This window comes from Phaseolus vulgaris, chromosome 2 (assembly GCF_000499845.2).
Source record: "Phaseolus vulgaris cultivar G19833 chromosome 2, P. vulgaris v2.0, whole genome shotgun sequence".
Taxonomy (NCBI): Eukaryota; Viridiplantae; Streptophyta; class Magnoliopsida; order Fabales; family Fabaceae; genus Phaseolus; species Phaseolus vulgaris.
This window is the reverse complement of record NC_023758.2, coordinates 8,467,336-8,539,424: the sequence shown is the minus strand read 5'-3', so window position 1 is coordinate 8,539,424 and position 72,089 is coordinate 8,467,336. Positions and strand designations below refer to the sequence as shown.

At 38.4% G+C, this 72,089-nt stretch overlaps 2 protein-coding genes across 2 annotated transcripts; both read left to right on the top strand.

Moving 5' to 3' along the window:
• The first annotated feature begins 6,835 nt into the window (after positions 1–6,835).
• Positions 6,836–10,147, top strand: LOC137809001 (uncharacterized). The gene is made up of 5 exons (XM_068610144.1): positions 6,836–7,022; positions 7,118–9,040; positions 9,408–9,649; positions 9,912–9,988; positions 10,144–10,147. The coding sequence occupies exons 1-5, from the start codon at positions 6,836–6,838 to the stop codon at positions 10,145–10,147; spliced, it is 2,433 nt and encodes an 810-aa protein (XP_068466245.1).
• A 27,951-nt stretch (positions 10,148–38,098) lies between these two features.
• LOC137810582 (protein NRT1/ PTR FAMILY 2.13-like) lies at positions 38,099–43,371 on the top strand. The gene is made up of 4 exons (XM_068611933.1): positions 38,099–38,581; positions 38,713–38,930; positions 41,494–42,068; positions 42,355–43,371. The coding sequence occupies exons 1-4, from the start codon at positions 38,389–38,391 to the stop codon at positions 43,259–43,261; spliced, it is 1,893 nt and encodes a 630-aa protein (XP_068468034.1). The 5' UTR covers positions 38,099–38,388; the 3' UTR covers positions 43,262–43,371.
• Positions 43,372–72,089: the final 28,718 nt, after the last annotated feature.

Genomic DNA, 72,089 nt, shown 5'->3' with positions numbered 1-72,089 from the left:
CTTCAACAAACTCGAACTGTGGTTGGGAATCACCTTTTACACGGCCTCACGGTGGGCACCTGATGATCCGGCCAGTTGATTAAACGCAAGAATGCTGCCTCGTCACGATCTTTACTCACCAGCTGCAGCGCCACGTGCACCTCAAATCCTTGCTCTAGAATTCCTCTGCTAGAACCTGAAATGACAGAATGGCGCCACTGCGGCCGGTGGCACTCTGACGCTCAAGTCAACAACAAGAACACCAACAACTCAGAGAAACTAGACTCTGTGGAACCGTGCTCAAGTGCTCTCTGTGAGAAAATGAATCGTAATGAAAAATGCGTACCTTGTAATTCTGTTAAGTTCAGTTTTTATACCTGGAATTTTCTCTCTCCAGACAGTTACACTTTGGACACGTGGCTCGCATCCAACTCTACACGTGTCATCATCTAGGCGGAGGTAACTTAAGCGTCATTTCTATGTATCTTGTTACACGACTAAGTTGCCCATACAAGGAAATAACCTAGCGCGTAACACACCCTGGAGTGCACACTGACAGGGCAAGTACTGGGATGCAACAAAGCACACCATCTCTGTAGTATTGTCTGTCGCAAGTGCCACCTTCTTTACTGACACGCCATGCATGTTCTAGCTAAGGAAACCTCGTCATCAATGAATGTCCATTCTGGGCAACCCCATCACCGATGAACAAGCTGCTTCCTCCAACTCACCTCTCATGCTAGGACATGAGCATCTTGTATCTCAACTTTCTATGTTTTGTGCTGATGCTAATAAACATATCCACCGAACTTATACACCCGAACTTCCCAACAACTTTAACTAAGCTTTACCGAAACACCCGGCGATGTGCTTCTTACGGCGATCTCTGACCACCTGATCTTCCATTACCTAACACGGCGATGATATGAAAATCTGGTGACAACCGACTATGTACGCTGAAGAACGCCGCTTCCACAAACGGCGACTATGTTAACTTCTTAGCCACTCATCTTTCTCTTGACCACGTATCCCGCCAAGCACGCCCCACGTAGTCACTTGTTGTCCACGTCATCACACCCGATGACCTGATCGGTACAATTATCATTTCTTTTTTTTTTTAAGAAAAATTTAACCTTCATATCCTATTGAATCAATTTTAATCAAATTTAAACCCTAAATCCTATAAAATTAGTTTAGTAATTCAGTTTTAGTTGAATTAAAATTAACATTTTGTAGATCAATTTTGTACACGCACAACAGTTTTCTTCTTCACCACCTTCACACATAGAAGCTTTCCAGGGGTTCCATTATTACAGTTTTTGAATTTTTTATTATCAGAATAAAATTATGTTTGGAGTAAAATCATTGACATAAACTCAACCACAATCACATACATTCACACAGTAATAATCACAAAAGAAATTAATCAAAATTTTTAAAATTAATCAAACACTTAATTAATTTAATTTAACTAACTTATATCAAAATATTTAAAATTAAAATATTTATTGCAATATTAAAAAATTAAATTTAAAATAAACCAAACTATAATAAAATTAAACATACAATAAAAAATTCAAAATAAAAATAAAAATATTCTAAATTAAATAAATTTAAAATAAACAATATCTAAAAAAATAAAATATTTAAATATACAATGTGTCGACCGTAATGGACACAACATATTTCGTTTCTTAAACTTATCGTTAACTAGACCAACGCATTAAGTTGTGAGTTCTGACGGACTCAGAATTAATTTTAATTTTTTTTTCTTATTTTGTTTGTGCATCCGACATGTCCACAAAAATCAATTTCTTTATTGTTGTCAACAGTGTAAGAAACTGCTACTGTAGTATCTTTTTAAGAAAAACTATATTTATGGTGGAATAAGATTTGATTTATATGCTCTAGGGTGAGTTTACTGCATGATTTTCATTATTAAATTCTATTTTCTTATTTGACTGAATGCATGTGTGGCCTGCTTTTGCAGGTTTATTCGGAGATTAACACATAGAAATTTGAGTATGAAAATGTTTATAGGATGCCTTTGTTATTGGGTACAATTTATGAATCTGCACGCCTTCTGCCTACTGGCTCCATGCTGCATGCAGAGGTACTTTTGAAACATGGTGAGATGTTGCTTCTCAAGCAAACATAGTTTACTTTACCAGCATTATATGCAATAATTTGTTTAAAGCATAGTTTTTCGTGCACAAAAGCTAACTAATTTGTAATCTTTTCAAGTTATCTTGCGGAGTTGTGGCCACTGCATGCATGTGATAATTTCTGCATTTGCTTGCTTTAGCATTAACACTATCATATCAACCTGGTTATTTGTGCATTTGCTTGATCTAGCATTAAGAATATGATATCAACTTGTTAATATTAGTAACTAATTAAATATTAATTTAAAAATTATTAATTAATAATAAAATTTAATTTAACTATTAATTAAAAAATTTAACTTTAAAATAATATTTAATTTAATAAGTATAATAATTATTTTTTTTTAAAATATTTTTTATTTAATATTTTTTCTTAATAGTACTTATAATTTTGAAAACGTATTTTCCATCAAAACAAGTAGTATGACAAAATATTAATAGTTAGATTTTAGTTTATTACAAAAAAAAAATTATAACCTTAACATATTTATGAAGCCAAAACACTGTAGAGTACTAAATATAATTAAGATTTAACTTATTCTAATATTATTTTATATATTTTAATAAGCTTATACATTTATTTATATATATATATATATATATATATATATATATATATATATATATTTTGTTAATCTTATTGTTTTGTTGAGCTTCTTCTTAGTCCTATTTTGTTTTGTGTAACTCTTTTACTTTGGGTCATGTTCTTTTAGCCAATACCTCTTGTTTTTTTTACTTTTTCTTTTATATAACTTTTTTTTACCACAATAATAATAATACAATATCTTTTTCTTCTTTACTCTTCCGTTTTATCTCACTGCATCCTTTTTCTAGATTTCTTCACATTCCTTTTTCCCTTTTCACTTGCTCACTGTCGATTGATTGTATACTCTAAGTGTTGCTGCAATTTTCTTCATCGTGTTTCAAAAATCATAATCATATTATGGTATCAGAGCTCTTCACTTTGAAGAGCTCTACTGTGCACTCTGAAATTTCTTTCCCTTAATTGATTTCTTGTTTTCTTGCCCTAATTTCTTTCTTTATTTTTCTTTAGGTATGATGAAAGAAGATTCAAAGCAACAAACACAGTCCGATCAACAGAGAAATCGGCGAATAGTTTTCTTTACCTACATCCCAATGAAAATCTTGTTGCCCCCTTGATGTCATCGGTGCTCGACTCTACAAACTATCATTCTTAGAACATATAAGTGTGACGACACTGAGCAAAATATTTGGATTTTGAATGCAAGATAATGTTAACTTTTAATTCCAATATTATTTTAGAACAGTAACACATAACTCCAATGGCTGGACGTGCTGGCTGGAGTGAAGGTCTAGGGCGTGGTAGGAACGGAGGTCAGGGGTTTGGTAGGTATGGCGGGCCAAGGAATGGTAATGTTTTCTCTACCTTCTTTTTCTCGAACTTCCCCCATGGTTTTGGAGAAAGAGATATGGTCAAGGTTTTCCAGAAATGGGCAACGGTGAAGGAGGTTTTCATATCTCGTAGGCTTAATAAGTGGGGGAGGAGGTTCGGCTTTGTGAGATTTCTGGATGTGAAAAATGTGGCGAGGCTAGAAGGTGAACTGGATAAGATATATATTGGTAATCGGAAGCTTCATGTGAATATCCCGAAGTACCGGAGGTTCCAGGCCGTTACAAATAGGGAGGACCGGAGGCACATGGAGAGTCAAAAGGAAGTAAGAGCTCAACCTTTGTTGGGTGAAGTAGTGAGAGGTACACAGAGAAGGAAAGGGATTTGGGTGGAGAAGAATAGGAACATGACCTTTGCTGAAGTCGTTATAGGTACTTCTAAGGAAGGGTGGAAGGGTCTAGCCATTAATACACATCATGATGTGCCAAAGTGGCTGGCTAACAGCTTTGTAGGGACACTTTGTGCAGGTATGGATTTTAACAAGCTGGAGGAGGAAATCGTGAAAGGAGGTTTGTCTATGGTTAAGGCGCGTTTCATGGGTGACAACATGGTTCTGCTGTCACCGACTAAAGGGGGGGATCTGGCGAACCTTATGAAGCAAAACACAGGGTGGTTCGAAAGTGTTTTCTCAAGTGTCAGCCCTTGGTCGTTTACGAAGCTACCCTTTCCTGGGAGGTGGTGGAATTTGCCAGGGTGAAAATTAGGGTCCAGAACAGCGACAGTGTGAGATGGGCAAGAAGCATCCAGATTAATAGGCATAGGTGTAGTGTTTTAATGGAGGAGGGACCAATCGGTAGTCTTGGTTGGGGATGTAAGGAAAATCTCTCTTGGGAAGCTTCCTCCGATAGTGTTTCATCTTCAAAAACGTATGTTGAAGAGACTGCTTTCTCCGAAAGGAGTAATGAGAAGTGTTCCCGCCTGTGTTGTGACGACGGGCGAAGGGCAGCGAGGGAGGAGGGAGGAGGACATAAGAACGGAGAAGGGGAACACCCTTGGCTAAAGTAAACTTTGCCGCTTATGGAAACTGGAAAAGATGGATAGGGGAAAGGTAGGTTATTCGCTCAGTTTGGCGCTCGATAGGGACATAAGGGACAAGGTGGTAGCTTGTCTGACATTTTTCTTGATCAGCTCTACGGAGGTGTTGTTTCTGGTAACCTTTCCATGTTCGAGGCGGCTAGAACAGTAATTGAGGTGGAGTGTCCTATTATCCAAGTGGCGCCATCCAAGGCTTTGGGCCGAGTGAACTTTACTGAGGCTCATTCGAATACGGGTAATCCTTTGGTTCCAGCCCAAAAGGAAGAAGCGTGTGAGGGGTGTATAGACTTATCTGGGCAAGGGGTTGTTGGGCCGACGGGTGTAGTTAGCAATGAAGTTATCAAGAGCGGAATGGAGGTCTGTGCAGATTCTTTGAACAGTGAGAGGAATGAAGGCGAAGCAGCCCACCAAGGAAATTGCCATCGTAATCTGTCCAGTAGTGGTTTGAATTTTATGAAGATGGGGTGCGTGGACCAGTAACGCCGTTCTCCAGGCCAATCTATTGCTGATGACGGCAAGGAAGGGGGGGAGTTCATGCTGTTTTGCGATGCGAACGGGACCAGAGGGTTAAGCAGGTCGAATTCCCCACCGCGTAGACGTAAAAAGAAAAGGTTGATGGAGTTAGGGGACTCGTGCCCCCAGCTATGGAGATTTGCCAGATTAAGTCCAAACAACCTAAAGGCGGGTCGTTACCGCTTTTTCGAGCAGGTTCGTCTTCTCTTTCAATTTCAGACACGGCCATTAGAAATTTCAATTCTCGGTTGAGGGACCCTGTTGATGAGGAGGAACCTGATAGGCTGTGGGTAGCTGGTAAGAAAGCTGGTTTAATTTGTAGGGGGGACGAGAAAGAGGTCGCCGTGGAATTTAGGCATATGGAAGAACGTGACCTTGAGGTTCTGGTGCGTTCTAAGTTGGAAGGTAAGAATGTCTCTTTATGATAGTTGTCAACTTAAATATTAGGGGCATGGGGGGGGGGACCATCAAATCTAGGCACCTGAGTCACGTTATAGCAAGTGAAGGGGTAGATTTTGTGTGCCTACAGGAGACAAAGTCAAAGGTTATTTCGGAGGCTAAATGTTTCTCAGTATGGGGGAACAATAGAGTTGGTTGGTTGCATAATGGAGGGGAAAATGGTTGTGGAAGCCTGCTATCTATGTGGAACGAAGAAGTGTTTCTCTACAGCAGTCATGTGATGGGGAAAGGGTACTAGGGTAACCATCTTAAAGCCAATGCAAGTTGTGTTATGGTAAATGTTTATGCGGCTTGCTCCATGAATGATAAAAAGACCCTTTGGGAGGATCTATCTAATATTAAACGGGCATCACAAGAGAAGGTATGGTGTTTCTGTGGAGATTTCAACGCAGTTAGAAGTTGTACAGAAAGGAAGGGTACTAGGGTGGGAGTCGACCTCTCCAGTGAGATAGTTGGTTTTAATAGCTTCATTGATACCAACCTTCTATTGGATTTGCCTATTGTGGGTAAGAAGTATACGTGGTTTAAGTCTAATGGGTCGGCAAAAAGTAGAATTGACAGAGTGTTGGTCACGGAGGACTGATTGGCTAGATGGCCCATGAGTAAACAATATGTGAAGCGAAGGGAAGTCTCTGACCATTGTGCAATTGTGGTGAAGTCAGTGGAGAAGAACTGAGGGCCTAAACCGTTCCGTTCAGTTGATGCCCGATTCCTGGAGAGGGGTTTCCGCGAGATGGTGAAGGAAAAATGGTTATCCTATCCTGTTGAGGGGAATGCTTTTATGTCTTTCAAGGAGAAGCTGAAGAGGTTCAAAAGTGATCTCAAAATCTGGAACAGGGAAGTGTTTGGTAATATTCAAACTCAAAAAGGTTTGATTTTGCAGGAAATTGAAGATTTGGACTGCAAAGATTATCTGGACAGCCTGAGGGAAGTTGATTGATTGAAAAGGGGTGAATTGGTGAGTCGGCTGGTGGTAATTGATAAGAAGTTAGAGTCTTTCATCTGCCAGAAGGCTCGAGCTAGCTGGTTCAAAAACGAGGACTCTTGTACAAAATTCTACCACTCGTCTTTGAGATGGAGAAGGCTTAGAAATGAAGTAAAAGGGGTGGAGGTAGGGGGCTAGTGGATTGAGGAACCCAGTACGGTCCATATTGAAGCGAAGAAGCTTTTTGATAGTAGATTTAAAGCCACCAAAGACCTTGGCGTAAGACTTGATAATGTTGATTTTAAGTCTCTATCACTTGAGGACAACATGGGTCTGATTAAGGCTTTCTCTGTGGAAGAAGTAAGGGATGCAATGTGGCTTTGTGATGGGTCAAAGAGCCCTGGACCAGACGGGTTCAATCTGTTTTTCGTTAAGGAGGGATGGGATGTCTTTAAAGATGAGATAGTAGAGGCGTTGGCTCTATTCCATGAGACGGGATGCATACCTAAGGGTTGTAATGCTTCCTTTGTTGCTCTCGTTCCAAAAGTCAGGGACCCTGCTAAGCTTGAGCAATATAGACCTATTTCCCTGGTGGGGTTATGTACAAAGTTATATCCAAGGTGCTGGCAGAGAGGATTAAGAAAGTGCTACCAAGTGTTATAGATGAGTGTCAATCAACCTTCCTCAAGGAAAGAGGTATTCTTGATAGTGTCCTAACGGCTAATGAGGTGATTGAGGATCTTAGGAGGCGCCGGATGAGCGAGCTGTGTTTTAAGGTGGATTTTGAAAAAGCTTACGACTCAGTTAGCTGGGAATTCCTTTATGACATGTTACGAAGATTGGGATTCCATAGTAGATGGATTATGTGGATTAAAGGATGTCTGGCTAGTGCATCAGTGTCAGTCTTGGTTAATGGAAGCTCAACGGAGGAATTCTACCCATCAAAGGGTTTAAGGCAGGGAGACCCCTTAGCCCCTTTCCTTTTCTTGGTGGTAGCTGAAGGGCTTGCAGGATTAGTCAGGCAAGCTGCGAAGGCCAATCTGTACGACAACCTCAATATTGGCAGAACTGAGGTAGGTCTCTGTATGCTACAGTTTGCTAATGACACGTTGTTCCTATGCCAGGATGCTTTCTCCAATGTCTTTACACTAAAGGCGATACTTCAGGGGTTTGAGGTAGCATCTGGCTTGAAGATCAACTTCCATAAGTCAAAGTTAGCTGGCATAAACGTCGGTAAAAGCAATATGGACTGTTATACAAAGACCATGAATTGTTCACAGATGGAGGTTCCCTTTACCTATCTGGGCATTGAAGTGGGGGGTAATCCGAGGAAGAAGAAGTTTTGGGAGCCGGTTCTGAAAAAGCTAAAATCAAGGCTTAGTGTATGGAAAGGGAGATTCCTGTCTATGGCAGGAAGGCTATGTCTTATTAAATCAGTCTTGTCCGCTATTCCGCTATACTATATGTCCCTGTTTAAAGCTCCGGAGGTGGTCTGTAAGAGTATTATAAGTATTCAGAGGAGTTTCTTGTGGGGATGGGGTAAGGAGAAGAGGTATGTCGCTTGGGTAAAGTGGAAAGACTTATGCCAGCCGAAGGGGGAAGGAGGACTACGCATCAGAGACATTAGAAAGTTTAACCATGCGTTGTTGGCTAAATGGAAATGGAGGTGTATATTTGAAGGCAAAGGTAGATGGAAGGAAGTTATACATTCTAAGTATGGTACGGACCTAAGTGGTGCCGACGTCCTTGTGAAATATCAGTCCTGGTGGTGGAGAGACCTGAAGAAGGTGTGCAGTGAAGGTGGAGGAGGGGGGTGGTTTCAGGAACAAGTTGGGTGGAAAGTAGGAAGAGGGGATAAAGTAAGGTTCTGGGAGGATGTGTGGGCTGGTAATTCGAACTTGAAAACCTTGTATCCAAGATTGTTCTCTCTGTCGTTGAATCAGGGTCAGAAAGTGGAGGAGGTAGGAGTGTGGGACGACTTGGTATGGAGGTGGTCTTTAACGTGGAGGAGAAGCAGATTTGAGTGGGAATCACTTTTGGAATTTGAGCTTGTTAATCATATCTCCAGGGTTAGCTTTAGGAGGGACGAGGAGGATACCCAAATTTGGAAAAGTGTTGAATATGGTTGTTTTTCGGTAAAATCAGCATATGAGCTCCTAGTTAAGTCTGATGTGGGTCTCCAAAAAGAGGTGTTTAGTATCCTTTGGAAGGTGAAGACTTTCCCTAATGTGTTGCTTACGGCTTGGAGGGCGTTGCTGGGGAGACTCCTTACAAGGGAGGGTTTGAATAGGAGAGGGATTGTGATGAACACCACGGGGTGTGCACTTTGTTTGGTAGAGGAGGAATCCTGTCAACATCTCTTCGTGGAATGTATTTGTGCACGAAGAGTGAGGAATATGTGCTTTAAATGGATTGGGATTCTGTTTGTCCAACACAACGACATGGCGGCTCACTTTGAAGGGTTTACCTTGATAAACGATAGTAAAAAACAAAATATGGTTTGGAAAGGGGTGTGGACAACTATAGTGCGAAGTATGTGGGAACATAGAAATGTCGTGGTCTTCAATGAGGGTGTAGTGGATGAAGAAGAGGTGTTTCATAAGGCCCAACTTAAATCATGGTTGTGGTTAAAACATAAGGAACATAATTTCTGTTATTCGTTCTCTAACTGGGTGACGAACCCTTGGCCCTGTATTAGTAGCTATAAATAAATTGTTGCAAGATTCATAGGCAGTTGTTGGAAGAGGATCATAGTGGCTTATCCGAACTGGAGTGGGGATGAAGGCTGGTTTCAATGTCGGGCTTTTAATAATGGGCCCTGGTTTTGTGCAGCAATGAAGATAAGTCAGGGAGTCAAGTAGAATATTCATAGTTTGTTTTTGGGTACAACGCCCAGCAGGTGCAACTGGAGTATTGGGTGTAATCCCTTGGAGGTTGGTTTTGGTCGCTGGAGCCCATCTGTTGGCTGGTCTTTCTGTCCAACAACTATACGAAAAGGTTGTTGTTGAAGATGTTGGGGCTGGCTGGAATGTTGTGTATGAATGGAATCATAGGAGGAGGTTGTTGGTTTATATGTTGAGAACGAAGCCAAGCTTTTGGCGGGTCTGCTACAATCGGGTTTATGGAGATGTTTTGCGCCTGGTAAGTGTGGTACGGTCTAGTTTGTTGTTCTGTTATTTGGGGCCTGGCTCTCCCTCATATGTGTTATGGTTTTAGATAGGAACAGCAAGGAAGACAAGTCAGGGTGTCTAGCTGCCTGCTCACGGTTATGGGTAGCTGCCTGGTAGTTGCAGCTGGAGTCCTGGGTGTATTTCCTGGGACAGAAAGGTCTTGGTTTCTAGAGTCTTTATGCAGGCTTGTCAGTTGGTTTTTGGCCAACAAGTGCATGTCTTGATGGTGACAGGGGTTTGGATGCCAAGGGTGTGACGGGGCTGCTGGTAGTATTATGGAAGTGTCTATGGTGTCTGAAAAGCATTTTTGGTATGGTTGCTGTTTTGCTATGTGGGGCGACCTTTTCTGTTTTGTGTTATGTTTGCATGTTTTGAAGTACTCTCCTTAAAGCGTTGGTGTTGTGGGGATTAGGTGTTGATCAAGTGCTTTTGCTTGTTTAGTTGTTCTTGGTTATGCTCATGTAGGTAAGCCATATGCAGGTAGGTTTTTCTTAGCTTTATGAAGAAGTCATCTTTTGGTTTTTGTATACGGGTTGGGATACCCCTGAAGTATCCCAGTAAATTCAATTTATTTTTTGTTGATAAAAAAAAAACTAAGCGCGAAGAACAAAGTGGAGTTCATTCTGGGTTCACATCCCTGCCTAGCCAAGAACCATCCAACGTATTCGGCTTGACAAAGGTGTAACAACATGGTTGTTTCTTGGTTAGACAGAGTATAACATTGATGGATATGGCCATACATATCTGGATCGATTTAAAAACTAGATATTCCCAGGGATCTTTCAAGAGTTTCGGACTTGCAATCTGAAGTAATCTCTTTAAATCAAGGGGATTTGTCGGTTACAAAATATTTTACTAAACTTAGAATCACTTGGGATGAACTAGACAATTTCAGACCTAATCCTGTGTGTGTCTTTCAAACAAAATGTATTTGCTCTGTTGCTTCGGTTATTAATCAAAGAAAATGTGAGGATCAGGCTATGCAATTCTTGCATGGGTTAAGTGAACAATATCATAACATCAAGTCTCATGTCCTTTTAATGGAACCAATACCACCTATACCCAAGATTTTTTCTCTGGTGGCTCAGCAAGAACGTCAACTGGCTAACAACTTATTTGTGACTAATATTAATAGTGTTAATTCCAATCGAAATAGTGTTCCTGGTGTTTGTACCTTTTGTGGAAAAAATGGCCACACTGAGAATGTGTGCTTTCATAAAGTTGGTTTTCTTGGACAAGATAATAGAACTTATAAAAATAATAGAAAAATGTGTACTCACTGTGGTAGAAATGGTCATATGGTTGACACTTGTTACAAAAAGCATGGATACCCTTTTGGGTACATATTCTATAATGGTAAAACTGGTTAAGTTAATAATGTTGTTACTACTGATGAAGTTGTTTATGAGCATTCTAAAAAGACACAGGAAAATAGAGATTTTCACCTCACTAGACAACAATATCAAGTGTTGTCCGAACTGTTCAGGCAACATTCCTGCAACAATCCAGCAAATCCAGCTCATGTGAACCAGGTGGGATCTTTCACTGTTGATTTCACACACAAAGCAACAAACCAATCTCCCATTGGTAACATTTATGCTTTCAATAGTATAAAGAAAACTAAAAATTACTAGATTTAATATTCAAGGGCAACAGATCATGGTTGAACCTCTTTATCTGCTTTTAATACGTATAAAAGTATAACACCTGTTAAAATTAGTTTACCAAATGGTCAAAATGTTTTTTCTAAAATTTCTGACACTATTGTCTTTAATCACAAATTCTACCTTACTGATGTTCTGTATATCCCCCAATTTTCTTTTAATTTGATTTCTACCTCTAGATTGTGTTCCAATCTTAACTGTAGTTTAATTTTTTTCATCCATAAATTGTGTGATACAGGACAATCAAACCAAAGAGATGATTGGTTCAATTGATACTAGATCTAGATTGTATATTTTTCAACATTATGCTTTTAAAAATACTGTTGCACATCATATTGTTCCTGCTTTACATTGTACTGTTAAGGACATAAAATTGTGGCATCATAGAATGGGACATCTTTCAAATGAAAGATTAATGGTTTTGAACACTCAATACCCTTATATTTCTGCTAAGAAGTTTGATGTTTGTGATACTTGTCATCTTGCCAAACAGAAAAAGCTTCCTTTTACTTTAAGTAGTTCTTATTCTTCAAAATCTTTTGAGTTGATTCACATGGATATTTGGGGTCCGTGTTTTGTTATTTCTACAAGGTTTCCATTATTTTTTAACTATTATGGATGATTTCTCTCACTTTACATAGACCATTTTTTTTTGCACAATAAATCTGAAGTCCATAATCATATAGTCAGTTTTGTGCTTATATTGAAAACCACTTTAAAAACTACTATTCAAACTATTAGAACTGATAACGGTGCTTAATTTGCTATGAAAGATTTTTTTCTTTACTAAAAGTATAGTTCATCAAACCTCTTGTGTTGAAACCCTTAAACAAAATGCACTGTAAAACCCAAACATCAACATCTTTTAAATATGACTCGTGCTTACTTTTCCAAACTCATTTACCTTATTTGTTTTGGAACTTTGTTGTACAACATGCAACTTTCTTAATTAACTGTACTCCTACTCCTCTTTTACAAAATTCTTCTCCTTATGAAAAATTAAATGACAATATATGTGATCTTTTAAATTTACGTGTTTTAGGGTGTTTATGGTACTCTAATACTCTTACTTCACATAGAAAGAAATTAGTTGCGCGTTCTGTTCATGGTATTTTCCTTGGTTTCCAGCATCATACCAAAGGTTATATTTTTCTCAATCTTAAAAATCATAAAATTGAGGTTTCAAGACATGTTATTTTTCATGAAATTAATTTTCCATATCAATTGACTACTGATGTTCAAAAGAATCCAAATAATTTGTCTTTACCTCTTCCTCCCAATTATGATTCAAAATGTGATCTATCTTTTTCCTCTACACCTTATATTGTTAAAACTACTGCAACCACCACTGTCAAAAATGTTGTTAATCCCCCCCTTCATGTTCAACAAGATCAAGGAGATCTCCAACTTATTTAGAAGATTTTCAAATTGATTTGCCTATTGTGCACCATGTGAGTTCTCACTATCCCCTTAGCAATTATGTTTCATACCATACTTTATCACCTAGTTTTAAGCATATGATTCTTTCTATTTCATACCATACTATATCACCTAGTTTATTACATAAAATTTTAAAAACATAACATATTTATTAAGCCTTTTACTAAATATAATTAAGATTTAACTTATTCTAATATTATTTTATATATTTTAATAAGCTTATACATTCATTTATATATATATACAAATATATATATATATATATATATATATATATAAACTCATACTAGTCACTGAATAAATATATCTATGCATGACTTAAATTTTTTTTATTAATGATAAACAACTAAGAAGCTTAATGTTTATTATCTATATCTCTATACCTATATATAAAGGAGATTTCCCTCTTTATTTTTTATATATAAAAAGCTTTCATGTTAGGCATCACTATGCTACTTGAAATCTCAACTAGGCTGGCACCTCAAGTAACAACAATCATTTGCTATCACATGGAAAAAGTATTATTAAAAAAAAGAAAAAAAAAGAAAAAACAAAAATATGGGGGGACTAGACCAAAACCCATATGTTAACAAAAACAATACATAGGTAAACTATACCTATTAATAAAGAATTCTAAGAACAAACTAGATGGAAGCCTATTATACCAATGAAAGGATTCTCTATGAATAAATCCTAAATTAGCCAACTTATCAGCACACGCATTTCCTTCACGAAAAATATGAGTAACCTTAAACCTGATTTTGATAGACAATATCAAGTCATTGTAGTTTGGTTTCTTTCCTCCATTTCCCCCTCTATCCTCACCAACATTGTTGGTCTCTCTTCCTCTCACCAAATTTTGTCCAATCTTTAGACACATTATGCATCCAAGACTCATTCTCGTGTCCATAAATTGTGAATTCTATTACGAACTTCTAAAATAGATCGTTCAATCTCATCCTATCTCCAAGACATCAAGAAATTCGTAGATTCCTTGGTTGTTGTTGGATCACCTATCATCATTTAAGAACACACTGAAATATTCCTTGATGGCTTATCTGAAGAATACGATGCCTTCATTACCTTTGTAACATCTCGAACTAATCCCTATATGGTAGAAGAAGTCTAGGCTCTCCTTTTGACTAAAGAAGAGTGTTGACAAAAATATTGCAATAACGATGTTCTTTATCAAGCTCATGCTACTTCTTTTACTTGCACCAAGTTTTCTCCAAACACTCAACGAAATACTCACGGTTATTCGTCTTCTTCCAACTTCACTACTTCCAACAAGATTTAGTGTCAAATTTGTTGGAAAACTAGTCATTATGCTTCTGATTATTGGCATAGGTATGATCATCATGTTGTATCTCAAATTTATCCTAACAACTCATAGTTTGCTCCTCCTTTAAGTGACAATGTTGAACCCTCCATTCTCGATTCTCCTCCTTCTACCCATGAATCTCTATGGTATCCTGACAATGGTGCATCACATCACTTTACGCATGATGCCTCTCAATGCAAAAACTCCTTACACTGGATCTAAAACCGTCAAAATAGGTAATGATTTTGGATTATATATCAAACATATTGGTTATGTAGATTTCATTATTCCCAATAATTGTTACATATTTTCTCTGAATAAATTATTACATGTTCCTCACATCAATAAAAATGTTCTTAGTGTCTCTCGATTTGCCCATGATAATGTTGTTTTCTTTGAATTTCATCCTCACCATTATCTTGTCAAAAGGCATGACACAAAGTATATGCTTCTTCAAAGAACGCTTAGGAATGATTTATATGTTTTCTTAGATTTTGTTCCTTACTCTCAATCATTTGTTAATGTTACTATTGTTTTGCCTACAAATGATACTTATACTCTCTGGCATGCATGTTTTGGTTATGCTAATGACAGTATTATCCATTGTATTATAAAGCACTGTCAAATTTATTTTTCTGCAAAATAGGATTTTTGTGATTCATGCATTATTGGCAAAGCTCATTAGTTAGCCTTCTCTGATTCCCACACAGTTTACACTGCACCCCTACAACTAGTTTATTTAGATATTTAGGGATCATCTCCCACTGCATCTTCTAATGGATCATACTACCACATTGTCTTTCTTGATGCTTTCACGAAATAAACTTGGTTTTATCTTTTACAACGTAAATCTCAAGTTGCAACAATTTTTAAATCTTTCAAAATCTTTGTTGAAAAACAAATCAGTTTTCAACTTAAAGTTATTCAAACAGATAATGCAAAAGAATTTTTATACATTAAGTGATGGCAAATTCATGAAGCTCTTCTTAGAATCATGTGAAAGATGGTGCGGAAGCCATTGATGTGTATGTGCAAGATCCTCCTAAGAGCTATGGTGATCTTGAAGGTGCATGGTGTGTATGGAAGTTGGGAGGTTCGACCAGCCCAAGTGAGAGGTGAGGGATGTGAAGAATAGAGCCTAGAATCTAGGTAGGAGCAAAGGTTGGCACAATACAGGCAGCATAACTTTACTCACAATAATCTTGAAAAATACAAGAGATGGCCTTCCCTTTTATAGGCTAATGGGCCGTGAAAACTAAGCTAATTACACATGAAATGGAACCAAAATGAAATGCAAATGACAAGGCACATGGCACATGGCCGGTCATGTGTGCTAAGGTTCTAGAAAGTGCATAAATCTAGGGTAAATCACATATAAGACAAATTTGTGCTTTCTAACACTACACTAATTACTTAGCCACCCCTAATGGGCCTCCATGTAACATATACAAGGCCTTTTCATCCCAAACCGTAGCTTGACCCATGTGAACGTGAATGTGCTTGGTCCTAGACGGTCTAGGCTTCCTCCTAGACGCTCCTTATGTAGCTGCTCCTCATCATGGGCTAGACGCTCTCCTTTTGAAGTCTAGACGCTCCTCATCATGGGCTAGACGCTCCTCACATGGTTCTAGACGGTCTAGACTTGGAGCTTGGCTTTTCATAGTGTGGTGAGCTTGGGCCTCTTCCATCATCCCCTCCCTCTTGAAAAGGATTTGTCCTCAAATCCAATGCTTTTGCTTCTTAGGGGGATAGGTGGCTGGATGGTGTCCATCATCTCCTCCTTCAGAAGATCTATCCTCAGATTCGCAGACTTGATCTCGGATAGCAGCCTCTTGCTTCATCAAGGTGTGTCCTCCCGGATCAAATGTCAATCTATAGAAGTCTTGAAACAAAGCAAAGGAAATAGTGTGAGCATTTGGAGAAAAATGAATTGTGTGAAGTTGCCATTTTTGCTTTTCTTTTGTTGTTGGCAACTTCTCACAATGTTTCCTTTTTTATGGTTGTATGTGTTCGCTAATCCTCTTATGTTTTCTAGAATTTCCAATAGTAGTTACTTGTCCCTTAGGCATAATTCCTTTAGGAGATGGTAACAACTTTAAAAGGGCAAGAGGACTGTGTTCACATACAACTTCAAATGGAGAATTATGAGTAATCTTGTGGACTACTCCATTGTATGCATGCTTAAAAGGAAAATGATTCTTATCCCAAGAATTGTGAGTGTTCCTCATGATTTCGTGAAGCATAGAAGGTAGAGCTATAGTTTCAAATTTTGGAGCTCTATCCATTATTTTTGAAAATAAATCATGGAGGCTTGTCACGTTTCTTAGGAAAAGTTTATCCACATTCATGAAGAATGAATCAAGGCCTTTTGTTGTCCTAGGAAGCTCTAATATGAAATGTGTGTCTTCCCAAGGATCTTTTACAAAAGGTGAAAGAGTATAGAGTTCTTGAGACTTTGCTTTAGGTGTAGTTTGAAAACAAGAGTTATACCTAAAGTAATGTCTTTGAACCTCTTTTCTCATGGGTGACAAAATGATCCTGCCTGTTGACCAGAACGCGAGAGCCTTGCCTCGTCAAAGGTAGCTTCCACTGGATCGGCTTTGCACCGTGTTAGCTTCCGTCCTTCACCTTGATTCACCTCAAGAACCTGCAAAAGACAGAATGGCGCCGCTGCGGCCGATCGCGCTCCGACGCTCAAGTCAGCGACTGAACCACCAAAATACTAAGAGGAAAACTAAGAACTTCAGGAACCGTGCAATGTTCTCTCTCAGCGTACTCAAGTTCTCGCAAGCGTAAAAGAAGTATTCTAAAACGCGCGTACCTCAGAAGTTCGTTAGAATCCCTTATATACCTGTGCACTTTCTCTCTCCTGACAATTACACATTTGGACACGTGGCTCGCATCCAGCTGTACACGTGTCACCATCTGAAGCATCCTCTGCTTGAGCGTCACTTCTTACTCTTCAGGCTGTTCGACTAAGTTACCCATGCAGGAAGTAACTCGGTGTATAGCTGCCTTGGATCGCGATCTCTTCTGTGTGGCGAGTATGGGTGTCATCATACACACCTTCCCTGTGGTCTCGCCAGCCGCCATTATGATCTGCTTCACTTACTTCACCGTGCATGTTCGGGTAAACTGTTCCCTGACCTCAACCTCTGGCCAGCTAGGGAATGGCCATCTGACAACTTTATCCTTCGCTTCGAAAGCCTGGACCAAGCTTTCCTGATCTTTCGGCGATGTCCTCCTTTCGGCGATCTCTGATCGCCTTATCGCCTGGGTTCACATCCGGCGACTACGACACAAACTTGGTGACCGCCGGTTTAGGTATGCTAGAGGTCGGGGCACGCCAACTTAACGACTGGCACCTACACGAGCCCCCCGACTTCCTTCCCTTCTGCCAGCCAGGTGTCCCGTTCAACACACCTATATTATAGCTTGTTGCCACGTCATCACTTCCGACTACCTGGGCGGTACACAAGCCCCCAGTCTTAAGCGAAGGCTTGTCCAGCGAAAAGACTAAGAGGTCACATCACTGCCGATCTACGTGGCGCTGGCACGGAATTCCAAACGTTCGTACCCTCTGCTTTTCTGACGCTCCACCAAACCCCTTTTTCCAATCGCTCGACACGTGGCTTCATCAACGGTCATCTTCAGCTGTCGTTTGCGCTTCCAAAAACGTTTGAAAAACCCTTAAACCCTTTCATTTCCACTGTTTCATCATCTCTCTGCATTCTCAAACACTCTGAGTTTTCTCTGCGAACCCACGACGCTCCTCAACTCTCTTAATCTCCAACTCCCTTCAACGCTCATCTGATCATCGAAAGGTACCTCATTTACTTCTTCTGTTAATATTTGCTGCATTTTAACCAATTCGCATCATCCATTATCTGTCTGGTGCATACGTTGTGGGTTGTTTTCTCCTTTTCTTCCCTCTCGTAACTTAGGGCTTCGTCTTCCATTGCATTCGTCCCAACGAACTCTCGTTCGTTCGCTTTCCTTTCTTCGTCCTCAATCGAGTCGTTCTTCGTAACCTTTGTTCATCCTTTTTTCTTTTTCCTTGGTAGTTCCTGCGATGGCTCATACAAAGTCCACCGCGAACCCCCCTTCTTCCCAGGCTGAGAGGCCCGCAACTTCTCACGCCAACCCTGCTCAGGCAACTCCGCCAGTCGCTGGAGGTGCCTCCCTACCTCCAAAAGACTACAAAAAACTTTACCCTTGGGCTACCTCAGCTTTGTTGAAAGAAACTTCTTCCATAAACACGGAGTTGGGCGTTCACCGACTGAGGAAAGGGGACCAATCCGAGCTCTCATTCCATAAGGAACATGACAGCAAAATGGCCGTGCTGCCTTGCCACCCGGATGAGCCGATCTGTGCTGACGATAAAGTGAACAACGGCGAGCTGTTCTGCTTCCTCTACGCGACGTTCTTCAAGAAGGTGAAGCTCCGACTTCCCTTCACTCGCTTCGAGAGGGAGCTATTAACCGAGCTCGATATCGCCCCCGCCTAGCTTCATCCCAACAGCTGGGCATTTGTAAGGGCGTTCCAAATCATGTGCGCACACCTGGGATTGCCAGCTTCGGTTGACGTTTTCCTCTTCCTCTTTGAAGCTAAGAATCCAGGAGACCGCCTCTGGATTAGCCTGAACGGGATTTCTGGGAGGTCAATCCTCTCCATCTTTCAGCAATCTTACAAGGATTGGAAAGGAAAATTCGTGAAGGTGTGCGCCAACGACCAAGATCCTTCCCTGCTCGACGGCTTCCCCTTGTATTGGGTACACAAGGGGAACAAAGACGCCAAAGAGAGCTTTATGAGGCCCAGAAGTCCCGACAACATGGGCGAGCTAGACAAAGATCTATGCCTTTTCTGGAAGAAAGTAGCAGCCGCCAACATCACCTTTCCCACCTCCTCAATAATCTCCTTCGAGTTCACTGAGGGCCAACTCGAAGCTCATATAGGTTAGCCTTTACCTCGACACTTAGGTTTTCGTTTTGTGTTGGGACTGATTTCGCATCTCTATTATCTACCATCGGGCGTCCTGCTTGTTGCGTACTGGACTTGGTTTTTAGCTGAACTGAGGGCGCTCGCCCGAACTCATAAGTTGGCGACGGGTTCCCAAACCGTGCCCAACTCGGTGGTGGAGATCGCCGTTGCCCAGGGCAGATCGCCTCCTCAAGGTTCAGCTCCTCCAGAGACACTGCCCAACACACTCCTCCAGAGGCCTTGTTACCAAAGGAAAAAGGGTGGCACCTTCTTCACCACCCGCTCTCCCAACACCAACACCGCCCTCTCCCCCAGCTCCAACACCGCCAGTCCAAGCAACACCTTTGGCGGTCGCGCTCCCTGTGGTTGAAGGCAGCGAGCCCAACTTCATAGAGAACCCTCCAAGCGCCTCCACGCCGTTCGTATCTGCTGGAGAGGGTCCTCCTTCAACAACCTCTATTTCTGGGGCCGCACAAGGTGGGGATGAAGGTGCTCACAACTCGCCGATACTTATAACCGAGTCCCCCACTTCACCACCACGCCAGGAAGCCCCCCTCGCTCTACCAACTCAAGAGGGTGGTGGTGAAAGTCAGCACCAGGCTCCTTCAGCACCTCCACCAACAGCAACTGCAAGCCTTCCCCCCTTGGTCAAAGAAGTCTGGGGGCCCTTCACAGCTAAACTAAAGATGATGGCAGAGGACCTCCCCTCAATCATAACAAAGGTTGTGAAGAGCTCGAACAGGAAGCTTCAGGATGAGATCTCAACGCTCCAGGAGGAGAATCGCCTGATAAGGATTGAGGCAGAAAAACTGTCTTGCAATCTGATGATGGCAGAAATCGATCACTCAAGGGTGGAGGACGCTATGAGTGCTGAGCTGAGGGTTGCACGCAAGGAGGCCTCCGATCTGCGCCAGAAACTGCACCTCCTAGCTCAAGAGAAAATCGAGCTGAAGAGTAAGCTGGTTCCCTACAGGCTCAAGGTGGCCAACTTGGAGGCATCAATGAAAGCGGATGCAGCCAAGGAAGAGAACCTTGAAAAAAGGTCGGTTGATCGGGAGGTTCTCCTTGGAAAGGTTGAGAAGGAGAGGGACGACGCCATGGATAAGCTCGCCAAGGCTCGAGAGGAAAACAAAAGAACTGCTGCGGAGCTGGCCCAGGCGTGGGACGAAGGCAAGAAGGTTGCTGAAGACCTTGCTCAAACTCGTGGGGAAACTGAAGAACTGAAGAAACGAGCTGACGAGCTGAAGCAACAAACCGAGGAGCTCAAGCAACAAACCGAAGAGCTCGAGCAAAGCTCCGCCCAAGTCCTTGCCGCCAGGTTCAACGCCACCCTGGAGCAAGTCGCTTGCCAGTACCCCGAGCTCGACCTCTCCATGGTATCAATATGCAACGAAGTGGTGGATGGGAAGATCGTGCCTTCTGAAGATTAATCGCTTCCCTCCTTCACTTATTTCCTGAGATTTAGCACCTATTTCTTTTTGCACGATCTTTACTTGTAATTTTCTTTCCTTTGTATTCGAACTGGTACAACTTTTATTCTAACTTCTTCCGCCTTTGCACCTTGTCTCTCTGTTTACTTCGCTTTTCTTTTTAACCTTCATCTGCTTTTCTCCCTTGCTGAATGGTTGATCAACTTACCTTGTAGAAATCGCTTTAAACAAATTAACTTAGCGATTCCTCGGGCTCAACCGTTTACTCAATGCTTCAAGCTCGAGCAAACTATCAATCTTATATCCACTCATCAATTGTTAACTCAAAGTGAAAACTCGAGCAACTTATTATTCTTCAAACGATGATATTTAATATAACTTGCAAACTTAAGACAATTAGCTACTTACTAGGCAGCAGGTTCCAACTCAAACTGGTATTTCAATACAGTTTACCTGATCTGCCTGGCAAGGTTTGCCCTTACTCCTGTCATCGCCCGGACTTCTTCTGATCGCCATAGGGTCCTGGCGATGTAAGCTTCCTTTTGCCTTCATAACTTGGCTATTGTTCCCTCATCTGGGGGTAGAGGCGCCTTTCAGATCCTTCTCTACCTCCCTGAGTTTCAGAACAATAAGCCGGATAGCGAGGTGTTCTCTTTGAACCTACCTTAGCCATCCTTTAAACTTCTTCCACCCTTTACACCATACCTAAACTCGTTCAAGACGGGAAGGATTTTATCTTGCCTGAACTCGCTCGACGACGAGAAGGTCTTTATCCTGCCTGAACTCGCTCGACGGCGAGAAGGTCTTTATCTAGTGCCTCTACTTTGCCCAGGGATTACATCTCCTCTTCCCTGGATGCACTGAGGACTTTTAATCTGTTCACGCCTGCACTCGCACAAAGTCGAGGAGGACTTTTATCTCTTTCTCGCCTCGGGACGCGCGAGGGCGTTGAGGTGTCTTTTAATCATTGTTGGTGCCTCCGATCGCCGAAAGACGATGAGGACTTTAAAACTTTAACTGTGCCGCCGATCGCCGAAAGGTGATGGGGACTTTAAAACTTTAACTGTGCCGCCAATTGCCGAAAAACGATGGGGACTTAAAAACTTTAACTGTGCCGCCAATCGCTAAAAAACGATGGGGACTTAAAAACTTTAACTGAGAGCATGCACTTTTTCTACAAGCTTTCAACACAAACATGCATGCAAACTCAAAAACTTTAAGCTTGAAAACTCTTCTTTTATTGGATGGCCTCATTAAAAACCCTCCTTAGGGAAAAAAGAGTGCCCCCTTTCAACTGTTTTAACAGAAAGCTTGCAAATCTTTTCATGTTCGTTTCTACTTACAAAGCTTTAACTGTAATATAACTTGAGGTGTGTGGCATTCCAAGTGCGAGGAATCGCCCCTCCTTCCAATGTCTTTAGGCGGTAGGCGCCGTTCCCGAGCGCCTCGGTTATTGTGAACGGTCTTGTCCACTTAAGCGATAACTTGTTTTCCATCTCGTACTGGTGGGCCTTCCTCATCACCAGGTCACCCTCTTTAAACTGCCTTGGCATCACCTTCGAGTTGTATCTTCGTTCGATCCTCCTTTTCACTGCCTCGGCTTTTACTCTCGCCTCCGCCCTAACCTCATCCAGCAAATCCAGATTCAACCTTCTTTCTTCATTCGAGTCTTCCGCTACAAAGTTCTGGAATCTCGGCAAGCTCTCCTGGATTTCCACTGGAATCATTGCATCACATCCATAGACCAAGCTAAACGAGGTCTCATGGGTTCCTGACTGCTCGGTGGTGTGGTACGCCCAGACTATGGGGGGTACCTCCTCAGCCCACGATCCATTGGCTTTCTCTAGCCTTCTCTTCAAGCCTCTTAGCAACACCCGATTGGCGGACTCTACTTGGCCGTTCGTCTGAGGGTGCTCGACGGATGCAAATACCTGCTGAATTCCCACCTCTTCGCACAGCTTCTTCAGCAGGTGACTCGCAAACTGAGTCCCGTTGTCTGACACCAGGCACTTAGCCACACCAAACCGGCACAAGATGTTCTTCCATACAAAGCTCTCGATCTTGTGTGCGGTGATCTCGGCTACTAGTTCTGCTTCGATCCACTTGGTGAAATATTTAATCGCCACCACCAAGTACTTCATCTGCCTGATCGCCAATGGGAAAGGTCCCAGGATGTCAATTCCCCACGTATGAAACGGCCAAGAGCTGTAAATTGACTTTAACTCTTCTGGAGGCGCTTTGTGCCAATCGGCGTGCTGCTGACATTGCTTGCAACACTGTGCATACTTCTTGCAGTCCTCCCTCATTGTTGGCCAGTAGTAACCTGCACGGAGGGTTCTTACAGCTAGAGCTCGACCCCCGACGTGACTTCCACATATCCCTTCATGGAGCTCGGCCATAATTCTTGTACATTTTTCTCCGTGCACACATTCCAGGAGTGGGTGTGTGAACCCAAACCTATACAACTCGCCATCAATCATTGTGAACTTGCTGGAGTTCTTCTTTATCTTCCTAGCCTCCGTCGGATCCAGCGAGAGGAGGCCATCTGTCAGGCATCGTTGGTACTCTGTTATCCACGTGTCTGGCTCATGCGTAGCGCAGACCTGCGTCATGTTCACCCTCTCCCCCCGACATGCTCTTATTCTCGGCGATCTCAAGGTCTCCTGAGTCAAAGACCTGTGACTCCTCGCCGCTTTCTCCGTCGACTTGCTTATCTGAAGAACCAGGTGGTCTGCCACAAATGCTCTAAGCGTCTTCAGAGTTTCTTGGATCACCGTCCTCTGCCTACCCCCCTTGCCCGAACTGGCGAGCTTAGCTAGCAAGTCTGCTCGGGCATTCTTTTCTCTGGGCACATGCACCACTTCAAACGAGACAAAGGAACCCTTCAACTCCTGCACATACTCCAAGTAAGCCGCCATTGGTGGATCCTTGGCCTGGAACTCGCCTATTACTTGTCCCGTGACTAATAACGAGTCACTCTTAGCCATCAGCACCCTAGCTCCCATCTCCTTGGCCAGCAAGATTCCGGCGATCAGCGCCTCGTACTTTGCTTGATTGTTGCTGGCTTTGAAGGCAAACCTCAGGGACTGTTCTATCAGCACGCCGTTGGGCACTTCCAGAATGACTCCAGCACCGCTACCCTGCTGGTTCGACGATCCGTCCACCGAGAGCACCCAACGAAAATCATCCCCTTCAACTCGCGCTGCTTCTGACGAGAGTTCGACCACAAAATCGGCGAAAATTTGTCCCTTGATCGGACCTCGGGGCTCATACTTGATGTCGAACTCCGACAGCTCCACCGCCTCACCATCCTCCCAGCTACATCAGGCTTCTTCAGAACTTTCTGGATGGGCAAGTCGGTCATCACCAGTACTGTAAAACTGTGAAAATAGTGGCGCAACCTCCTCGCCGAAAATACCACAGCCAGTGCAGCTTTCTCCAAGGCCTGATACCTCACCACCGGGCCTTGCAACACCTTGCTGACGAAATAAATAGGCTTCTGAACCTGGTCTTGGTCTTGGGCGAGCACCGCACTCACCGCCCTCTCAGTCACAGCAAAATACAACCTGAGAGGGGTTCCTGCCAGGGGTTTGCACAAAACCGGCGAGCTTGCCAGGTACTCTTTAAGCCTGACGAAGGCCTCTTCGCACTTTTTCATCCAGGCAAACTTATTGTTTCGCCTTAAACACTGGAAGTACGGATGGCCTTTCTCTCCGCTAGCTGATACGAAACGAGACAGGGCGGCCATCCGACCTGTAAGTTACTGCACCTCCTTCACAGTAGTCGGGCTCCTCATCGCCAAAATGGCAGCACACTTATCAGGATTTGCCTCTATTCCTCTTTCAATTAAGAGGAATCCCAAGAACTTCCCTGCCTCCACGCCAAAAATGCACTTCTCGGGGTTCAGCTTTAACCTGAACTTGGCGATTGTGGTGAACAACTCCTCCAGGTCCGCAACGTGCTTGCTCTTTTCCGGCGAGGTCACGACCATATCATCCACGTATGCTTGCACATTCCTTCCTAGCATTGGTGCAAGTACTCTATCCATCAATCTTTGGTACGTGGCGCCCGCGTTCTTCAGCCCAAAGGGCATCACCTTGTAGCAGTAGCACGATCTCTCGGTCATGAAGGCGGTCTTCTCTTCATCCATGGGATGCATCTTTATCTGGTTTTACCCCGAGAAGGCGTCCAGGAAACTCAGCAACTTACACCCTGCAGCGCTGTCGACCAGGGCGTCTATGCTTGGCAAAGGATACGAGTCCTTTGGGCAAGCCTTGTTCAGGTCAGTGAAGTCGACGCACATGCGCCACTTCCCATTGCTTTTCTTTACCAGCACGACATTGGCCAACCACTCAGGGTACTGGACTTTTCTGATATGGCCTGCGGCGAGGAGCTTCTGTGTTTCATCCCTGATCGCCTGCCTCCTCTCCTCGTTAAACTTCCTTCTTCTCTGCCGCACCGGTTTGACCTGGTTGTCCATTGCTAGGTGATGGCACAAGAAGTCGGGGTCGATTCCCGGCATGTCTGAAGCAGACCATGCAAAAGCATCCAAATGCCGCTCTATCACCTTGGCGATCTGGTCTTGGAGTTCGGCCTCCAAAGATCTTCCCAGCTTGAAGACCTTTCCCCCGATCTCCCTTTCGAGCCACTCCTCGACGGGTTTGGGTCTGGTTTCCCTGGCGATCACCGCCCTGGCGATTCCCAGTTCCCTCACTTCCTCTTGGCGGTTCCTCGCCTCTTCTTTCCCATCGGCATTCTCCCCCCTTACTTCAGCATCTATCATGACGACATCACTGCCGGCGGTCGCCTCCACCGCCGTCGACCTGGGCTTCACACCGGGAGGCGGGGTGGTCGTGATGTAACTTACTGACCTCTTATTCTTCAAGCTATTCTCATAGCACTTCTTTGCTTCCTTCTGGTCAGATTTGATGTTGATCACCACCCCCTCCATAGACGGCAACTTCACCTTCATGTGCCTGGTCGAGGGCACGGCTCCTATTCTGTTGAGTGTTGGTCTTCCCAACAGAATGTTATATGCCGAGGGAGCATTCACGACGAGGTACTTGATTTTCTCCGTCCTCGAGCCCGCCTCATCCGTGAATGTAGTTCTTAACTCGATGTACCCCCTGACCTCCACCTAATCGCCAGCAAACCCATACAGCTGGTCAAGGGGTAGTTGCAGTTGCGTGAAAGTCGGCCAGGACATCACATCTGCCGAGCTTCCTTGGTCCACCAGTACCATGTGGGCCTTCCTTCCCGCTGTGACAAGCGAGATAACTATGGGATCGTTGTCATGAGGCACAACGTCCCTGAGATCTTCTCTTGTGAACGTAATGTCCACATCTGGCAAGTGGTCCTCGAACATGTCTACCGTCATCACAGACCTTGCATATTTCTTCCTCTGTGATGCGGTGCATCCACCACCCGAGAAACCTCCAGCGATGGTGTGGATCTCTCCATGAGTGGGCATCTCATGCTGCTGAGCCTCACCACCCGCCAGCTGGGAGCTCGACGCGCCCCCCGTCCTCCTATCCAACAGGTAATCATTCAAGAAACCGCTCTTGACCAGGTCGTCGAGCTGGTATCCCAGTGCCAAACATGAATCAACGGTGTGACCAAAATTCTGGTGGAACTCGCACCAGGCGTCTGGTTTTGGTCCTAACACCTTGTCGCCCACTTTCTCAAGTGCCTTGAGCCTGGCTGCTATGTTGGGGATGGCGATCAGATCCGCCAACCCCATGACAAACTTATGCTTTGGCGGGTGATTGTACTTCCTGGGGCGCCCTGGGCCCCTTCCCTTGTTTTTCCTTGGATCATAAGGATGGCGAGTTCTTTGATCCCTCTTGGCCGCCACTGTCTCCAGCACCCTCTGTGGCTGGATCCTGGTCTGGGCACGTGGCCTAGCAGGGGCCACGCTCCCTCTCTTCTCGGCGACTTCACTTTCGTCGGCGATGTGGGCCACCGCAAGTCGCCTAACCTCAGCAAACGTGGCGGGGTGAGCCCTAATCAGCGCCTCACAGAAAGGTTCAGGCAGCACGCCCTTTTTGAAGGCGTATACCAGCATCTCCTCGTCTTTCGCAGGCGAGCGGACCATCTGTGCTCCAAAACGATTCAGATAGTCCCTGAGGGACTCTCCCTGGTATTGCCTTATGTCGAACAGGTCGTAAGACACCCTAGGTGGCGCCTTGTTCACAATGTACTGCTCGACGAAAAGCTTCGAAAACTGCTGGAAATTGGTTATGTAACCTGTAGGCAAGCTCACAAACCATTCCAGCGCTGTTCCCTGGAGCGTGCTCACAAACATTTTGCAATATACAGCATCCGAGCCTCCTGACAGCATCATCTACGTGTGAAACGTGGTGAGATGGGCCTCAGGGTCCTCCACGCCAGTGAAAGTAGCCTTCAGAGGTACCACGCTCGCAGGGATAGGCGTGTCTGTGATCGCCTGAGCAAATGGCATAGGGAAAACGCAAGGTGGCAACGATGGTGCGACCTCTTCAGCGACCGGGCGTACTCTCAGCTCCTAAAGAGCTTGGCGCAACTCCTCAGTCACTTTGCTGAGCTCTTCAATCCTGGCCTGAGAGACGACTAGGTCCTCATGCATCTTTGTCTGCTCTATGCGCGAGGCCTCCACATTCGCCTGCAGCGCACGCATGATCTCCATCATTTGCGCCATGGTCATGGCGCCTTCAGCAGCAACTGGCACAACTGGACTTGAACGGTTGCTTCTCATCTTTCTCATGAAAACTCAGCAAACCAAAATTCGATGAACAAAACCTCCTCCAGCAACGATCGATCCAGCAAAAAACCGGTTAGAAATCCTCAAACTCCCTAAAACCTCCGCAAACGCAACTGCAACAGCACGCCGATAGATTCAGACGTCGAAACCTTCACAGAAACTCGCAACTTCACCACAAAACCACCGCTTCTCCAGCAAGCCCCCGATTCCCTAACCAGAAACGCAATCGAACGGAAAACACACCGAACAACAGATTGAAAACCGCGCGAACAGCAAGAAACTCCAAGAAAACCGATCGAAGCTTTGAACGAACGGTGGAAAACCTCACACTACCGATCAAAACCCCAAACAAACGGTAGAAACCTCGAACTCACCGAACAAAACTCGAACGAACGGTGGAAAACACGAATTCACCGAACAAAAGCTTGAATGAACGGCGGAAAACACGAATTCACCGAACAAAAGCTTGAATGAACGGCGGAAAATGGTTGCACCAGCGCACAACCACACAGAAACTGCAGAAACTCCAAGAACTCACGCTGTGGATGGGGACAGGTTTTACACAGTCCCACGGTGGGCGCCTGATGATCCTGCCTGTTGACCAGAACGCGAGAGCCTTGCCTCGTCAAAGGTAGCTTCCACTGGATCGGCTTTGCACCGTGTTAGCTTCCGTCCTTCACCTTTATTCACCTCAAGAACCTGCAAAAGACAGAACGGCGCCGCTGCGGCTGATCACGCTCCGACACTCAAGTCAGCGACTGAACCACCAAAATACTAAGAGGAAAACTAAGAACTTCAGGAACCGTGCAATGTTCTCTCTCAGCGTACTCAAGTTCTCGCAAGCGTAAAAGAAGTATTCTAAAACGCACGTACCTCAGAAGTTCGTTAGAATCCCTTATATACCTGTGCACTTTCTCTCTCCTGACAGTTACACATCTGGACACGTGGCTCGCATCCAGCTGTACACGTGTCACCATCTGGAGCATCCTCTGCTTGAGCGTCACTTCTTACTCTTCAGGCTGTTTGACTAAGTTACCCATGCAGGAAGTAACTCGGTGTATAGCTGCATTGGAGTGCGATCTCTTCTGTGTGGCGAGTACGGGTGTCATCATACACACCTTCCCTGTGGTCTCGCCGGCCGCCATTATGATCTGCTTCACTTACTTCACCGTGCATGTTCGGGTAAACTGTTCCCTGACCTCAACCTCTGGCCAGCTAGGGAATGGCCATCTGACAACTTCATCCTTCGCTTCGAAAGCCTGGAAAAAGCTTTCCTGATCTTTCGGCAATGTCCTCCTCTCGGCGATCTCCGATCGCCTTATCGCCTGGGTTCACATCCGGCGACTACGACACAAACTTGGTGACCGCCGTTTTAGGTATGCTAGAGGTCGGGGCACGCCAACTTAACGACTGGCGACTACACGAGCCCCCCGACTTCCTTCCCTTCTGCCAGCCAGGTGTCCCGTTCAACACGCCTATATTATAGTTTGCTGCCACGTCATCACTTCCGACTACCTGGGCGGTACAGTTTTCCTCTTAAAAGCTCTACAGTTTCATCAACTCTCATTTGTCCCATGAGTTCTCCTTCTTGTAGACTTTTTCTCTTATGTGTAAAGAGAGTCTCGTTGGTACAACCATTGTTTATGAAAATTTGTACATTTTGCAATGGTTGTCTCAATAAGACATGGCAAGTTGTCCTAGGCACTACTTCATATGAAAATTGGTAGGTGCTTATAGATGACTTGTCATTCTTTTGGGGATATCTTAACACATTTAAGAAATAGTCTCGATCTATGCAAGCTTCTTTTAAAGACTCTTCTTTTGTGCTCGTGCTTGCAAGTGTTCCTTTACAATAGGTAAGGCTAGGTTGTTCAACAAGAAGCATGTTTGCAAGGGTATTTTCAATGTGCTTGACTTGTTGCATGACCTTGTGGGAAGGAACACTCTTCTCCCACGCCTTTTGTTTTCCCAAAGTTTTCTCTTTTTCTATTTTCTCTTCATCCCTTTTGTGTTTCATTTGTATTTGGTCTTTTACCACTTGGGAATGTGGTAAAGGGCTAAGTACAAACTTTTTGTGCTTGTGGATGAAAGAAATCTCGTTAGTGAGACCATCATGCAAGGTTTTCTTGTCAAATTGCCATGGTCTCCCTAATAAGATGTGGCAAGCTTCCATAGGTACTACATCACATAAAACATTGTCTTTGTAGTTACCTATAGAAAACTTGATTTCCACTTGTTTGTCTACACGTAGTTCTCCATCCTCATTGATCCATTGTAAATTGTAAGGTTTTGGATGAGGAACTACTTGTAGATTTAGTTTCTCAATCAATCTAGTGCTACAGCAATTGCAGCATGATCCACCATCCACAATAAGAGAGCATATATTTTCTAAAACATTGCATCTAGTATGAAAAATGTTCTCTCGTTGTGTCTCGATGGATGCACTAGGTTGATTGTGGAGGATTCTTTGAATCATCAATAAGTCCCCCTCCAAAGGATTTATCCTCTCTCCTTCCCCCTTTTCTTGTGTACTAGGTTCATCCTCACCACTTGTGTACTCATCTTTTCCCTTTAAGAACAAAACCCTTTGGTTTAGACATTGCGCTTGCACATGCCCTCTTCCAAAACATTTAAAACACATGGTGTCCCTAGCACGGATGTATGGGGTGGAGGCATCTTTCACTAAGGGTTTGGTAGTTTCTTTGGGTTCGTCTCTAGGTGTACTACCCTCCCTTTTAAAGTCTTTCTTGGGATAAGAGTTGGAGTAAGAACCCACCCTTTGACTTTAAGTTTTGCGCAAATTTTGTTGTTCAACTTTAATGCAAAGTTGAACCAGATCATTCAAGTCTTGGTAGGGTAGAAGTTCTACTTTATCCCTTATCTCAAGGTTGAGCCCACTTAGAAACCTAGATATGGTGGTGGTTTCTTCCTCTCTAATGGATGCTCTCATCATGTAGAGCTTCATTTTCTACCTATACTCTTCCACACTCATGTTCTTTTGTTGGAGTCTTTGGAGCTTGTCCATCAACTCCCTATGGTAGTAGGAAGGTATGTGGCGACGTCTTAGGGCTCCCCTAAGGTCATTCCAATATTCTATGGGAGGCTCCCGATGAAGACGTCGGTCTCTCTCTAGAGAGGTCCACCAATACATGGCATTGCTTTGGAAACTAAGGGTTGCTAAGGGTACCTTCCTCTCTTCACTCACCATATGGCAAGCAAAGAGTTGCTCTACTTTCATCTCCCAATCTCGGTAGGCCTCTACATCTTCCTTACCATAGAAATGGGGTAGGTCTACCCTTACTTCCCTTGGGCTCTCTTGCTCCCTTTGCCTAGTTCTTCTAGGGGGTGGTTGGTAATAGTCATTGATTCTAAGGCTTCCCTCCCCTAGAGACTCATTACTTTTAGAATGGGATGCACGAGTATGAGATTTTTTTTATTCTTGTGATTTCTCTTCTTGTGCTTTAGTCAACTCATTGATTTTAGCCTCATTCTCCAATTGTCTAAAAGAAATCATTTGCACAGCTTGTAAAACTTCTTTCAAAAGAGTTTTAATAGATTTTACTTCACTTTCAATAGACTTTGGAGAGTGAGGAGAAGAAGACATGGCTAAAGCTTTGTGTATACAAAGTGTTTTACCTTGAGCAAATTTAGGAAAGTCAAAGAAGGTACTTTTCCAGGTAAGGGAGGTGAGTCACAGAGGACTACTTAAGTACCAAGCCTTTTCCTTAGCCAAAAACTATCCCTCAATGTCTTCACACAAAGCTTTCTCTTAGTAAACCACTTAGAACACAATTAAGTTGAGAAAACAAATGCAAGAAAACTATGCAAGCTAACTAATTAACAAAACTAGACGGTTTAACAAAGCTTAAACAAGGCAACCACACATGCAAAGCGTCACTAATTAAGCAAGTAATGCAATTAAAAACAATTAACAATTGCTAATTAAAAACTCTACATTAGTCGGCCCTAGGTGAGGCTTCTTGGACACTTGGAGCCCTTGAAGACACACTCACCGTCTAATAACGTAATTAAGAAGTAATTAACACAAACTAAGTTGCCAAGAAATTAAGAAAAACTCCCTTTGTTGATCCTCCTTTTGCTATTGGCACTTCCTTTGTTGTCTTTGCTTGTTGGCCCTCCAAGTGTTTGTGGTGTTTTGAGAAAAGTTTGAATCTGCCTTGTCTTTGTTTCCCCTTAGAATGAAGGTCTTAATTCTCCAATTCCCGCACCTATCAATAAGACTAGACCTTACCCAAGTCAAGTTTTCATTCAATTAAGCACCAAAGGAGAATAAATTCCAGCACCAAATTTAGAGGTCAAAGAATAAAAGCAAGAAACAAATTAATTGAAGAAAACAGTACCACACAAATGGAGTTAGATTGTGACAACTAGAAAGAGGTCCAAGAATTTTAGTCAAGCAAATAAAAGTACTCAAATAAAGGTAGGCACACAAAAGAATCCTAAGAATAGCACTAGAATTAGATTACAAAATAAAAAACAGCACCACTGGAAAATTGTTGTGGGCCAGAAACGTGTTTTTCCCCAATTTATGCTGAGCTGTGCTTTTTAGATTTGATTCTGAAATTTGATATGCAAGATACTCAAGATCTTAGCTAAAATATGGCGTTGGAATCACTCAAAACACATGAACCATTTTTTTTAATAAATTTTTCAATTTCAGTGTTCAGTTACGCCAGCTGTAGCGCCTCAGATTTGCACACTGATTTTAAAATATTTATCATTTTTTTTCTGTTGACTCTTTTGAGCTAATTATTTTTTTTTCTTTTCTGTAACACTCTAATCTTGCATATTCCAGAGAATCAAAATTTTCCTATGAGTGAAAATATTTTTCTGGAACAAAACAGCCAGCACAGAGAATGTGAAACAAGGGATTCTAGAAAAACTGGAAAAAATAGTAAGATACCAAAATTTAAACACAATGGAATTGAGAAAAGGAATTTGTGTAAGATCTAAACACAAATAGCAACTCAAACTAAAATTAAAAAGGCACCAAAAGATCAAATGAACAGCAGATTCAAATCAAAAGTATATACCCAAAATCAAGAAACAATCAAGCCAATCAAAGGACTACTATGAATTGATGACATTGTGGATGAACATGACTTGACAAAATATATATGGATTCAGAAATTAAAGACTCAAAGAGCATAATATGAACCAAATTAAAAGTGCAATAAAGACTCAAAAACCTAAAAGAAAACAACAACTCAAAGGTGTATGGAATCCTATCACAATTTGCACAAGAATTGTTCAAGATCAATTGAACAAAGTGCACCGGTTGGATCTTCCAAATAGCACACCAAAACAAATTAAAATGTAAAAAACAGCAAGACAATTATAGAAACAAGATGAACAACATGAAATAAAGAAGAACTAAAAATGAAAAGACCAAGAACAACTCATCTTTGAAGAACCTATGCTCATGATACTAAATGATGGCAAATTCATGAAGCTCTTCTTAGAATCATGTGAAAGATGGTGCGGAAGCCATGGATGTGCATGTGCAAGATCCTCCTAAGAGCTATGGTGATCTTGAAGGTGCATGGTGTGTATGGAAGTTGGGAGGTTCGGCCAGCCTAATTGAGAGGTGAGGGATGTGATGATTAGAGCCTAGAATCTAGGTAGGAGCAAAGCTTGGCACAATATGGGCATCATAACTTTACTCACAATAATCTTGAAAAATACAAGAGATGACCTTCCCTTTTATAGGCTAATGGGCCGTGAAAACTAAGCTAATTACACATGAAATGGAACCAAAATGAAATGCAAATGACAAGGCACATGGCACATGGCCGGTCATGTGTGCTAAGGTTCTAGAAAGTGCACAAATCTAGGGTAAATCACATATAAGACAAATTTGTGCTTTCTAACACTACACTAATTACTTAGCCACCCCTAATGGGCCTCCATGTAACATATACAAGGCCTTCTCATCCCAAACCGTAGCTTGACCCATGTGAACGTGAATGTGCTTGGTCCTAGACGGTCTAGGCTTCCTCCTAGACGCTCCTTATGTAGCCGCTCCTCATCATGGGCTAAACGCTCTCCTTTTGAAGTCTAGACGCTCCTCGTCATGGGCTAGACGCTCCTTACATGGTTCTAGACGGTCTAGACTTGGAGCTTGGCTTTTCATAGTGTGGTGAGCTTGGACCTCTTCCATCATTAAGTCATATCTTGGTGAACATGGCATCAATCACCATTTAATTTTTCCTTACACCCATGAGCAAAATGGGTCAATTGAGTGAAAGCATCACCACATTACCGAGGTTGGTTTGACTCTCCTGGCTCATGCATCTCTCCCTATTAAATATTGGGGTGAAGCTTTCACTAATATCGTGACCATCATTAATATTGCACTATCACCAATTATTAAATTTGATAATCCTTATCATTTGCTTTTCAAACAACACCCTAATTACTCTTTTTAAAAATGTTTGGATGTGCATGTTATCCTTTAATAAGACCGTTTCATAAGAATAAATTAAATTTCCGTTCTTCTTTTTGCTCATTTCTTGGATTCAAACCTCAATACAAAGGGTATATGTGTCCTAACATAAGTAAGAAATATATTACATGACATATTTTTTCAATGAATCTAGTTTTCCATATTCACAATGCTTCAACTCACCTGATACTACTAACTCCTTATCTTTTTCTCCACCCTTATTAATTGTTTTGGATATTTCTTCATCTGCATCTCCATCATCATCAACTCTCATCCATCTCATCCCTAGGTTGCAGTTTCCCCCACTAAATCATTCTTGGGGAATGTGTTCCCCGAAGTTTTTTTAAACCTCAGGCAATGTCTTTCAAAACCCCAAAAATACTTGGGTTTAAGAAGCTTCATCAAATACCATGGGTTTGAAAACCTCACTTAAATATCATGGGTTTAAAAACCTCTGTAAAATACTATGGGTTTAAGAATCTCCGTTAAATACCATGAGTTTCAAAATTTCCGTAAAATGACTTGCCTTTTGAAATAACCTGCAAACCCATTTTCCACCTTCTCTAACAATCCTCCTGACTTCTCTCTTCCACCGTAGATACACTACTTGTAAGAAAGTATGGCTTTAAACTAGAGAGAAGGGGGGGTGAATGGTTTAAAGAGGATTTTCGCAAACTTTTAAGTCTAGAATGAAATTACTTCGAGAAAAACTTGATTAAAAAATCAATTTGCAAAAACACAAAGCAAATTAGCACAACACCAGAAAAACAATCGGTTGTTTATACCAGTTCACAAATACAAACTGAAATTGAAGAGTTTAAGGATAGAAAGATTGAACACAGAGGTTTATACTGGTTCACTCTTAACCAAGAGCTACATCCAGTCTTCCCAGAAACCACTGGGAATCCACTAAGTAATCAACCCTAGATTACTTACAACACCACCAAAGAAGTGACCTTGATCCCCTCAAGACACACACTTCCTTTGGCTCAGCACAAACAGTTTTCAACCTTTCTAAAAACACCTAAGTATAAAACAATCAGTTGTTTCAACAAAACAACATGTTGTTTTTCACTTAGTTTGAAAAACACTTTTCAATTAAAAGGATTGAGAATGCTTAAGCTTTGGATTCAATCAAGAGTGGATTTACACAGATAATCTACCCCAGATCCTATCTAAAGACAGCAAAGCAACAACAAGCACATCCAGCCTTCCATCAACCTTCAAAGGGTTTGGATTCTTCAAAGCTTGAACACCCTTGATTCAACACTACTCTCCGGCATAGGCTCAATAGTCGTCGACAACAATCCTAACAAGGAATCATAATTCAGCCACACTTATGTCTATTATATCTAAGGAGAAGAAACACTAAACACTGGTGCAGAAAGGCAAAACGAGTGCGGCTATTTTAAATTTATAAGGGCGGCTCTATAGCCACATTTGATCAGCACGCACTTGTAAATCGAAGAGATAAGAGTGCGGCTATATAGCCGCACTTATAAATACCATTTATAAATGCGGCTATTTCTTAAAGCCGCACTTGTATATGCCAAAACATTTTAAAAAAAATTAAAACACCGTCAAACTTGTGTGAAGGCAACGTTGATAAAGAGTGGCACAGGAGCGTCAGCAACGACAACGACAGCAGAAGCGGCGGCGGAAAGGGAAGCAGCGACGGAGCAAACCAAAAGACCCACAAGAACCCACGAAGGCAATGAAAGAGTACTGAGCAATGCAAGAAACCAAACATTGTAAGAAAAATGAAAAAATTTATACATGAAGAGTGGCACGGGAGCGCTAGTCACGACGGCGACAGATAGGGAAGCAGCGACGAAGCAACGAATGTCAGCCAATGAAATAGTGCTTTGAGACCACCAATGCAAGGAAAAAAACATATATAAGAAAAACAAAAACATCTATGCATATATTTGTGAAGATGAAGAGGAAGAAAGAGAGTTCAAGAAAATTACATTGGCACAAATGGAATGCAGATGCAGCAGAAGGAGATGAACTCAGAGTGCAAACGCAAAATGAAAGCAAAGACGAGAAAGAAAGTATGAAATTGTGTGTTGCGCGCTTCAAAATTTAGGGTAAAAAAGGATTTATGAATGCGGCTAAAGGTAAACCCGCATTCGTAAATCAAAACGCTTTGATTTACAAGTGCGGCTATACAAATAGCCGCATTCGTAAATCAAAATAATTTCAAAAATGCCACCGCATGTTTTACGAAAGCGGGTAGCGCAAAACCCGCACTAAATAAAGAGTACCCTTTTCTTCCTTTTGCACTAGTGAAATAAGGAACCATTTTCTTCTTACTCCAATATTGCTTCTTTCATCACCTTATTGCCCCAACTTTGGTCACAAGTCACTTACCTAGCTCGAAAATAACTATGTGTTTATCACTGCTTTATATATCCTAAATAATTGCATTATCTGTCATATGTGGGCTTCAAAGCCATGTGTGTTCTTGGCTAAAGATTGCAAGAACATATTGCGATGAGAAATTAACTTTATTACTTCTCACTTTCACGGTGAATTAATTATTAAATACATTTTAAAATAAAGACCTTAATTTAAAATATTTCAAAATATTAATAATTATAACTAAAACTAAAATTGCACATAGATATACATACATCAAAAGCTAAAACAAAATAAGTCCGGTTTTTTGAAGTATGAGCTCGTAACAAAAAATAATTAGAAATTATATAAACCAATTACCATCAATCATAAGAAATATGTAAATATTGTTGAAATACTTATTATCCAATATTAGTTGTTGAAATACTTATTATCCAAGATTAGTTGTTGAAATACTTATTATCCAAGGTTATTTTGCTGAGTTTTAAAATAAATTTTGAAACTTTAGAAAACTTATTTGTAATGTAAAGTTAGACTTTCAAAATTTTAGAGAATTTAGTTATAAAATATATTAAAACTATATAGTTTTTAATTATTTATTTATAAATAGATTTAATTATATTTATTTATTTATTGAAGTTTGAAAAATTTGGAGTGTTTTATTGAGGTTCTACAATAAATCTTTAGAATTTAACGAAGGTTAAAATAACCTCCGTTATTTTGTTGGAATTTTATAATAAACCTTTGAAACTTAACAAAGGTTAAAAAAACTTTCGCTAATTTGTTAGGTTGTAGAATAAACCTTTGAACTTAATGAAAGTTAAAAAAATATTAATTATTTTGCTGAGATTTTAAAATAAATATTTAAAATTTAATGAAGTTTAAAAGAGTCTCCATTATTTTATTAAGTTTGAAAATAAACTTTTAAAATCTAACCAAGGTTAAAATAAATAAAAATAATCTCTATTACTGAGGTTTTACATTTTAAAACTTAGAAGTTGTTATCTAGCTGACATTCTAACCAAGTTTCTCACTGGTTTTCATTTCATAAAGCTGACATTCTAACCAAGCTTCTAACTGGGTTTTCATTTCATAAATTTATGAAGATGTTACTTAAACTACCCATACATTTGTTATTCAGTTTACTTGCATATAAATATTTCCCTGTATAGCTCTTTCTGTAAGATTAAAAAGCAATAATAAACTCTCTTTTTTCTTTCTCTTTCTCTTTCCATCCACTTACACGCACACATTCAAAAGATACCAAATTTTAAGGATACTAAAGTGGGGCAAGTCATTCATATTTATAAATATAATTAGTTGTACAATAATTACAATTGAACACAGGATAAGATCCAGTAAGATCAAAGGTGTTAAACTAAAATCTAACATCAAATCTCTGTTTATTTTATTAACTTAATTCCTTAAAATATGCTAAATACATTATTTATAGGAATAATTGGGTTCTAGTTAAAAATCATTAATGAATAAGATTAAACAATAATTTAACTATTATAACATTATTATCATCATGGTCATAACTATTCTAATAATAATTACTTTATTAACTTAATTCCTTAAACTATGCTAAATACATTATTTATACCTAGTTAAAAATAATTAATGAATAAGATTAAACAATAATTTTATTATTATAACATTATTATCATCATGGTCATAACTATTATAGTAATAATTACTATTATTAATATATATTAATTAAATTTCATTCTTATCACATAATATATCACATAATATGATTGTACAAAATTCAGTATTCCAAAAATCTCACCGATTTTTTACAAATGGGTTTAATAGCAAATCCATACTTAATAAGGAATATTTTTTTAATTTTTTTTTTACACTAATGTGCCATTTTTATAATGTACACGTGCAAGGAGTGGTGGTTAAAGAAAGATAGTGATATCCATGGAAAGGTTTGAGCGTATAGGTGCATGGTCCCCACAGGTCCACTGAGCAGGGCAAATACAGCACGCAATCCATCTACATTATGTTCCTGCATGAGTCAGTAGGTTAAACGTACCACATGCTACTTTCTTTTCCTTTCTATCATGCTGCTACGCTGCCTAATTCATCATCATATACGTACCCCTTTCAATCATTGAGCATTATAAAAAAAAATATATATATATATATATATATATATATATATATATATATACACTGCTTGGATTCTCAGTTTCATCACACTTTTTTAGGTCCAAACCTCAAACCTCCAACATATATATCAAACCTTAGTAGTTAGCTATAGCAACACAAACGGTAGAGAAATTTACTGTTGTGAGATAATGGCGGCTAAGGGAAAAAAACTCTCTTTCTCTCACTCTTCTTCCTGGTCGCTTCTATGCTGCAGAAATGGTATTTCTGCAACTTCATCAGCACCAGAAAAAGAAAAAAAGAGTGATGAGCTAAGCAAACCCAGTTCAAGATCAGGCAATTACAAGAAGCCAGGGGGATGGAAGGCTATGCCTTTTATTTTAGGTATTGCTTTGTTTTTTTTATTTCCTTCCATGATCATTTCACAAAGTATATAAGGTCAATTACACTTAATTTGATCGTTTTTGTGTGTGGAAATCTTACTAACTTAGTTGTTTGGATCTTTAATGTCACAGGCAATGAAACTTTTGAGAGGTTGGCAGCATTTGGTTTGTTTGCTAACTTTATGGTGTACTTAACGAGAGAGTTTCATTTGGATCAAGTTTATGCTGCAAACATTCTCAACCTATGGAGTGGCGTTACCAATTTTTTCCCTTTGATTGGCGCCTTCATTTCTGATGCATATGTTGGTCGCTTCCGAACTATAGCTTTTGCTTCCTTTTCTTCTCTACTGGTACTGCTTTCTTTACCTCTCTTTATATTTTTTTTACAGAGTCAGCTAGTTTTATTATATTTTTTTTATCAGAAAAAAATATATTAAATGAAACTAATGAGGTACTCGAATCCTTTTACAGCAAAAACAATACAAATGAATTTGACACTTTTTTTCCATTTTTTCTTTTCATTGTTATATGAACTTCTGACTCTGGAGAACACCATTGCTAATTAGCTGTAGCATAACCCTAGAGCTGTTAAGTTCATGATTTTTCATAACGTTTAATATTTTTTCTTTTGAGCAGTGATACATGCTGTTCACTGTTTCTAATCATCATATCAACCCTCATATATATAATTTATTTAGTTATGTTCTCTTTTTAACTGTGTTATATCATCTATCATACTTCTTTTTTGTTGTGTGTCCGCTTCAAGTAATTTATGACTCACAAATTATTTTATTTTTTATTTGCTCAGTGGTCTTTTATTTACGATTTTAATTTAATATATATAACAGTAACTTTATTGGTAATTACCAACCCCCACAATTTATTTCTTTTTTCTTTTTTATTGTTTTATATCATCTATCATACTCACCTTTTTTTTTGTCTTTATCTTATCCTCTTGGGTGTCTAGTAGATATAAATAATTTTATTTCTTTTATTTGCTAGGTGTCTTTTTACGGTTTTGATTTAATATAAGCAGTAACTTTATTGGTAATTGTTTAGTCTCTCGAGGCAATTTAATATTTAAAAGAAAATCGTGATTCTTTTATGATAACTTGTACATATATTATTATTTTATTTATATTACTATTATCATTTGAAGATAATAGTTATTATTGAAAAGGTTGTGGTTGATTTTGAAAAGGTGGTGCAAAATTATCATTTTCCTTGAATTAGTATTTCTAAATTATACAAGAAAATAAAATAATTGAAGTGTCAGGCAAAACTTTTTGATGTGGACATAGCGATGAAAGAACAAATAATGCTGTAGAAAAGTTGCATATGAATTTGTTATATAAATAATATAACTCTCTTTCACCAAAAACAAATGACTCTTATATTTACTTTTAAATTTTAATGAACTAATACAAGAACATTTGTTTATACCATAACACTGAAATTTTTAAATCAGACACTGCGTACAGTCACTGGAACCGTGGATGGAAACATTGAGAGAGAGACAAATGAATTAGAAAAAAAAAAAACCATTGATAAATATAATTGCATAACTTATCGATACACTTGAAAGACTTTAAATTAAAAATATAATCATACATTTCTGTGCTGGATATGTGTGTTTTTGTCAGATGTTTCATTGTACATTTGATATATATAAAAAACATTTACTTGTTTTTCTCCAAGAATAAAATATTCATTTTCTTAGAGTTAGTGTTGAAGAGATCAAATAAATAAAAAATATCGCCGAAGAAGAAAAATATTTCTAATATAAAATCATTAATTAATTCTTTATGAAAAAAAATACTTTTACTTAAAGAATACCATATAACCATTTCCTGCATGTTATCCCCGTCTTCATATTTTATTGCCAGTCTTTATATTTTATTTTTTATTAATGTCTTCATATTTTATAGTGCAACGTGATAATGGAATTGGAATGTTCTAATTAATGAAATTAAATTAGTCCACTTGAACTTAATTTAACCGTAGAGATGGAGAAAACTATGTGAATAAGTGAGTTGATAAATTTGTAATTGAAAATATTTTGTAGATATTAAAATAAAGCTTATTTAAGGCTTAATTATTTTTTCAGTGTCTATATTAAAAAAAAAGTTTAGGTTGAGATTATTGATCATATTGAATTATTTTAAAAAAATTAGGATCACATTGAATTTTTTAAAAGAAAGTTACAAAAATTAAATTTTATTAAAAAATTGGAACTGGATTGATTTTTTTAAAACCTCAAAGATTAAATTAATTTTTAATCTTTAATATAGAAATTAAAATATTTAATTAAACTTTTATAAATCTAACTTATAAGGTATGTATATATGAATCCGTTGTTCATTATTTGGAGTTGACAAGTCAGACTTATGCATCTACATTTCTCCTTCCAAACAAATCATTTCATAGATACGATCGGTGTAGCTTGACAGGACTGGTATCTTTTGTGTTGATTTCTATTTTGGATTTTTGTTCCATAAACAATTCCAAATTTTCCACCTTTTTTTTATCACAAAATTATTGAATAATATTTTATATTTTAAAATGTCAATTTTTATTTAATATTTTAGAATAAATGAAGAATTTAATTCCGGAAATGGTATCTCACTTTCATATTAATCATTAACAATAAGAATAGTACAAATAAATTTCGCAACTTTTTAAAAATTTAAAACTATTATTTTTTTAATCGTCAAATAATGTATTTTAAAACTGAAAAAAAAATAAGGACTTAAATTTGATTTTCTTAGTTTTAAAATTAATGAGAGTGGGATAAAATTTGAAAAACTAAAGTAATAATTTACTGAATAATGTAGCATAAGAAAGTATAAGAAAAATTATAAGGAGTGATAAGAAGATGTAGATGGAATTTTGTAATGAAATTTGTGATGACAGGGAATGGTGATGGTTACTCTAACAGCATGGTTACCAAAGTTGCATCCTCCATCGTGCAGTCCTCTTGAACAAGCAGCGAAACAATGTGTTAGAGCTAGTACAACTCACCTAGGTGTTCTACTCTCGGGACTTTGCCTTTTAAGCATAGGCTCTGCTGGCATAAGGCCATGTAGCATTCCTTTTGGTGTGGATCAATTTGACCCCACCACAGATGAAGGCAAAAAAGGGATCAATAGTTTCTTCAATTGGTACTACACCACCTTCACAATCGTCTTGTTGATCACTCAAACAGTGGTTGTCTATATTCAAGACTCTGTTAGCTGGAAAATAGGTTTTGCCATCCCAACCCTCTGCATGTTTTGCTCCATCGTTATGTTCTTTGTGGGAACAAGGATCTACGTGCATGTGAAGCCCGAGGGAAGCATTTTCTCTAGCATTGCACAAGTTCTGGTAGCTGCTTATAGAAAGAGAAAACTTGAGGTCCCTACTGAGAAGCAACTTGATGGGGTTTTCTACGATCCTCCACTTGTTGGGACTCGTTTGTTGTCAAAGCTACCGTTGACCAATCAATTCAGGTAAGATAGATTAAATATATCTCTATCTTTAAGGTGCAGTGTCCAACGTTTCATTTACAAAAGCTTTGTGTATATTATTATCATGGGTGCGTGTGTCATTATCCTACATATCATCATTGACCAATAATTGAAGTTGCTAACAATATATAGTAACATTTTTTATACAGTAATTGTTTCTAGAACTTGGGTTCAACTTTTGTTTGGTGGTGGGAAAGTGATAGCTAGAGAGATTATTATATAAAATAAACATGTTGTGATTAACAGGAGTTGATTTATATTTTAATAGGGCTTTGAATAAAGCAGCTGTAATAATGGAGGGGGAGCTAAACCCTGATGGGAGTATAGTTAACAAGTGGAAACTAGTGAGCATACAGGAAGTGGAAGAGGTGAAGTGTTTGGCAAGAGTTTTCCCAATTTGGGCTGCTGGGATCCTTGGTCTCACTTCCATGGCACAGCAAGGAACATTTACCGTGTCACAAGCCATGAAAATGGACAGACACCTAGGACCCAAGTTCCAGATCCCAGCTGGGTCACTTGGGGTCATATCATTCCTCACCATAGGTTTGTGGGTTCCATTCTATGACAGAATCATGGTGCCAGCAGTGAGAAAAGTGACTAAGCTTGAAGGGGGAATCACTCTCCTCCAGAGAATTGGAATTGGCATGGTGTTCTCCATTTTGTCCATGGTTGTTGCGGCCCTGGTGGAAAAAGTGAGAAGAGATATGGCAAATGCAAATCCAAGTCCACTGGGGATTGCCCCCATGTCAGTCCTGTGGCTTGTTCCACAGCTAGTCCTGATGGGTATGTGTGAGGCATTCAATATAATTGGACAGATTGAGTTCTTCAACAAACAATTTCCTGAGAACATGAGAAGCATTGCCAATGCCTTGTTCTCATGCTCTTTTGCTGGGGCCAGCTATGTTAGCAGTGCACTTGTCACCTCTGTTCATCATGCCACAAGAACACATAGCCATCCAGATTGGTTGACAAATGATATAAATTCTGGCAGGCTAGATTACTTTTACTATCTGGTTGCTGGAATTGGAGTCCTCAACTTCATTTATTTTCTCTTTGTGGCTCAAAGATATCAATACAAGGGAATTGGTGACCTCCAAGATAAAGCTCAAGATATGGAGTTAGGTTCAAAAGGAGAATTAGATCACTATAGTGCTAAGAATGAAGTTTCTACATAATTATAAGTAGCAAGAACACACAAATTACATAACTATAAATCTAATGCTTAGAAGTTGCCATATGTAATAAATGTGTTTAATTTAATAACATTATAATAATCTTGTTTTGATATCACATCTAAATTATTAAACATATTCAAACCAAACTTAAATCCAAAATCTTAAACTCACTTACACCAACCCAGTTATATTTGGTGATAAATAAAATAATATATTTTGAATACTGTAAATAGTTAATTATTTTTTATTAACAAAAGAATAAATTAAATTAACCATTATGCTTTCGTATAAAAAAAAGTTGGACGTTCCAACCAACAAATTTCTCCCAAACCAAAATTGTTCATCCAAAATATCACAACAACAAAAATATGAAATAGAAACTAATTTTTTATCTCTTTATAATTAAAGTGTTGAAAAATATTTTATAAATAAATCTTATTTAATGTTTGCATATCCAGCTAGAACTTATTTCCTAGATTCCACGGTTTAACATTGTCAACAACTTCTGTAGGAGTTGATATTCTGATAAGAACATTTGCCTAATTTTTTTTTCATATGTTTGTAACTTTTTATCACAAACTTTAGAATTTAGAAAGATGCACAAAGAGAAAAAAAAAGAGTAATGTCATCCTAAAGAAGATACTGGACGTAGCAGAGAAAGTGATAAAGAACAAAAGTTATAAAAATTATATGTATATATAGTGTGTCCTTTTCACTATGACAAAGCAACCTTCCACTAAGAAATTCTCCCCGCTTGCCTCAATTGAAAGTGTTGCATTACATACAACAACTTCACATCTTATAAGAGTCAAAGTTAAAGAATTTTTTTATATTTGTTTTCTTAAATTCTTTTTGAAAATGTCTTCTAAAAATAAAATAGTCACGAAGCCACTAAACTTCAAATCAAATAATAATCAAATAATACCTTAACCGTAGTAATTAAAGTTGTTGTATGAAACAAATAATATAACTTGTCATTCAAAGTTACTGTATAGTAGAATAATAGATTATATTATAATGGACTATCCTTTAGTTCTTAATTAAATAATATGTGAGGTTAAGTGGGCAAGACACAAAATCAAATGTGTAACTTTGTCCCAATAAAATGAACAGTATTATATCTTCCTATAGTAAAGTGCGTCACAAGTGCGCCAAGCACAACATTATTTTCTTTATTTTTCTTTTTAATTTATTAAAAATGTATCAAATAAAAAGTGAATTCACTTAAATCAATAAAAATGTGAAAGATTCAATATTTTTTAGTGATCATAAAAATTATTAAATGATTGGAAGATAAAGAAGAAGTCTTCAAAATAATTATTTTGTTTACTTTTTAGAAGAAATAGTGGTGATTGTATTTTTCTGAGGAATTTTAATTTTCTCCTGTATCTTCAATTTTAAAACTTTAAAGTATAAGTTTGTAAAATTTTAAAACGTTTAATTTCTTCCATTCACTAGTAAAAAAACTAAAAAAACCAAGAATAACGATATTTAAAAAAAAACATCGTAGCAAAAAATGCAACGATATTTCTGTAATTATTTTAAATTTTCAATGAAAATAGCGACAATTATCTCTATAATTGTCGTTAAAAATGAAATTGAGTACAATTAACTACGATTACTCTATTGAGTTGTCGTTAATAATAGAATTTGGGTAAAAATAACGACGGTTACTCTATTGAACCATCATTATAAAACTAAATATAATTGAAAACCCTTCCAGTCCACGCTCGCACTCACTCTTTTTTCTCCCTTGCGCTCACTCTCTTCTTCTCCATTGAGCGTCACTTGCGACTCCATATCCGCGGCCCCTGAGCTCTCCATTTTCGACGACACCATTCCTTGAGCTCTCCTCTCTACACGCAAAGCCTCCGGTCAACCCCACACCCTCGCGCTACTACCAAGAATCTTCTTTTCTCCACGCGCACAAGCAAATAGCTGCCTCTGACTTTGCGTGCCAACCTTTCACCTCCGCACGCCGACAACACCTTCTGCACACCAGAAACATCTTCCTTCCGCACACCGCCAACACCTCTACCATACACTGCCACTACGAATTTGGCTCTAGAAGGTTAGTATTTTTAGGGTTTAGGGTTTTAAATTTTTTAATAAATATTTGAATGTGTGTGTTGATTAGTTAATAGTTTACAGTTTGTTGCAAGTTCATTTAGTAGATATTTGATGGAGGAGTCTTGACAATGAAGAGAAGAGTGATTGGAGTTGACAAAAATTAGCATGAGAAACTTCAAACTACCATAACTTTTGATAGGAAAGTTGGATGGAGACGCGTAAAAAATAAAAGTTGTTCGAAATAAGGTAATGAATTGTGTGGCCAACTCCAAAGGAGATTGGAGTCCGCCAAAATTCTAAAAATCCATAATTTACTATTATTTTTTAGTATTATTTAGGTATTTTTCAAATATTTTGAGGTTTTAGTTTTCATACTTACACTTGCCAGAAAATTCTGAAATTTTGCATGATGTTTCCTAATATAATTTAGAGATTTATTAAACCATTATAATTACATTACATCACAAATTTATTACTCATACATTACATTACATAATGTTATGTGTGAATTTTAACATGAAATCTTATTATTTTAGTGCTTATTATGGATATAACATGTTAAGTGAGAGGAAAAGTACAAGTGCAAATGTAAAGAAACTCACTTGGATGCACCTTAATGTAATCATGTCTAATACTTTAGAATGACATAAAAAATGTTCATATATTTATAAAACTTTTTGTAGACTTTCATATTTAAACTATGATATTACATGTATTGTTGTTCTGAAAATTGTTATATTTTATGCAGAATTAAAGTGTGAGTATATAATAATAAAACATTTTTTAAGAAAAATACACTTATTACGACGTTTTCCACTGGAACCGTCTTTAAAAGCTAGTCATAAATACTTATAATGACGGTTCCAGACTAGAACCGTCGTTATAAGTATTTTTTTCATAATTTTTTTCATTTGTTTGGCACAATGACAGCTTTTACACATGTCGTTAATGTGATTTTATAACGATGGTTCTAGAATCGTCTTTATATGACATTTTTAACCATCGTTAAAGGACTTTTCTTTAGTAGTGATTGACAAAAAAAATTAGTCAATTAATTAAAAACTAACATAAATATAACTTTTGAAATAATTATTAAAAAAATAAAAATATTTTCATATATCACATTTTATTACTAAATATTGTCAATTCACTCTGATTCAATTCGGGTAATGATATATTGACAAGTCCAATTTTTTATACAACCACATTACAACTCCTAATACTATTATTTTAATATTTTTTTATATCTTTTAATTAAAAATTTACTCTTTATTATATATATGTTTATTTCTAAATCCATCACATCAGAGTTGTTTTTTTTTATCAGCAATGAATTAATAGAATAAAATGAGACACTTAAGGGGTGTCCCAACCCTTATACATACCATTATCTATATTAAGGGCTCAGCAAACACAAAATTTTAAGTGCGATAAAAACTTTAATTACCAGAGACCCCCTCACCCCTTACAAACCCAAAAGGAAAAAACACATTAAACCAGCCCTACTAGAATTGCTTACTAAAGCTATAACCACATAAAAGAGAGCTTCCTTCACCCTATGCATAAGATTAAGCTGCCTATGAATAGTTTACCGCTGAACCTCAGCTTACAGGCACACAAAATTGGAATTTAATGCATCAAAACAGCAAGCCACATGCATAAACTACTACAGCACATCACATTTAGGTTCACTTTCCATTCCAGAAGCATACCAACTCCTTCAAAGCTCATTGCACTGGTAAAAAAAACCAGCAAGTCCATTGCATCTTCATCAGGACGGGGAATGCACAAATACATCACCGGGCTAAGCAAAACCTGCTATATACAGCAAGGTAACAACCAACAGGGCACCCTACTTCCCTACTTTTGTTCTGCGTTTGAAAAAAGTTGTACTTCTTCCTTCTTTCTTCATGTCATGATCTCTACTTTGATCCTGCATAACTCTTGCTTACCTTTGAAAGAAGCTACCTCGGCTGTCATCAATTTATTTATAACAGCAACAAGCATTGAGATAACTAGACGCACCAACACTTCAACGTGTATCTCCCTGCATCCCTACAGTTTGATTATGTTGTACCTGCACAAACTACAAACAAACGTTAATTAACAAAATTCTGGCAGCTGCTACTTGTTGTCTTTAAGTTTGTTCCGACACAGGCTTTCCTTCAAGATAGTCCCAACATAAGATTTATTTGCCTTGACATCAACACCAGCAGTTATGACATCATTGACAAAATAACCCTTGAGTGTAACCTTCTTTTCTTTAGTAAAAGTAGCATCCTGAGTTGAGCCTACATCCAAGTAATCCAACAACCCTTTTCCCTCCCAGCTTTGGCATCACATCAGAGTTGTATACAACTACAAGAGTTGTCAAAGTATCATTTTTCAATTCAAAATTTATAATGTAGTTTTACTATGTAACATTTAAGTATCACCATATGTATACTTTTTTTTATATTTTTAAGATTTAATTAAGTTTCAACTTCTTCATAAAGTTAAGTATTTATATTAAAAAAATTGAATATTGAGTACTCAAAATTTGTATTTTTTTAATTGAGTGTTTATTCTTTAATTTTTTATTTAATTGAGTGATGTGATTATTATTTTATCATTTTATCTTGTTTATTTGTTTGTCTTCAAATTTTTTTATTAATCATAAAGTCTTATATTTTTTAAGATATGGAGATAAGTATCATGTCCTTCAATTAATAAAAAAATTAAATGTCAAAGACTTCATGACTGCATTGAAAAATATAAAAAATTTGAGTATTTAATAACCTAATAAAAACTTAATTAAAATATTTAAATTTATAATAAAATTAAAATTTAATTGAGATAATTAAAGAAATTAATATGACCATCGCGAATGTACTTTCTCCTACTAGTTCAAGTTCAATTTACCCAAGAAAATAAAGCTTGTGTCATTATTGAATGGATAGAAACAGATAAAATGTATTCATACATATAATTTTTCAAATCCCTTTAAAAGAGAAGTGCATCCCACCATGTGAACCTATTACTCGCTTATTTTGGCTTTCGGCATGAATGGTCACTATCATGGTAAACAAAACCATGATTTCTTTGCCTGTTTGTAAATTATCGTGAGGAAGAAACAATAAATACTATATAATAGAAACATATGAAAAGAGACTATAAACACACACTTACTTTGAAAGACCAATAACACATTTGAGAAAAAAAATATTAAATTGACATGCACGTTGAATATAAAGTTTTTATATCGTATATAATTGATAAAAAAAAACTTGAATTATAATTTGTATAATAGAAAAGACAACACAAGGAATATAAAACTGTCTCATGTAAAAGAGAAGTGGGAATCAAAAGAGGATTTGGAAAAACCATTGTCACTCCTCCTTGAATCATCCATTGAAAAGCATTCCATTTTGGACACAGACATCTTGGTACATATTCTTATTCTTCAATCCAAGAAGATCAAACAAAATTCATAACACAAAAACACCACACACTAAGCCATAGAACTACTCAAACCCGTACTAATCAAATCTTAGGATCTACCCACTTTCCCCACATGAATATGTCCACTTCATGGGATGGTGACTTGTGGATTGAACACTACAAAAATATGGACAAACTACTCTATTCTTGTATGTGACACTCAGAGTATTTGTGGTGCAGCTGATCTCTTCTTCGTCAAAATGTGGGAGATGTGGTGGAAAATGGGTCCAAAGAATCTTCCTTTTCACATGTCTCACAGTTCCACTAACTTTACATGGTTGAATGTTCAATAGTCAGGTTTACATGTATAAGAAAATACATTTTTAGGAGAAATTGGATTTTTAAATGACATTTTGTAAAAAAAATAGATAATGTATAATGTTTATGCATTGTAATAAAATGTTTATGAAATGATTATATACAATAATTTTTATACAAATCATGTATATTATAAAAAAATAAATAATTTTATATATTTTAAGTATATAATTATATATTTTATTCTTAACTTATTTTATTATATAAAAAAATATACCTTAAAAGAATATTTCTTTCTTAAGATTAAGATCAACGACATATATGAAAAAAAATATTTTATATATGACACATAACACTACAAGAAAATCATGAAATAGAAATCAATTTTTAGAAACCAAAATAATTAGTTGCAATAGTAACTAAATTAGAGACCATTTTAGAAACTAAAACAAAAATTGGCTTCTAAATTAGTTTCTATTATTGTTAAATAGTTTCTAAATTGGTATCTAATTAGCAACCAAAGTTTTAGAGACCAAATTTAGAAATTAAATAATTGGTAGTTAAAACCTTGGTTGCTAATTAGATACCAATTTAGAAACTATTTAACAATAATAGAAACTAATTTAGAAACCAATTTTTGTTTTAGTTTTTAAAATGGTCTCTAATTTAGTTACTATTGCAACTAATTATTTTGGTCTCTAAAAATTGGTTTATATTTGATTATTTTCTTGTAGTGTAAATACTGCTATTTTTTATAATTTTTTATTATAAAAAAAGTAAACTAAATATTTACAAAAAATAAAATGAATTTACATATAACTTAATATTGTTTATACCACTTTTTATTTTTTTAAAATTTTTTATATAAATTATTTTTAACCTTGTAACTTGTATTTAATTGTTTCTGGAAACGATTAATCCAAAAACACCAATTTATAATTTATGGGTTCGTTGTTACTTTTGGGAACTATTTATGTGTTTAGGGACCTCATCGTGTCAAAATAAATACAAATTTTCGTTCCTAAACTATTTAGTACTTTTGCGATATTTGGGAACACTAAATAACAAAATTCAATTTTTTTTTCTCATCAATCAAATAAGTGAAAATTAATTCTTATTTTTACTTTTTAAATGTACGATTTGTTCATTTTTTTATCAATAATAAATATGATATATATATATTGGATTCTTCCTTAGACTAAATCACTTTTCAGACCTTAAACCCACTACGTAATCCTCAAGAAAAGTGTGCAAATATAGACATAACACATATGCAGAGTATCTATACTTAGTTTCAGCATTTAAGATATCCATATAATTCTTCTAATTTGACTCAACTTCTATTTGTTTCATAGTATGAGTACATCCTCTGGGTTCAGCTTGGATTCTCCTTAATACTAACGAATAATGAAGGTGTTTGCTTATATTTATGTGTAAAAATTTAAAAGTGTCAATTTGTAAAAATGAAATAAAAACAATTTCCTACATTATGCAAAGAAAATTAAAAAATTTACATATTAATATCAAATTTACCTTCAATTATTTCTTCAGGCACATATAAAATAATTAATTGTATTATAAATAAAATATTAAAAATAAAAATTAATTGTATTACACTACAAGAAAAATTGGAATTACATAAGCCAAAATGTGTATGTAAAACAAATTTACATACAGATAAAAATATATATGTAAATCCTTTTAGTGACCAAATAAGCATTAACCACTAGAACAGACAAGATCATATTATCATTTTTATTATACTTATTATTATTAATATAATTTATACATATTAATATAATTATTAATAAAAATAATAACAAAATAAATTATATTCATATTATTAATATTATTAATAATAATATTATTAATAATATTATTATTAATAATAATATTAATAATAATAATAATAATAATATAATAAATTATATACATATTATTAATATTATTAATATTATATTCATATTATTAATATTATATTTATATTATTAATATTATATTCATATGATTAATATTATATTCATATTATTAATATTATTCATATTATTAATATTGTTAAAATTTTTAATATTGTTAATATTTTTAATATTATTAATATTGTAAATATTATTAATATTGTAAATATTATTAATATTGTAAATATTGTTAATATTGTAAATATTGTTAATATTTTTAATAATAATAAGTATAATAAAAATCATAATAATATTAAAGAATTTGCTTGGTGTAGTGGTTAAATTTTCTTACACCTGGTTTCAAATCCCATTCACTGCAAATTTTATTTTATGGTGCCCCATGAAAATGCATGACTTATACTCACGTAGACTTAAAAAAAATGGATTGCGTTGGTTAAACCGTCACTCCTGAAAACATAAATAATAATAAAAATTTGAAAGCTAAGCCCACACTATCCATTTTAAAATTAAATTTAAATAATAATAAATTGTGAAGGTTGAGCCTACGCAAATAATTACTTTTTATTTATTTCAAAACTCTTCAGGGTGCATGGTGCGTGGAAAACGTTCGTCCTCCACAATACTTTTAAACTTTTCGAAGCTTTAGCAGAGTCATTGATTAGCAGTGCGGGGTGTGAGCTTGAACAGTTCGTGGTGCGAGCTTGAGCACTGCGTGAGAACCTTTGTATTCAATAACGATGGAGTAGTCGAGAGCGTGCAAACGTGAGAACGCGACCGTGGGAATGTACGACCGTGAAACCGTGGAACTGTGACCGTGAGTTTCACATTTCCTTCATTTTTCATTCTTAACCCTAGGTTTTGCCAAATTTCTTTCTTTCTGTGTATATTGTGTAATTTTATTTTACCCTAGGTTTGTAATTCACCATGGTAGAAACAACTTAATCCTGGGACCAAGAATTTTGGGTTATGGAGGCTACGAAGGATTTTGTATAGGAAGAGGTTTTGTGTGGACTGTGAGGTTCACTCTTTGGGTGGAGCAAAACCAGTGGCAAGGCTTTGAAACTAGTATGGAGCTTTGGTGAATTAGACACGTTGCAGCAATTAAATAGAAGGCTTCCTAGTCTTTCGGTTGTTGCAGAATTGCTATTGCTTAGGGAACTGAAGGAGAAAGTGAGTGTTGTGGTTTAGGAAGTGTGATTGTGCAAGGGCTTAGTTGTAGGAGCTTAGAAGACAAGGTAGGGGCTGGTGTAGGTATTGGAGGGGTAGTATTTATGAAGCTGTTTTTTCTGATGAGAGGATTGTGGTGCCAACTTGATGGATATGTGAAGTTTTTTATGTGTGAAGTTTTTTATATGTTGTCATATTCTCTTTATAGGGGGTGCATATTTTCTTTTATATGTTGTCATATTCCAATGTTTTCTGATTGTAGTTCAGTAACATCGATGATATTATTAGTTTCAATTTTTAATTCTGCCCCAACATTAATTATATTAATTGTAAGTTTATTTTGGAGGCTTTAGTTGGAGCATATGACAAAACAAAGGGTTCTATGAATGAGTTATTGAATAACCAATAAGAAGCCTTGGCGTTTTCCCATACAAGCAAAGGGATATCAGAAGGCCTGGAATGATTGATGGAAGGATGTTGCAGTGTTTACCAAGACAACAGCTAGCTTGGTGAAGGTGTTGCTTATGCTGGGTAATGAGTAGGAAGGTTATGGTTGGACCAGAGTGCTGAACGGAACATTGGCTGGAGCTGTGAACTTGGACTATGGAGTTATGCACCTTGTAGGGGTTGGTATTGGTGGAACTTGTTGAAGGCCTATGTTAAAGGTTATATTGGTGCAAGTGCTGGTTTTTGCTGGGTGGTTAGATTGGTGCAGGCGCTAGTTAGATTGGTGCAGGATGGCTCATGAGAAGAGGTTGTGGAGGTAGGAAGTTGATGAGGTGATGTTGTTGTATGGTGTGAGCAGCTAGATGGACGAGAATGCTAGTTCAGGAAGTTGTAGGGTCTTGTTGGTTAAGGGATTAGGGTTGGTTAAGAGGCATAGAAGATTGAGGAATAACATGTTTGGAGCCTATATTCATGCTACTGGTGGTATAGTACAAAGGAAAACTGAAAATCAGGTTCATTTCCGTGGTGGACCAGTTGGCTTACCATCAAGTTGATTACTCTTTTGTTGATTGGTGGTATTAAATAGATAACCAGTTGGTGTTGTCTCTTTTTATGGGTCCAGTACATGTGGTATCTATATTCTGGATCATATCAGTTACTGCTATAACAATTCTTAGGGGTTTATGTTTTTGGTATTTATTGGTTTTGCTTTACCGCAACTAGTGTAGCTCCTAGTGTAGTATTGGCTGATTATAATGCATATGGGTGGTTTACATGTCTTGCCTTTAGAAGGTCTTGACACACGCTCAAGGTTTAAGTATGCCTAGAAGATTATCTTTTTTGGTTCGCTTGCAAGGACTTTTATGTGGATTTTTTGAACATTTCTGCAGGTCTAACATTGATGAGTGTAGTGGTATGAAAGGTGCAGGGTCTGTTGTTTGTTAGGGGAAGCTTTTGGGTGTTTAATTGTTTTTTGTAGTTGCATAAAGTGCTGCAAAACCATGCAGTAATAGCTATTGCAGCAATATCTTGATGTGGGCAGAGGCATTCTTACTAGGCAGTGGAGATTTGTAACTTTGGGTTGCTCTTGTGTGTTTTTAGTAAGTTGGTGGGTAAGTTGTGAACCCAAATATTCTATGAATGAGGCCATTTGGGATATTCTTGAAGTGAGAGAAATAGTGTTTCCAAATCTGCATGACCCTCACAAGTGCATGGAGCTTTTTATCATAGGTGGGATAATTGAGGGTTGCACCATGTAATTTTTCACTGAAATATGAAATTGGGTGTCCACCCTGCAATAACATTGCACCTATGCCTACTCCCGATGCATCACACTCTAACTCAAAAGTTTTTGAAAAGTTTGGCAAGACTAGCATGAGTGCATTGAGCTTTCAAACTTTGAAAGACTTACTCATATTTTTCAATCCAACAAAATGGAGTGTCTTTCTTCACTAACTCATTGAGTGGTAAAGCTAGACTTGAGAAGTTGATAACAAAGCATATATAAAATCTTGCTAACCCATGAAAGTTACTAACATCTCCTACATTTTGTGGTGTTGGCCACTCTTGGATGGCTTTGATTTGCTCGGGGTCCACATGAACCCCATTTTTGTTTACTATAAACCTTAGAAAAACTACATTATCAACACAAAAAGTACACTTCTCTACATTGGCAAACAAATTATTACTTCTAAGAACTAACAACACATCCCGATATGGGACTCTAGACTTTGACTATAAACTAAAATATCATTAAAGTAAACTATTACATATTTACCTATACAATCCCTAAGGACATCATGAAACTACTAGGTTCATTAGTAAGACCAAAAGGCATCACTAACCTCTCTTATTGTCCAAATTTGGTCTTAAAAGTAGTTTTACACTCATCACTGGTAATGAGTGTACCGACCGGTCCCCAGGCTTTAACTAGCCACTGGTAATGATTGGTGCCATATAAGCGGGTCCCACGAGCAGCGCGGGTTAGTACCTCGCAAAGCACGTGCGCCAAGGAGCTGAGAGTGGTCAGACATCGGTCATCAGGATGTACCGACTTGCCACTAAACAAGGCAGAGAGGTCGGGCATCGGAGACCCAAACAGTAGAGGTGGACCACAAGAAGTGGATCCCAGATCACACACCAGTTATCAGTAAGGGAGAAGCATATATCACGAGTGCCCATGCGTAGTGGACGACGCATTCAGGCGTGACACAAAGTATAGAGTCACTAGAAGGATATGGCTTGCTAGGGTCACGTTCAGGGGTGAGCTGCATGCATGGCACGTGAACAGCTAGGGCACTCCCAAAGGCAGGTGACCCTAGAGATCAGGTGCACGAGGAGGCATCCAGGTGGTCATCCCGTCAGAGGTTGCACTCTAGTTAGGGACCCCACGCGCTAGGTTATCCTGAGAGTAAGGTAACAATAGTGTTGGGCCCTCCCATCAGAAAGGCCCATTTCAGGTAAACAGGAAACCCTAGTTTTCAGTCTATAAATAGTAAGTTAACAAACTTGGCCAGAGGAGGGGGGAGAATCCTCTTGCGCCGTTACACACACACAAGAGCAAGAGTATACAGTTTTGGTGTTTCCTAGTCCTAATACTGACTTGAGCGTCGAAGTGCAAACGGCCTCTAGGTTGCCCATTGTCTTTGTGTTTCAGGTGTTCACCACAGGGAAAGCATACACGAACGCAAGGACTTTGGACGTGAGCGTGACGTAGACGTACGAAGGCATTTCGAGTCAACCGGCAGGAACATAAACTATTACATATTTACCTATACAATCCCTAAAGACATGATTCATAAGCCTCATGAAACTACTAGGTTCATTAGTAAGACCAAAAGGCATCACTAACCTCTCTTATTGTCCAAATTTGGTCTTAAAAGTAGTTTTACACTCATCACTCTATTTGATTCAAATTTGATGATAACCACTTTTGAGATCAATTTTAGAAAATATAGTGGACCCATGCAATTCATCAAGCATATCATCAAGTCTAGGAATTGGATGCTTGTATTTGATGATGATATTATTGATGGCTCTACAATCATAACTCATTCTCCACTTGCCATCTTTCTTAGGCACCGACAAAATAGGTTCATCAGAAGGACTTAGGTTCTTTTGGACCCAACCATTCTCCAACAATTCCTGAACCTGTGATTCTATCTCTTTAGTCTCTTCATGATTAGTTTTGTATGTCAATCTATTTGGTAGACTAGCTCCAAGGACTAAATCTATTTGATGTTCTATGCCTCTAAAAGGTAGAAGTCCAATTGGTCCTTCCTTAGGAAATACATCATCAAATTCTTTTATAATACTTTGGACTTTAGGAGGTAGAATACTGGGTTCTGAAAGTGTGATAGTGCATGTAAGTGCTCCTTTATAAATAAGGAGGCCTGAAGGTTGTCCAGATAGCAGAAATTTTTTTAACTTCTTGATGAAAACCATCCAACCTTGAATCTTTCAACTAAGAAGATAGACGAAGATAAAGATGTACTGAAGAGATTGTTAAGTTTTTTCTTCTTCTTAGCCTTGTAAAAATTGTATAGAGTAGTTTGAAAGTTTTGGGTCTTGTATTTTGGGACAAAGTAGAAGGATGTAAATAGAAAAGAAAGTATAGTGTAAAAAAGTAAAATAGGGGTTTAAATAGAAATATAGGCAAGGAAGACATGAGGCTCAACATGTCTTCTCTTCCATGAAGAGGATTTGCACCAATAAGGTGGTGACACTTGTCACACTCTCATTTGAGAGGTTTTGAGAGACTTTCTCCTACAAATAGGAGTCTCTTATACATGATTTTTTTTAACTTTGATTTAAGTAATGAAATGTTGTCCAATTGAGACAGTTTTACTTGTTCAAATTTCTCTCCACAATTGTCTTCTTGCTAGACAAATCTCCAGACTCCTCCCTAGTAGTGTTGGACTAACATCACTCTAGAAACTAAGTGTTGGTGTAACGTCACTTAGATTCACCAACATAATGTTCATCATCCGTAAAAGATATTCAAATAAAAAAAATGAAGAAGAAGATTTACAAATGAAGATGCAATTTAGGATTGCATCACTTCTTTTTTCATCAAAATTGTTTCTATCTGAATGACCTCATGGGAAGGAGCATTATTCTGCCACGCCTTAGCATTGTCCCTAAGAACTATCCCTTGATTTTGAGACTTTTTTTTCATTATCTCTTTTTATTTTCATTTGTACATGGTTTTCTATCTCTTGTGAAGGTGTTAAAGGATAAAGTACAAACGTTTTATCTTTATGGGTAAAAGTTAACTCGTTTGTAAGGCCAGTATGAGTAGTTTTCTTATCAAATTTCCTTGGCCTTCTAAATAAGATATGATAGGCTTTCATGGGTACTACATCACTTAAAACATTATCTTTGTAGTTACCTATATAAAGACTTACTTTTACTTGCTTATCTACAATTATGTCCCCCTCTCCATTCAGCCATTGCAACTTATAGCGTTTGGGATGGGGTATAACTTGTAGATCAAACTTTTCAACCAACCTAATGCTACTAGAATTGTAACAAGAGCCACTATCCATAGTAAGAGAACAAGTGTTTTCTAAAACTTTATTTCTTCTATGAAAGATGTTCTCTCTTTGTGTTTCATGCTTCGCAATAGGTTGATTGTTGAAGATTTTCCTAATCATCAATGATTCCCCTCACATGGATATTGATGGAAGAGGGCCAAGCACAACCTTTCATGAAAAGCAAGAGCCAAGTCAAGAACGTCCAAGATCAAGCTAGGAGCATCTAAGACCAAGCTAGGAGCGTCTAGGACAAGAAGACTTGGATCAAAGCTATGAATGGGAGAGTGGCTTACTAGCACAAATTCCGTGAAGGCCCAACAAGTGTAGTTTAGCTTTAATTGGGGTGTAAATAGCATAGCCATGTGGACAAATGTTTATTTTTCTGCACATTAGAATTAAGGAGGAGTTAACCTTGATTAGCAAAGGTTTCTAGAAGCCTTCACTAATCAAGGGACGGTTTTGGTAGCCATGTGAACCCATGTGCACCCATGTGCTCCATGTGCCCATGTGCCTCACATTTACATTTCATTTGGCTTACATTTCATCTTCTCTTAGCTTAGGATTTACGACCTCCTTAGCCTATAAAAGGAGATGCCTAGCTCTTGTATTTTCAAGATTAATGAGAGTAATGTTATGCTGCCAACATTGTGCCATACATTGCTTTTCCCTAGTTTCTAGGATCTAATCTTCATCTTCATCACCTACCATAGGGCTGGCCGAACCTCCCTCTTTCCATACACATCATGCACCTTCAAGATCACCATAGCTCCTAGGAGGATCTTGCACATTTCAATCCATAGCTTCCGCACCATTTTTCACAACATCCAAGAAGAGCTCCATGAATTTGCCATCATTTGGTATCAGAGCATAGGTTCTTCAAAGATGAGTAGTTCTTGGTCATTTTCATTTTGAGTTCTTCTTTATTTCATGTTGTTCATCTTGTTTTCATACTTGTCTTGTTGTTTTTAATTTTTTACTTTGATTTGGTGTGCTATTTGGAAAATCCAATCGGTGCACTTTGCTTAATTGATCTTGAGCAATCCTTGCGCAATTTTTGGTAGGATTCCATACACCTTTGAGTTGCTGTTTTTATTTTAGGTATTTGAGTCTTTATTGCAATTTTATTTGGTTCATTTCATGCTCTTTGAGTCTTTTAATTTCTGAATCTATATGTGTTTTTGTCTAGTCATGTTTTTCCAAAATGTCATCAAATCATAAGTAGTACTTTGTTTGGCTTATTTGTTTCTTGATTTTGGTCTAAATATTTGTCTTGAATATGCTGTGTTTTGATCTTTTGGTGCCTTTTATTTTTAGCTTGAGTTCATATTTATGTTTAGATCTACACAAATTCCTTTTCATCAATTTCATTATGTTTATCTTTTGGTCTCTTGCTGTTTTTTTTTTTCAGTTTTTACAGAATCCCCTGTTTTACATAACTCTGTGCTGGCTGTTTTGTTTAAGAAAATTATTTCCCTACATAGGAAATTTTTTATTCTCTGGATTATGCAAGATTGAGGTGTTACAGAAAAGACAAAAAAAGAATCAGCTCAAAAGAGTCAATAGAAAAAAAATGATAAATATTTTAAAAACAGTGTGCAAATCTGGGCGCTACAGTTGGCGTAACTGAACACTGAATTTGAAAAATTTATTAAAACAAAATGGTTCATGCGTTTGGAGTGAAACCAACGCCAGAATTTAGTTAAGATCTTGAATATTTTGCATATAAATTTTCAGAATCAAATCTTAAAGGGGCAGCTCAGCATAAATCGGGGAAAATCACGTTCTCTGGCCCACAAGAATTTTTTCAATGGTGCTGTTTTTTGATTTTGAAATCTATTCTAGTGCTATTCTTAGGATTCATTTGTGTGCCTACCTTTATTTGCTTGTCTAATATTTCTTGGAACTCTTTCTAGTTGTCACAATCTAACTCCATTTGTGTGGTACTGTTTTTCCAATTAAATTGTTTCTTGCTTTCATTCTTTGGCCTCTAAATTTGGTGTTGGAATTCATTCTCAATTGGTGCTTATTTGAGTGGAAATTTGACTTGAGTAAGGTCTAGTCTTCTTGATAGGTGCTGGAATTGGAGAATTAAGTCCTTAATTCTAAGGGGAACAAAAGCAAAGGCAGAAACAAATATTTCTCAAAACACCAGAAACACTTGGAGGGCCCAACAAGAAAAGACAACCAAGGAAGTGCCAATAGCAAAAAAAAGATCAACAAAGGGAGTTTTCTTAATTTTCTTTGCAACTTAACTTGTGTTAATTACTTCTTTAATTACGTGATTAGACGGTGAGTGTGTCTTCAAGGGCTCCAAGTGTCCAAGAAGCCTCACCTAGGGCCGACTAGTGTAGAGTTTTCTAATTAGCAATTGTTAATTGTTTTTAATTACATTTCCTTGCTTAATTAGCTACGTTTTTCATTTGTGTTGACTTGTTTAAGTTTTGTTAATTCGTCTTGCTTGGTTAATTAGTTAGCTTGCATTGTTTTCTTGCATTAAAATCTGATTTCTCAACTTAATTGTGTTCTAAGTGGTTTACTAAGAGAAAGCTTTGTGTGAAGACATTGATGGATAGTTTTTGGCTAAGACAAAGGCTTCGTATTTAAGTAGTCCTTTGTGACTCACCTCCCTTACCTGGAAAACTACCTTCTTTGACTTTCCTAAATTTTCTCAAGGTAAAATACTTGTATACACAAAACTTTAGCCATGTCTTCTTCTCCTCACTCTCCAAAGTCTATTGAAAGTGAAGTAAAATCTATAAAAACTCTTTTGAAAGAAGTTTCACAAGCTGTGCAAATGATTTCTTTTAGACAATTGGAGAATGAGACTAAAATTAATGAGTTGGCTAAAGCCCAAGAAGAGAAATCACAAAAATCACAAAAATCTCATACTGATGCATCTAAAAGTAATGAGTCTCTAGGGGAGGGGAGCCTTAGAATCCATGATTACTACCAACCACCCCCTAGGAGAAATAGAAGAAGAGAGGAAGAGAGCCCAAGGGAAGTAAGGGTAGACCTACCCCATTTCTATTTTAAGGAAGATGTAGAGGTATACCTAGATTGGGAGATGAAAGTAGAACAATTCTTTGCTTGCCATAGGGTGAGTGAAGAAAGGAAGGTACCCTTAGCAACCCTTAGTTTCCAAAGCAATGCCATGTATTGGTGGACCTCTCTAGAGAGAGACCGACATCTTCATAGGGAACCTCCCATAGAATATTGGAATGACCTTAGGGGAGCCCTAAGACGTCGCCACATACCTTCCTACTACTTTAATGGACAAGCTCCAAAGACTCCAACAAAAGAACATGAGTGTGGAAGAGTATAGGCAGAAAATGGAGCTTTACATGATGAGAGCATCCATTAGAGAGGAAGAAACCACCACCATATCTAGGTTTCTAAGTGGGCTCAACCTTGAGATAAGGGATAGAGTAGAACTTCTACCCTACCAAGACTTGAATGACTTGGTTCAACTTAGTATTAAAGTTGAACAACAAAATTTGCGCAAAACTTCAAGTCAAAGGGTGGGTTCTTACTCCAACTTTTATCCCAAGAAAGACTTTAAAAGGGAGGGTAGCACATCTAGAGACGAAATCAAATAAACTACCAAACCTTTAGTGAAAGAGGCCTCCACCCCATCCATCCGTGCTAGGGACACCAAGATTTTTAAATGTTTTGGAAGAGGGCATGTGCAAGCGCAATGTCCAAACCAAAGGGTTTTGTTCTTAAAAGGAAAAGATGAGTACACGAGTGGTGAGGATGAACCTAGTACACAAGAAAAGGGGGAAGGAGAGAGGATAAATCCTTTGGAGGGGGACTTATTGATGATTCAAAGAATCCTCCACAATCAACCTAGTGCATCCATCGAGACACAATGAGAGAACATTTTTCATACTAGATGCAATGTTTTAGAAAATATATGCTCTCTTATTGTGGATGGTGGATCATGCTGCAATTGTTGTAGCACTAGATTGATTGAGAAACTAAATCTACAAGTAGTTCCTCATCCAAAACCTTACAATTTACAATGGATCAATGAGGATGGAGAACTACGTGTAGACAAACAAGTGGAAATCAAGTTTTCTATAGGTAACTACAAAGACAAAGTTTTATGTGACGTAGTACCTATGGAAGCTTGCCACATCTTATTAGGTAGACCATGGCAATTTGGTAAGAAAATCTTGCATGATGGTCTAACTAACGAGATTTCTTTCATCCACAAGCACAAAAATTTGTACTTAGCCCTTTACCACATTCCCAAGTGGTAAAAGACCAAATACAAATGAAACATAAAAGGGATGAAGAGAAAATAGAAAAAGAGAAAACTTTTGGGAAACAAAAGGCGTGGGAGAAGAGTGTTCCTTCCCACAAGGTCATTCAACAAGTCAAGCACATTGAAAATACCCTTGCAAACATGCTTCTTGTTGAACAACCTAGGCTTACCTATTGTAAAGGAACACTTGCAAGCATGAGCACAAAAGAAGAGTCTTTAAAAGAAGCTTGCATAGATAAAGACTATGTCTCAAATGTGTTAGGATATCCCCAAGAGAATGTCAAGTTATCTATAAGCATCTACAAAAACCAATTTTTGTGTGAAGTAGTGCCTAGAACAACTTGTCATGTCTTATTGAAACAACCATTGCAAAGTGTACAAATTTTCACAAACAATGGTTGTACCAACAAGACTCTCTTTACACATGAGAGAAAAAGTCTACATGAAGGAGAACTCATGGGCCAAATTAGAGTTGATAAAACTCTAGAGCTTTTAAAAGGAAAACTTTTGTCACCCATTGATGGCATTTTCATGAAGTTCTTCTTGAATCAAAGTAGAGTATGGGGCGGAAGCAATGAATGAGAGTGAGCAAGATCCTCCTAAGAGTGGTGTTGATCTTGTAGGTGCATGATAAGTATGGGTATTGAGTGGTTCGGCCAGCTCAAGGGAAAAGATGAAGGAATTGAAGTTTAGAGCCTAGGATTCTAGGGAGAAGCAAAGTTGAGCACAAATTGGCAGCATAACTTTACTCACAATAAACTTGCCAAATACATGAGATAGCCTCCCTATTTATAGGCTATTTGGGACGTAAATCATAAGCTAATGCTTAATGAAATGTAAACCAAATGAAATGCAAAGCTATGCCATGTGCCATGACCGGTCACACCTAGCAAAGTTCTAGAAGGTTTCATTTCAAATTACTTTCTACACTACCCTATCTACTAAGTACCCCTATTGGGCCTTGATGCAACATATACAAGGCTTTCTCTCTTCCATCCGTGGCTTCTTCCACTTGTGCTTGTACATGCTTAGCCATTGATCTTGTGAGAGGACCTAGACGATCTAGTGCCACACCTAGACGCTCCATGGGTAGACGCTTCCCTTCTTCACGGTCTAGACGCTCATTCCTTGGAGCTAGACGCTCTCCTTGGTCTAGACGCTCTTCATGGTGTGGGCTTTGGCTCCCATGGCTAGATGTGCTTGGCCCTCCTCCATCATCCCCTCCCCCTTGGAAAGGATTTGTCCTCAAATCCAGCTCGTCATCGTCATTGGTACCTACAAATGGAGAAAGATCAATTACATTAAAAGTGTCATGTACTCCATACTCAAGAGGTAGGTCCAATTTATATGCATTGTTGTTGACTCGCTTGAGAACTTGGAAAGGGCCATCTCCTCGGGGACTTAGTTTGGACTTCCTTTGAGTTGGAAATCTATCTTTGCGGAGGTGAAGCCAGACTAAGTCTCCTTCCTCAAAAATGATTTCTCTCTTCCCTTTATTGTTGTATTTTGTGTACTTTTCATTTTGTTGTTGTATTTGGAGTTTAATCTTCTCATGCATTTTCTTTACAAAATCAGCTTTGATTACGCCTTCCTTATGCACAAAATCTTGTGGATTAGGAAGGGGTATCAAATCCATGGGTGTGAGAGGATTAAAGCCATATACTACTTCAAAAGGAGAAGCATTAGTAGTCTTGTGAACTACTCTATTGTAAGCAAACTCAATATGGGGAAGGTACTCATCCCAAGATTTGTGGCTGCCCTTCATGATAGCCTAAGCATAGTTCCAAGAGATCTATTGACTACTTCGGTTTGTCCATCCGTTTGAGGGTGACAAGAAGTTGAAAATTGTAGTCTTGTTCCAAGTTTACCCCAAAGAGTTTTCCAAAAGTGGCTGATAAACTTGGGATCTCTATCGGACACTATACTTCTAGGGAGACAATGGAGTCTCACCACTTCTCTAAAGAAGAGTTTAGAAATATTTTGAGCATCATCTACTTTGTGGCATGGAATAAAATGGGACATTTTACTAAAACGGTCCACTACCACAAAGATAGAGTCATGGCCTCTTGCAGTCCTAGGAAGTCCTAAAATGAAATCCATGCTAATGTCTTCCCAAGGAGCATTTGCAATCGGCAAAGGGGTATAGAGTCCATGCGGCATTGTTCTAGACTTTGCTTTTAAACATGAGATGCATCTAGAACAATGTCGTTGGACATCTTTCCTCATGTGTGGCCAACAAAATTTTGCTTTTAAAAGATCTAGAGTTTTATCAACTCCAAAGTGGCCCATGAGTCCCCCCTCATGTGATTCTTTGACAAGGAGTTTCCTATGTGTTCCTTGGGGAATGCAAAGTTTTCCCTCTTTAAAAAGATATCCCTCGGACACATAATAACCTCCTTACGCTCTATGTAGACATTGGGCATAGATGGATGAGAGTTCTTGATCATCTTGGTAAAGCTCTCTTATGTGGTCAAATCCAAGAATTTGGGCACCCAATTTTGAAAGGAGTGTATGCCGTCTTGAAAGAGCATCGGCCACTATATTGGTGCTCCCTTTCTTGTATTTGATTACATAAGGAAATTGTTCAAGAAATTCCATCCATTTAGCATGTCTCTTGTTGAGCTTGTGTTGGCCCTTTAAATATTTTAAAGACTCGTGATCACTATGGATGACAAATTCTTTAGACACAAGGTAGTGTTCCCAAGTCTTTAGGGCTCGCACAAGAGCATAGAGCTCTTTGTCATAGGTGGGGTAGTTGAGGGTGGCACCATGGAGTTTTTCACTAAAAATAAGCAATGGGGTGTCCACCTTGCAACAAAACCGCACCTATGCCTACCCCCGATGCATCACATTCTATCTCAAAGGTTTTGGAAAAATTTGGAAGAGATAGGATGGGTGCATTGGTGAGTTGAGCTTTTAGCCTTTGAAAGGCTTGCTCATGCTTTTCATTCCAACAAAATGCAACATCTTTTTTAACAAGTTCATTCAAAGGAGATGCTAGGCTAGAAAAATTAGGCACAAACCTTCTATAGAAGCTAGCTAACCCATGAAAACTTCTTACATCACTTACATTTTGTGGAGTTGGCCACTCTCGGATGGCTTTGATTTTCTCGGGATCTACATGCACCCCCTTATTGTTTACTATGAAGCCTAAAAAGACTACGCTATCTACACAAAAGGTACACTTATCCCTATTTGCAAAAAGACTATTTTTCCTAAGAACTAGAAGAACTTCCCTAAGGTGACTTAGATGGTCTTCTAGGGTTTTACTATATACTAAAATATCATCAAAGTAAACTACTACATATTTACCTATACAATCCCTCAAGGTGTGATTCATAAGCCTCATGAATGTACTTGGGGCATTAGTAAGCCCAAAGGGCATCACCAACCACTCGTATAATCCAAATTTGGTCTTAAAAGCGGTTTTCCACTCATCACCCTCCTTGATTCGAATTTGGTGATATCCACTTTTAAGGTCAATTTTGGAGAATAGAGTTAACCCATGCAATTCATCAAGCATATCATCAAGCCTTGGAATTGGATGCCTATACTTGATGGTGATGTTGTTGATTGCTCGACAATCACAACACATGCGCCATTTTCCATCTTTTTTGGCACCAACAAGACAGGTACAGCACAAGGGCTTAGGCTCTTTTGAACCCAACCCTTCTCCAACAAGTCTTGAACTTGTGATTCTATCTCCTTAGTTTCCTCGGGATTGGTTCTATAAGCAGGCCTATTTGGTAGGCTTGCCCCCGGGATAAAGTCAATTTGATGTTCTATTCCCCTTAGAGGAGGAAGCCCAATGGGTCCTTCTTGTGAGAATAGATCTTCAAATTCACTCAAAAGATTTTCGATTTGAGGAGGTAAATTCATAAGTTCACTACTTGTGGCAGTGCATGTAAGTGCTCCTTTACACAAGATAAGGCTTGGTTGTTCAACAAGAAGCAAGTTTTCAAAGACGTTTTCAAGAGGCTTTGCTTGTTGACCAACCTTGTGGGAAGGAACACTCTTCTCCCACGCCTTCCTATCCCTAAGGATTTTCTCTTTTTCTAGCGCTTTTTTTTTTTTTGTTTTCCTCATCCCTCTTTTGCTTCATTTGTATTTGGTCTTTTACCACTTGAGAATGTGGTAAAGGACTAAGTACAAACTTTTTATACTTATGGGTGAAGGAAATTTCGTTAGTGAGACCATCATGCAAGGTTTTCTTATCAAATTGCCATGGTCTCCCTAATAAAATATGACAAGCTTCCGTAGGTACTACATCACATAAAACTTTGTCTTTGTAGTTCCCTATGGAAAACTTGATTTCCACTTGCTTGTCTACATGTAGTTCCCCATTTTCATTAAGCCATTGAAGTTTGTAAGGTTTTGGGTGGGGAACCACTTGTAGCTTAAGCTTTTCAACCATCCTAGCACTACAACAATTACAACTAGAACCACTGTCCACAATGAGAGAGCATATGTTTTCTAAAACATTGCATCTTGTATGAAATATGTTCTCTCTTTGTGTCTCAATGGATGTGCTAGGGTGATTGTTGAGGGTTCTCCTAATCATAAGCAATTCTCCCTCTAGTGGAGCTACCCTCTCATCCTCTCCCCCTTCCTCTCTCTCACTAGGCTCATCCTCGCCACTAGTGTACTCATCTACACCTTTAAGAAACAAAGTCCTTTGGTTTGGACATTGTGCTTGCACATGCCCCCTACCATAGCACTTAAAACACTTAACATCTCTAGCTCGGATGGGTGGGGTTGAGGTTTCTTTGGTGAAGGGCTTGGTAGGCTCTTTTGGTTTTTCCTTGGATGTACTACCCTCCCTTCTAAACTCTTTCTTGGGATAAAAGCTAGAATAGGGGCTCACCTTTTGACTTGAGGTTTTGCGCAAGTTTTATTGCTCAACTTTAATGCAAAGTTGAACCAAATCATTCAAGTCTTGATAAGGTAAGAGCTCTACTCTATCTCTTATCTCAAGTGATAGGCCACTAAGGAACCTAGCTATGGTGGTTTCCTCCTCTTCTCTAATGGATGCTCTCATCATGTAGAGCTCCATTTTTTGCCTATACTCTTCCACACTCATGTTCTTTTGTTGGAGTCTTTGGAGCTTGTCCATCAACTCCCTATGGTAGTAGGAAGGTATATGTCGACGTCTTAGGGCTCCCCTAAGGTCATTCCAATATGTAATGGAAGGTTCCCTATGAAGACGTCTATCTCTTTCGAGAGAGGTCCATCAATACATGGCGTTCCCTTGGAAACTAAGGGTGGCTAAGGGTACTTTTCGTTCCTCACTTACCCTATGGCAAGCAAAAAGTTGCTCTACCTTCATCTCCCAATCTAGATATACTTCTGCATTCTCCTTTCCATGAAAATGAGGTAGGTCTACTCTAGTTTCCCTTGGCACCTCTTGTTCCCTTTGCCTAGTTCTTCTAGGGGGTGGTTGGTAATAATCATTGATTCTACGGCTTCCCTCCCCTAGAGACTCAATACTTTGAGAATGGGATGTATGAGTTTTTTTTTATTTTTGTGATTTTTGTGATTTCTCTTCTTGAGCTTTAGCCAACTCATTAATTTTGTTCTCATTCTCCAATTGTCTAAAAGATATCAATTGTACCGCTTGGGATACTTCTTTTAAAAGAGTTTTCAAAGATTTTACTTCACTTTCTATAGACTTTGGAGAGTGAGAAGAAGAAGACATGGCTAAAACTTTGTGTATATAGGTGTTTTACTTTGAGAAAGTTTAGGAAAGTTAAAGAAGGTAGTTTTCCAGGTAAGGGAGGTGAGTCACAAAGGACTACTTAAGTACCAAGCCTTTTCCTTGCCAAAAACTATCCCCCAATATCTTCACACAAGACTTTCTCTTAGTGAAACACTTAGAACACAAATAAGTTGAGAAATAAATGCAAGAAAACAATGCAAGCTAACTATGCAATCAAAGCTAGTCGGTTTAGCACACAAATTAAACAAAATTAAACATGCAAAACGTAGCTATGAAAGCAAAAGAAAAGCAATTACAAACAAGTAACAATTACTAATCAAGAAATTGCTATACTATTCGGCCCTAGGTGAGGCTTCTTGGACACTTTGAGCCCTTGAAGACACACTCACCGTCTAAACGTAATTAACAAGGTAATTAACAATAAACCAAGTTGCAAAGGAAAAAGAGAACTCCCTTTGTTGATCCTCTTTTTGGTTAGTGCACTTCCTTGTTGTCTTTGCTTATTGATCTTCCAAGTGTTTGTAGTGTTTTCTCAAGAATGCTTGTTTCGGCTTTGGCCTTGTCTTCTCCTTAGAATGATGGTCTTTAATCCTCCAATTTCCAGCACCTAGCAAAGGGCTAAACCTTAACCAAATCAAGTTCCCATTCACATAAGCACCAAAGAAGAATTAAATTCCAGCACCCAAATTAGAGGTCAAAGAACAAAAGCAAGAAACAAATTTAATTGAATAAAACAGTACCACCAAAAGGATTTAGATTGTGACAACTAGAAAGAGAGTCAAGTAAGTAAAGCAAACAAATAAAGGTACTCAATTACAGGTTGACACACAAAAGAATTCCTAAAGAAAAGCACTAGATTAGATGACCAAATAAAAAAAACAGCACCACTGGAAAATGTTGTGGGCCAGAAAACGTGTTTGTTCCCCGATTTATGCTGATCTGTATTTTTGTAATTTGGCTATGAAATTTGTTATGCAAGATATTCAGGATCTTATCTAAAATCTGGCTTTGGATTCACTCAAAACGGATGCACCATTTTTTTTTAATAAATTTTTCAAAATTGGTGTTCGGTTAGGCCAGCTGGAGCGCTTCAGATTTGCACTCTGATCTTAAAAGATTTTTTTCTGTTGCTTCTTTTGACCTAATTCTTTTTTTGTCCTTTCTATAACACTTTAAACTTGCATTTTCCAGAGAATCAAAATTTTCCTATGGGTGGAAATATTTTTCTGGGTTAAAACAGCCAAAACAGAGAAGGTGAAAACAGGGGAATCTGAAAACTGGAAACAAAAACAGCAAGATACCAAAGTTTAGACACAATGGAAATTTGTGAAATAGAATTGTGTATGATCTAAACACAATATGAACTCAAAATAAAAATTAAAAAGGCACCAAAGGAGCAAAGAACAGCAGATTCAAGCAAATAATGAGACCCAAAATCAAGAAACAATTAAGCCAAATAAAAGGACTATTATGAATTGTTGACAATATGGATGAACATGACTTGACAAAACATGTATAGATTCAGAAAATTAAAGACTCAAAGCATAATATAAAGCAAAATAATGAAAGCAATAAAGACTCAAAGCCTAAAACAAAATAGCAACACAAAGGTGTATGGAATCCTATCACAAATTGCACAAGAACTTGTTCAAGATCAAATGAACAAGAGTGCTTCGGTTGGATCTTCCACAAAGCACACCAAGAACAAATTAAAATGTAAAAAACAGCAAGACAAGTATGGAAAGTAAATGACAATATGAAATAAAGAAGAACTAAAATTGAAAAGACAAGGAGCTACTCATCTTGAAGAACCAAAGCTCTGATACCAAATGATGGCATTTTCATGAAGTTCTTCTTGAATCAAAGTAGAGTATGGGGCGGAAGCAATGAATGAGAGTGAGCAAGATCCTCCTAAGAGTGGTGTTGATCTTGTAGGTGCATGATAAGTATGGGTATTGAGTGGTTCGGCCAGCTCAAGGGAAAAGATGAAGGAATTGAAGTTTAGAGCCTAGGATTCTAGGGAGAAGCAAAGTTGAGCACAAATTGGCAGCATAACTTTACTCACAATAAACTTGCCACATACATGAGATAGCCTCCCTATTTATAGGCTATTTGGGACGTAAATCATAAGCTAATGCTTAATGAAATGTAAACCAAATGAAATGTAAAGCTATGCCATGTGCCATGACCGGTCACACCTAGCAAAGTTCTAGAAGGTTTCATTTCAAATTACTTTCTACACTACCCTATCTACTAAGTACCCCTATTGGGCCTTGATGCAACATATACAAGGCTTTCTCTCTTCCATCCGTGGCTTCTTCCACTTGTGCTTGTACATGCTTAGCCATTGATCTTGTGAGAGGACCTAGACGGTCTAGTGCCACACCTAGACGCTCCATGGGTAGACGCTTCCCTTCTTCACGGTCTAGACGCTCATTCCTTGGAGCTAGACGCTCTCCTTGGTCTAGACGCTCTTCATGGTGTGGGCTTTGGCTCCCATGGCTAGATGTGCTTGGCCCTCCTCCATCACCCATGAGAAAAGAGGTTCAAAGACATTACTTTAGGTACAATTCTTGTTTTCAAACTACACCTAAGGTAAAGTCTCAAGAACTCTATACTCCTTCACCTTTTGTCAATGATCCTTGGGAAGACACACATTTCATATTAGAGCTTCCTAGGACAACAAAAGGTTTTAAGTCCATTTTCATGGATGTGGATAAACTCTTCCTAAGAAAAGTGACAAGTCACCATGATTTAACTTCAAAAATAGTGATAAATAGAGCTCCAAAATCTGAAAACATAGCTCTTCCTTCTATGCTTCACGAAATCATGAGGGACACCCACAATTCTTGGGATAAGAATCCTTTTCCTATTGAGCATGCATACAATGGAGTAGTCCACAAGATTACTCATATTTCTACATTTGAAGTTGTATGTGAACCTAGTCCTCTTACCCTTTTAAAGTTGTTACCTCCTAAAGGAATTATGCCTAAGGGAAAAGTAACTACTATTGGAAATTTTAGAAAACATAAGAGGATTAGAGGGCACATACAACCATCAAAAGGGGAATATTGTGAGAAGTTTCCAAAAACAAAAGAAAAACAAAAATGGCAACTTCACACAATTAAATTTTCTCCAAATGCTCGCACTAACTCCTTTGCTTTGTTTCAAGATTCCCATAGATTGACATTTGATCCGGGAGGACACACCTTGACGAAGCAAGAGGCTGCTATCCGAGATCAAGTCTGCAAATCTGAGGATAGATCTTCTCATGAAGGAGGAGATGATGGACACCATCCAGCCACAACCATCCCCCTAAGAAGCAAAAGCATTGGATTTGAGGACAAATCCTTTTCAAGAGTGAGGGGATGATGGAAGAGGGTCAAGCACAACCTTTCATGAAAAGCAAGAGCCAAGTCAAGAACGTCCAAGATCAAGCTAGGAGCGTCTAAGACCAAGCTAAGAGCGTCTAAGACCAAGCTAGGAGCGTCTAAGACCAAGCTAGGAGCGTCTAGGACAAGAAGACCAAGCTAGGGGCGTCTAAGACAAGCTAGGAGCGTCTAGGACAAGAAGACTTGGATCAAAGCTATGAATGGGAGAGTGGCTTACTAGCACAAATTCCGTGAAGGCCCAACAAGTGTAGTTTAGCTTTAATTGGGGTGTAAATAGCATAGCCATGTGGACAAATGTTTATTTTTCTGCACATTAGAATTAAGGAGGAGTTAACCTTGATTAGCAAAGGTTTCTAGAAGCCTTCACTAATCAAGGGACGGTTTTGGTAGCCATGTGAACCCATGTGCACCCATGTGCTCCATGTGCTCATGTGCCTCACATTTACATTTCATTTGGCTTACATTTCATCTTCTCTTAGCTTAGGATTTACGACCTCCTTAGCCTATAAAAGGAGATGCCTAGCTCTTGTATTTTCAAGATTAATGAGAGTAATGTTATGCTGCCAACATTGTGCCATACATTGCTTTTCCCTAGTTTCTAGGATCTAATCTTCATCTTCATCACCTACCATAGGGCTGGCCGAACCTCCCTCTTTCCATACACATCATGCACCTTCAAGATCACCATAGCTCCTAGGAGGATCTTGCACATTTCAATTCATAGCTTCCGCACCATTTTTCACAACATCCAAGAAGAGCTCCATGAATTTGCCATCAGATATACTCCTTCACTCTTTTCTTTCTCCTCTTCACTAGATTCATCCTCTTAGCTACTATACTCATCTTTGCCCCTTAAGATCATGGTTCTCCTATTGGGAAATTGAGATGCTATATGACCTCTACCAAGACATTTAAAGCATTGAACCTCTCTAGTGCACATCTTTCCCTCTCTCTAGGATCTTGGGAGTTTCTAGTTTGGGTTTCTCCTTAGGATAACTTTCCTCCCTTCTTTCTTGTACTCTTTCTTGGGATAAGAGCTAGAGTAAGAATTTTCCTTCCGACTTGACCCTTTTCTCAAATTTTGTTGTGCAACTTTTATGCTAAGTTAGACCAAGTAATTCAGATCCCTGTAAGGCAAAAGTTCTACTTTGTCTCTTATCTTAAGACTGAGACCACTTAAAAGCCTAGAGGTGGTGGTGGTTTCTTCCTCCCTAATGGATGCTCTCATCATATACAACTTCATTTTATGCCTATATTCCTCTACACTCATGTTCTTTTATTAGAGTCTTTGGAGCTTGTCCCTCAACTCTCTATTGTAGTATGAAAGATATGGCAATGTCTCAAGGCTCCCCTAAGGTCATTCAAATAAGTAATGGGAGGGTCCTTATGGAGACGTCTCTCTCTCTAGGGCAATCCACCAATACATGACATTTGACTAAAAGCTTAAAGTTGTTAGGCGTACGTTCCTTTCCTCACTCACATGATGACAAGAAAAAAGTTGTTTTACTTTCATATTAATCACCGAAACTTCAATTAATAAACTGAATATTGGCGTTGGAATTTCACACAAAAAGTGTGCC

Coding starts and splice junctions, on each gene's coding strand:
- LOC137809001 (XM_068610144.1), top strand. CDS start 6,836: ATGGGTCTGATTAAGGCTTTCTCTGTGGAAGAAGTAAGGGATGCAATG. Junction 9,041..9,407: donor GTGGACAACTATAGTGCGAA/GTATGTGGGAAC, acceptor AACGCCCAGCAG/GTGCAACTGGAGTATTGGGT. Junction 9,650..9,911: donor ATGGAGATGTTTTGCGCCTG/GTAAGTGTGGTA, acceptor TGATGGTGACAG/GGGTTTGGATGCCAAGGGTG.
- LOC137810582 (XM_068611933.1), top strand. CDS start 38,389: ATGGCGGCTAAGGGAAAAAAACTCTCTTTCTCTCACTCTTCTTCCTGG. Junction 38,582..38,712: donor GGCTATGCCTTTTATTTTAG/GTATTGCTTTGT, acceptor TTAATGTCACAG/GCAATGAAACTTTTGAGAGG. Junction 42,069..42,354: donor CCGTTGACCAATCAATTCAG/GTAAGATAGATT, acceptor ATATTTTAATAG/GGCTTTGAATAAAGCAGCTG.